This window comes from Lepidochelys kempii, chromosome 1 (assembly GCF_965140285.1).
Source record: "Lepidochelys kempii isolate rLepKem1 chromosome 1, rLepKem1.hap1, whole genome shotgun sequence".
In the NCBI taxonomy this organism is placed as follows: Eukaryota; Metazoa; Chordata; order Testudines; family Cheloniidae; genus Lepidochelys; species Lepidochelys kempii.
In genome coordinates this window covers 24,642,061-24,713,910 of record NC_136380.1, presented here as the reverse complement: position 1 = coordinate 24,713,910, position 71,850 = coordinate 24,642,061, and the positions used below count along the sequence as shown (strand labels likewise).

At 44.8% G+C, this 71,850-nt stretch overlaps 1 protein-coding gene and 1 long non-coding RNA gene across 2 annotated transcripts; one reads left to right on the top strand and one right to left on the bottom strand.

The window, feature by feature from the left end:
* Positions 1-28,243: 28,243 nt before the first annotated feature.
* On the bottom strand, positions 28,244-36,806 carry LOC140908840 (uncharacterized). The gene is made up of 3 exons (XR_012157990.2): positions 36,413-36,806; positions 32,521-32,617; positions 28,244-28,804 (listed from the first exon to the last, which is right to left on the bottom strand). It is a non-coding gene; the product is annotated as an uncharacterized LOC140908840 (long non-coding RNA).
* On the top strand, positions 36,522-70,051 carry CTSC (cathepsin C). The gene is made up of 7 exons (XM_073336719.2): positions 36,522-36,876; positions 40,032-40,177; positions 57,201-57,367; positions 58,684-58,839; positions 62,017-62,132; positions 67,486-67,617; positions 68,849-70,051. Exons 1-7 carry the CDS (start codon positions 36,711-36,713, stop codon positions 69,349-69,351), a joined length of 1,386 nt encoding a protein of 461 aa, XP_073192820.1. The 5' UTR covers positions 36,522-36,710; the 3' UTR covers positions 69,352-70,051.
* Positions 70,052-71,850: the final 1,799 nt, after the last annotated feature.

The following is a 71,850-nucleotide window of genomic DNA, read 5'->3' as shown; positions in this document are numbered from 1 at the left end:
ACCAGCATTAGAGTTGCTCATGCCAAGCCACTGGCCAGGTGGCCTGGACATGAGGAGGGAGCAGGGCCTTGTCAGCTGCTCATCTGATGCTCCTGGAAGTTGGTTTGCAGAATCAGACCCCCCAAAGTTCTCTCTTTCTAGAGTCTATTTTTATAGGAATTTATTCCTAGGCCAGTCTGTGGGAATTGCTTCATCATGCTGTTGCTGAATCAATCAGCAGATAGCACATTCCTGACGGCTCCGTGCTGCTAGATGTTACTGTGTTCTTTGGTTCTCCCATTCTTGAGGCTGTTGCGTGGATTCCTTTCTGCCCTCCGGGGGTCCTCTGGTTATTTCCACTTGACGCCTTCTTCAGCCGATGGACACTGGATTCTTAGGCTGGCACCTCCCTGATCATTCAGTTATTATCCACACCAAGCATCCATCCACATACATCCTCTATCTCTATTTTAATCACAATTGTTAATACAACAAAAGGGCGGGGAATCTCTGGGTGCTGTTTCTGTTGTTACAGAGTATTGCTTTGAGTCTCTCTCTGTGTGAATTGCTTTGAGAACAGACTCTGTCTTAGAATGTATTAACGCAATTAGCAGCTTGCAAGTTTCACACATAGAGGGAGAGAAACAGTACCAAAAACCAAGAGACCTCTTAATTAGTAATACCCTGGAATTTAAACTATGGGGAATCAAACTCATTTGTGACTTTAATACAGAACTTCTTTAATATGATCCAACATTTATCAGGTCTGCCATATCTCTCGTTTCATCCTATTTCTGAGTGATACCCTTCAGGTATGTAGTCTATTGGCTGCAGCTCAATGTTTGTGTTGTTGCTGCCTCTTTGGCTGTGTACATTGGGCACAGAGTTTCAAATGGCCATTTGCCACACGGTATTATTTATATTCTCTGCACAGTTAGTGCTAGTCCCTATAATTTTAATGAAACATCCGGGGAGGTTGGGGGATGGCCCCTTTACCCTTTTTAGGGGCTACCTCACTTATGTCTTATTCAAAGGTACTGGGGGAGGGGGGAAGGGGCATGTTTTGACCCCAATCCTTCTCACCAATGTTCCCTGGACGAAGTATGCATGTGCGGCCGTGCAACAATCCTCTGTATGCCATGCATGTCACAAACTGTGTCACACACAACTTCCTCTGTCCCAAGGATGAGCGTTGCAATGGCCAAGCCAATGACTCCATGCCAGGCAGGGCTCTGCGGTTGCTGTGGATGGAAGTAAGAGTGGTACCCAAAGAGGCTGGGCCTGGATCAGGCCAGGGAGCAGGTAGGAACCAGGGTAATTGGGCCAGAGGCCAGAAGCAGCTATCCGTAGTGAGAGAGACAGGAGCTAGTGGGACCCTGGAGCCAGCTTGCCCTCCCACTGAGTCTCAATATCTCCCCCCAGTCCCAAAGCAGAGCACTCACCCCGCTCCTCCTCCTAACCCTGACATCCCCACGGTTCCTCGCTCACCAAGCAGAGCACCCACCCTGACACCATGACTCACTCCTCTCCTCAGACAGAACACCCACCCCTAAATTCCCCCACTGCCCGGGACACCTGGCATTCCCCTGCTCCCTCTACCCCTGACATCCCTGTTCCCTCATTTCCCACTTGGCCACTCCAACTCCTCTTATGCCTGACATCCCAACTTCCCCCCACTTCCTACACAGAGCACCCACCCTGACACCTTCTTCTCTCCCTGCCGCCCCAACTTTGCCCCCAGGGACCCCACTGTCCCTGGCTCTCCCCATAAGCACAGGCTCAGCTGTGGCAGCAGCTGTGAAGATTGACAACATCCTGAATGAACTTTGCTGAATTAAGTTAAACTTTATTGAATAAGGTTCAATACGTTTGGGGGTCCATTGTATTAAAAATGCAATTGCGTAGGTGCTACTGTGGAACTGTACGTACCTTCTCTAGTTGGAGGAGGATGCTAATGTACTTTATGTCTTATCACATCTTTAAGCTGCCACCCCCTGGAGCGCAAACAGGATTCTCCAGAGGCCAGACAAAGAAAGGATTTTTGAATAAATAGCCTGGTTTTAAAACTGGCTAAGGGCCTTCTTCCTAATTCAATAAATGGACAGGACCCCTGGACCACAGAGAGCACCAATCCTTACAGAAGCATTGGAAGGACTTGGCCTACTGAGAGGCCCATAAGTCTGGGAGCTTATTCTGAGCTGAAGCTGTGATGAACTTGTGACCACAAAGGACACCCTAAGGGTGGGGTGTTTAAAGCCTGCTGCTGTCAGAGCCCATGTGAGAGTTGTGGTGATGTCTGGTAAGCTTGTCAGCATGAGTGTTCTTTATTTAATCTTTCTAATATGTTTTCTATGTAATGCTTTTACCTTAAGAATAAAATAGACTTGCACAGAAAGAATTGTGTGATGCCTTGTGTCAAGTTTCCTTCCCCACTCTGAACGCTAGGATACAGATGTGGGGACCTGCATGAAAAACCTCCTAAGCTTATCTTTACCAGCTTAGGTCAAAACTTCCCCAAGGTACAAAATATTCCACCCTTTGTCCTTGGATTGGCCGCTACCACCACCAAACAAATACTGGTTACTGGGGAAGAGCTGTTTGGAAACGTCTTTCCCCCCAAAATACTTCCCAAAACCTTGCACCCCACTTCCTGGACAAGGTTTGGTAAAAAGCCTCACCAATTTGCCTAGGTGACTACAGACCCAGACCCTTGGATCTTAAGAACAATGAACAATCCTCCCAACACTTGTACCCCCCCTTTCCTGGGAAATGTTGGATAAAAAGCCTCACCAATTTGCATAGGTGACCACAGACCCAAACCCTTGGATCTGAGAACAATGAAAAAGCATTCAGTTTTCTTACAAGAAGACTTTTAATAGAAATAGAAGTAAATAAAAGTAAAGAAATCACCTCTGTAAAATCAGGATGGCAGATACCTTACAGGGTAATTAGATTCAAAACATAGAGAATCCCTCTAGGCAAAACCTTAAGTTACAAAAAAGATACACAGACAGAAATAGTTATTCTATTCAGCACAATTCTTTTCTCAGCCATTTAAAGAAATCATAATCTAACACGTACCTAGCTAGATTACTTACTAAAAGTTCTAAGACTCCATTCCTGGTCTATCCCTGGCAGAAACAGCATATAGACAGACAGAGACCCTTTGTTTCTCTCCCTCCTCCCAGCTTTTGAAAGTATCTTGTCTCCTCATTGGTCATTTTGGTCAGGTGCCAGCGAGATTACCTTTAGCTTCTTAACCCTTTACAGGTGAGAGAAGCTTTCCCCTGGCCAGGAGGGATTTCAAAGGGGTTTACCCTTCCCTTTATATTTATGACACTTTGTAACTGTAGTAATTACACCTAGTAGTGGTCTCTGAAAAGAAAGCGAGCAGGTGAGCTTGGGCAGCCTGTCTCTGTGGGGAATAACACAGTAAAGGCAGGGAACTGTGCAGCCTGGAAATACCCCAGTCAGAAGGGAGAGAGACACAGCCTGGAAATACCCCAAGTAAGGCAACTGTTGAGGAGCTGGAATCCTGAGAATGGGTGCCCTTGATGGACCTCCAAGGGGAATACAGGTGCAGCTGCCTTGAACCGTGACTGCTGCATCACCTGCAGCATCCCGTGGTGGAAACGTTTGGCCCCTCAGATGGGGCTGTGTTGTCCTGTGGGATAATAGTTTCCCTCCCTCCTTCTGGGTTCAGCCCAGCAGGGCTGGGCTCAGGCCTCTCTGGGTGTGGGGGGTGAGCCCAGGTGTTGGGAGCAGGGCAGCCAATGACCCCAATCACAGCAAGCCTCCTCAGAAAATCCACCCCTGCACGCACGCTCTACAACTGTCCAACCTGACAGACAGTTTGCCATGGAGTTAGGGCATTAGTGAAGCATCTGAGGTGAGGGTCAGAGTTAAATCAGAGGTGTACAGAGGGCCTGATCCTGACAGAAGAAGTCCTTGGTTACCTAAGTCTCCGAACTGAAGTTAGGGGAATTGAGAGCGGCTGGGTTCTGAGCTCTTTGGAAAATCTGGACACAGGACTTAATTTATGTGCTTAAGTGGGAGCGGTTGGGCACTTAGCTCTTTTGAAAATCGAGTCCAGTATGTCCATCAGGACTGGAAACTCTCCATTACAGTTTGTGTTTTGAGAGTGGGCTTGGGTGTGTTTAAAAACAGAAACTTGAGCCCCTGTCCTAAAAATAAAGTTTACTTCTTTCATTAAGGGCTCCCCTACTTATTTCCCCATAATTCAAGCCTTGGGAATTCAAGCCACTGGAAATGTAACTACTGCGCCTGGCAAATGTCCATTTGCACTGTCACCCAGCAAAGCTTAGCAGGATGTAAATAGGGAGCACAAGGGACTGGTGTGTGGGGAAGAATTTGTGTTTTCTGTGCTCAAATAGAGGGCCTGATCCTGCAAGGGCCTCAGTGCCTGCATTTCCCACTGAAGACAAGGGTACATTGAACTTTTTTTCATCTATATTGCAGACCTTACTGCAGGCATTACAACTTTGTTGACACTGGGGACATTTTGCAAAAAATAAAAACAAATTAAAAAAATCCCACCCTTGCTAACGCTGGTTCTGCTTCACATTTGTTGGAAACACTGGGGAATCTAGAGGGGATGATTAATTGGCTTCCGCTGGTATTTCAGGTTCTATGTCAAATCTGTTCATAGCAAGATTAGATAAACAGGGACTTACAAGCTAGTACCAGCCACGGAGCCAAACTCACGACTGGAAACTATGGCCAGTGTAAACTAGGCTCAGGAGGCATAGATGATCCGATGGGAAGAAATATTGGTGTATCAGCCGTCAGAGGTTTGCAAGAGGAAGTGGCGAAGTCACAAGTTGCTGTGCTGTGGTTGGCTGCTTCAGCCCTTCTTCAAAGCAGCTTCGTTTTAATCCTGGCTCCTGGTTAATTGTCGGCATTTAACTACTCTGATATAATTTCACTTCCGGAGTAATGTTCAATTTCATTAGCTCTACAGCTAGCAAATGAGAGGCCAGTGGGAGTTAGCAGATTTTTATTTTTGAAGGACTAAGGAAAACTTCAAAGCTGTCTGAAAAGGAAACACCAACCTATTTATTATATTTGTTCTCTGGCTGCAATTACCTTGCTGCTTTCCCATTCTGTTATTAAACGCTGATTCCAAACTGGTATTTTAATAGACCTTATGTGCTCTTCACTTCCTGTTTAACACTTGCCCCGGCTCCTTTTTTCACTCTCTATTATTATACTGCAGAGACCGTCAACTTGTACAAAGTGGTCTGGTTCTAGGAAATATTTTATGTGCAATCAGGGCTCATGGGTATGTATGAGGCACTGGTGAATGAGTAAATTGCATTATCTTTTCTGTTAGCAAGGAAAGAAAATAGCTAAATGGCTTTTGAAAAATAAATGGTGAAATCGATTAATAATAGCAAATAGAACTGTGTTAGAGATGCCATGACTGCATGTTGTTTAGATCTGTTAGAACACTACATACTAGCTATTGCATCTGTCAACTACATGTGATGGGCTAGACTCTCAGGTGGTGTAAATCAGTGTTGCTCCATTGACATCATTGGAGCTACACTGATTTACACCAACTGAGAACCTGGTACAGTAATGTCAGTAATTTATAGGAAGTAATGCACACTTAAAAAGTAAGTAAAGACCAAATTCTGTCCATGGCAGCTGTACCCTGCTGATAAACTTAAGGAAACAATTCCCTCCACCATGTGTGTAGCTCTCATTTATTATGAATGGGAATTACATGAGCACATCAAAGGGAGTATAGAACCCTGATGGCTAGCTCCAACTTGCTTTAGAAGCGCAAAGGGCTTTATCCTTGTTTTACTACAGCATATTTTATCTGGATATTCGGAGCATTTCATCATGAAAAGAATGTCCTGACCAGTAGTGCATTTTCCTGTAGAAAAGGATTTGTTAATTTCAATTTGTGGACACTATACAAATTAAAATATCTTTAGACCAAAAAACAGCAACTCCCAGTCAGAATCCAGCTCAGGCCAGTGTTGCTGATTGTTGTTGATCTCCTGGCTTTTTGGAGGCGTATGCAAAATGAGTTTGGTGGACTCTTTCCAGACTCTAACGGACAAATGTCCACACCCCAGCAACTGGCACTGATTGGTGGCTTCTCAGCTATCTCAACAGAGAGACTAAGAACTGATTAGGCAAGAATAACTGCCCTCTTGTCCACAAAGCTAATTCCCTCCCAAGCAAGATTGAGCCCTATTAGCAGAACAGGAAGGAATCTGTACTCATACATCCATTATGTACCTGTTCTCTGGGTGAATGCAGAGGGATCTGGCTGTCTCGATGTCTTGCTCCTTGTGAAGTCTTTAAATGTGTGCATTGTGAGTATAAAATACTAACGGATCAGATTAGTGTTTTATATATTTTGTCCTAATGTAAGGTGCAAAGCATTAGGGAATTTCAGACCCAGAGGACTTCAGTCTCCAGAGTTGACTATCTGGTACCTTTGATGAGCCCACATAATTTAGAAAAGTTTCTTCAAACAGTAAATTCCATATAAACTTCTTCCGCCTGCCTTCTCTAACATAACCACGGAGTCATCATCATCATCATGTTCCTATTACGCCTCTGGCGTTTAGAGTAACGACGAAGCTCCTCCACTCCTGTCTGTTTCTGGCAAGTCTTTCAATGGTTCCCCAGCTGTGCCCCAGGTTTTTCAGCTCGGCTTCCACAGCTCTTCGCCATGTTGTTTTCGGGTGGCCTCGTTTTCGCTTGCCTTCAGGTGTCCATCTTATTGCTACTCTGGAGATGGAATCAGTTTCCATCCGAATCACATGACTGATCCATCTCCAGTGCCTCCTGGCAATGATGGTGCTCAGATCCTCTTGGCTGCACTGTGTTACTACGTCTTGGTTTGAGATTGTTCTGGGCCAAAAGATACGGAGGATTTTTCTGAGGCAGGTTGTATGGAATGAAGACAGTTTGAACATGTCATACTTTCTCATTCCCCAGCATTCTGCACTATAAAGTAGTGTTGAAAGTATGCAGCTCTGATAAATCTTGAGTTTGGTTTTGGTGTTGTATGCTGATGATTTTCAGACTGTATTTAAGCTCCTGAAGGTGCTCCTGGCTTTACTGACTTTGTTCCAAATGTCCTGGCTTGTTCCACCATCCTGCCTGATGGTGCTGCCCAAGTATGTGAATGTTTCTACATTGGTGAGAACACAATCCTCTATCCGTAATGGTGAGGCTATATTAAAGGTCATGATATCTGACTTATTGTGGTTGATTTTTAGTCCAATTTGATGGCTGAATGCATTGAGTCGAGTTGTTTTTTCTTGTATATGGTGTTGGGTACGTAATAGGAGAGCGACATTAACTGCAAAGTCCAGGTCTTCATGGGATGAGAAGAGTGTCCACTTAATGCCTCTTGGCACGTCTTCTGTTGTACACCATATTACCCAGTCAATGGCAGTGTAGAAGAGGATTGCAGACATGACACACTCCTGACGGACTCCTGTTTTGACTTCAAAACTGAGCTCACCGTGATCAACACTGCATGTAAAGTTGAAATAGAAGCTTTTGATGATGTTGATTATGCGGAAAGGAATTTCATATACCTGTAGAACGCGCCATAGGGTGGTCTTGTGAATGTTATCAAAACCCTTCTCAAAGTCTATGAAATATATGTAGAGTTGTCGTTGCCATTCTAAGCACCGTTCTATTATATTTCATAGAGTGAAGATCTGGTCTGTGCATCCACGCTCTTTCCGAAAACCAGCCTGCTCTTTTCTGAGAACGCTATCAACTGCCTCTGACATTCGCTGGACTATGATCGTACACAATATGTTACTTGGCACAGATAAAAGTGTGATACCACAACAGTTATTACAATCACTGAGAGTTCCTTTCTTTGGTATCTTCACTATAACCCCATTGGTCCACTCATCTGGCACTTTTTCCCTTTCCCAGACTGATGTAAATAGAGGGGCCAGGATAGATGCTGCTAATTTAGGATTTACCTTGAACAATTCTGCATTCAAGTTATCCTTGCCAGGAGCTTTCCCATTTTTTAAGGATTTGATGGCTTGAATAATCTCTTCCTTAGTTGGTGTGTCTGTGTTGATATCAAGATCTTCTTTTGCTTCCTGGATGTTTGTTTCCTCTTTATAGACTTTAAGATCAGAAGGGACCATTATGATCATCTAGTCTGACCTCCTGCACAACGCAGGCCACAGAATCTCACCCACCCCCTCCTGCAAAAAACCTCTGACCTATGTCTGAGCTATTGAAGTCCTCAAATCATGGTTTAAAGACTTCAAGGTGCAGAGAATCCTCCAGCAAGTGACCCATGCCCCACGCTGCAGGGGAAGGCAAAAACCCCCCAGGGCCTCTGCCAATCTGCCCTGGAGGAAAATTCCTTCCCGACCCCAAATATGGCGATCAGCTGAACCCTGACCATGTAGGCAAGACTCACCAGCCAGATACCCAGGAAAGAATTCTCTGTAGTAACTCAGATCCCACCCCATCTAACATCCCATCACAGGCCATTGGACCTATTTACCACTAATAGTCAAAGATCAGTTATTTGCCAAAATTACCATTTCCTCCATAAATTTATAGAGCTTAATCTTGAAGCCAGATAGGTCTTTTGCCACCACTGTTCCAGAACTTCACTCATCTGATGGTTAGAAACCTTTGTCTAATTTCAAGTCTAAACTTCCTGATGGCCCGTTTATATGCATTTGTTCTTGAATCCATGTTGGTGGCTCCCTGTTCAGCAATTCTTTGAAATGCTCTGTCCAGTGCATTTTTTTGTTCTTTTTCGGTTGTTAGTAGGTGTCCTTGTTTTTTCCTGATGAGCGTGTTTGTTGGTGTCTGCCGTTTACCACTGATAAGCCGCGTCATTTTGTAGACGGTTCCTTGTTCACCACGAGCAGCTACATCCACTGCTTGTGTTGCCAGATTATCAATATAATGCTGTTTGTCCGCTCTCACAAGGCGTTTGACCTCCAGGTGTGTCTTGCTATACTGTTTGTGGTATTTGTCCTTTAGCTGCTGGGATTTTGTGTCTAAAACCTTTTTCTTCAGGACTTGTTTGGTTTCTCTGGCGTTCCATGTGCTGGGCGTAATCCACTCCTTCCTTCTCTTCTGCCTGTAGCCTAGACAGGCTTCACTGCTCTGTTTATAAATTGCTGTTATTTTGTCCCACTTCTTGTTGATCTCCTCATCTGCATTCCCCTTCTCTTCATCAAGGTCTGCAAGTGCTTGAAACCTGTTCTTTAACTGCAGAACCACAGAGTAGTGTGCACATATTAAAAAAAAAATATCCTACCAAAGCAAAACACTTCACTGCACAAACAATTCTCCCCCTGGGGAGTTGGTGAGAGAGAGACTGAGCCACACATGACAGATGTTAATCAGCTGAAGAAGAGCTCTGTTTGTACCTTCCATCAACATATGCTCTCCAATAAAAGATATTACCTCACCTCCCTTGTCTCTCTCTTGTCTCATGTTGTTTAATGCACTATTGGAAGGTGCCCGGAGGCTATGCTGAGGAAAGTGGTATATGAACCTACATACAATAGAATTTCCTGATTTGCACAAGTATTTGACATAACTGCATGCACAAATTACGCACACAACTGCAAGTACATTGAAACTTTTAAAAAATCTAGCTCTTAATGCTGAAGCACTAATCAAATCCTTTTGTTCCCCAGCTCAGATTATATATGGATATACGTTTGAATAGATAACATAGAGTCCTTTTCCTTTTGTGTTTTATTTCTGTATATAAATCACATTCTCTGCAACATTCTTTGAGTTCATATTTAATTGAATAGCCTGTCAAGATTCACTCCACAGAGAGAGCCTCGTGGGAAGGCTGCACAAAATAAATTGAGAGATTCTGAGAAATAATATTGTTTCATTTTGGTTTTGTTTTTTAAATACACTAAGAAAAAGCCACTGAAATTAGTCTTGTTCTTAGTGGGATCCTCCACTGTGCAGTAATAATGAAAGAGCCAAAGCCTCTGTACAGCCGCCCACTTATATGAAAAATGTTCACTTAATAGGCTACATCCAGCTCAACTGCTGGGTAACAATGGCTGCCTCTTGCGGTCCAAGAACTCAGTAAGAAAGGTGGGTGTTACAGGGCAAATTGTTGCTTAGTTCCTCTCACCATCATCTCTCTCCACAGTAAGAGGATTGTATTTTATGCAGACTACGGTGCCTGAGTCCTTTGAACAGTGTTTGGCATCACACCCATGTTCTAGTGCTGTGTGTGTCAGCCTGTCCTCTTTGGGCAAGGAAAGGGAAGGATTGTAAAGATCAGGTCATTAGAACTGCACCTGTAATTCCTGCTGAGCCTGCTGGTGCCCGAGCATCCTCAATTCCTATTGCTGTCAGTGGGAACTGAACTTCTCAACAGTTATTCAGCATCTTGTATGACCGGGTCCAAGAAACAAAATGGGAGGTGCAAATGCTAAGCATCTCTCAGGATATGGTCTCTAGTAATTTCAGTAGCATAACATAGATAGTCTGCTGCTAAAAAATAATTATCTTGTTATCTATAGCTATAAAGCAAGAGTATGCTCGACAATGGCTTTCCCTTAGGTGCAGCAGAATAGAAGGGAAACCTAAATCCATGGAGAACTGCCTGGTTTTAGCTCCTGTTGTAAACTCCATGCTCAGCCCAGATATGTGTGGTGTTTAGATATTGTTTGTAATCATTAGAATTGGGAGCACTGGCTGCTGGGAGTCTGAAAGGACGGGAAACAGGAAGGAGGGGGGAGGAGTTGAGAGGCTGGGAGAAAGTTACAGAGGGTGTGGAAGCAGCTTGGTAAAGAGGTTTCCACTTTGAAAATAAAGTCCTGTTGAAGCTTGTTAGTACCTTGCCTGGTTGATACAACACTATGCCAAAAGGTTCATAAATTATTTGAATGTTTGTGCACGCAGCTCGTCTATGCTAAAACATCTTTGTTGTCTTTCCTTCTCCCCACCTGCTTGTTGAAGTCATTCTTCTGCTATATCTTGTCTTTTAGTATAATATTTTGGAGGCAGGGATTGTTTTTTATATGTTTGTACAGTGCCAAATACAATAGGCCCTGATTTGGCAAGTGCCTGTGGACACTACCACAGTATAAATAATCAATCTTCAAATGATTTACAGCTTTGCGTCTGTGGTGTTTCAATGCTGCTTGTAATTACTAGAACTGGGAGCACTGGCTGTTGGGAGTCTGAAAGGACAGGAAACAGGAAGGGTGGGGAGGTTGAGGAGGCGGAGTGAGCGCTACCGAGGGTGCAGCAGCAGCTGCTTGGTAAAGAGGTTTCCACTTTAAAAATAAAGTCCTGTTGAACTTTGTTAGTACCTTGCCTGGTTGATACAACAGTGTCAAAACCTTGAAAGGGGGAAGGAGGGGGGTAATCTCATGAATTCAGTAATTTGAATGTTTGGATTTCGGTTTTCATGTTGGTTTGAAACCAAAGCTCAAGACAGAAGTAGGGAGTGGGAAGTAAGGGAAGTGAAAGTGCTGTGTTCAACTCAGATTTTTAATCTGTTAGAAAACAAGTATGGGAAATTCTCTAGTTTGCCATGTGCTTTGAGCAGGGGGTTGGACTAGATGACCTCCTGAGGTCCCTTCCAACCCTGATATTCTATGATTCTATGATTCTATGTGACAGGGCAATTTCCTGCAATATATTGGGGAGCCCATGTGGCATTAAGTGTATGAATGGTTTATGTATCATTATGTGCTAGCACGCCATATAGGGGTTGTAGCCACAGCTCCTACAGGAAGTGAAAACAGTAGAGGATGATTAAGGCAAATCACTCAGGTTATAACACCTCCAGAGAGGTACCACTTCCTGGGGAGGCTCACGTATTCTGGTTCAAATTGGATTCTCCAGAGACCATCAGACAAAGAACGGACATTTGGATAAATAGCCCTACCTTAAGGTGACTCAGGGCCTCTCCCTGATCCAGCAGACAGGATCTGCTGTCCAAGGAAGGCCCAACCCTTGTGGAAGGGTTGGGAAGACTTTAGCCTCCTGAGGCCCCATAAGACTGACGCCTTTGAGTAGGAGTGATGAAAAGTCAGCATAACAGGTCTGTTCCATCCAAGGAATCCTCAAGTGCCATGGGTATTCTCCAGTGACCAGATTTGCTGGCGTCATTGCCACTTTATAGCACTGGATCAGTGTAAAAGAGCCATAGGATAATGGAGAATTGGGCCTAGAGTTTCTCTGGAATTCTTGCCTCCCTGCAAAAGAAGCCAAGAGTGTACTACCCTTTAGGTCCATGGGTCCCCGGAATTCCATGAAGAGGTTGGGGGGAAAGGGAGAATCTGCTTTCATATGATAGGCCCTTGCCTCCACAATGCTGCCTCGATTCCTCTCTCCCTCCCTTGGCTTCTGCAGGAGCCGTGTCTCAGGGACTTTCCCACATCTATTACAAAGAAGTGGGGGTTGTAGTGTTGAAACGCAAAGCTATGCAAGCAACTGCAGAGCCTGCAAAACTTTGCCCCAGAAGTTTGAATAGGGAGGAGGAATTGCCAGGAGTCAAGTCAGCGCAAACCATCCTAAATCGTGGAAGCAGCATGCAGCATAGGCCAGCCAATCCAGAGGGACTTCTGTGGGGTAGGAGCAAAGGGATCATGCCACAGATATGACATCTCCCCTTTTCCTGTGTTTACAGAATCCCGGGGTGTGCATTTGTCTCTGCTCACAGAAGCAGAAGGTTGCATTTGAATTAACAGGTAGTATAAATACATGTACAGACTAGCGGACCCTATTCATATATACCATAGGGAAAACCAAGCATTGTTCTGAAGTGGATGAAGGGTGGAGGCAAACCCCTTCAGTCTCAAGCTTGTCTTTGAATGCCAATGTTTTTATGAGTCAATATTGGATCCTATGTTATGTTTAACGTAATTTTTTCCCATACCTTTTCATTAGTGGTGTGAGGGGAGTTTTTTGTTTGTTTTTTGCCTGTTGAAAGAATCATCAGACTAAAACCACTGAAACTGTAGCACATAAATATAAATGAACTGGCACCTATTTAAAAAAAATCAAGATCTGCGTATTCAGTGCTAAGATTTTGTAGGTAAAGAAAAAGGCTTAAACCAGGTTACCTGCTTCTGGAAGGTGCCAGAACAAGGCTCTGCAGTGTTTTCGTTATCCAATGAACAGGTACAATCCATGTGGTGTTAATGTGACCTTTTCCACACCAGAAATATCCCTCAGACCTTGATGTGGGCAGATCTTCTCTCAGGGTAAGTAAGCCAGGACAGTCTTCATGTCAGCTCAATCCTGAGTGGTCATCGCGTGCCAAATGTTGTGGAGGTTTATGTCAGCGTTGGCGGTGATCCCTCAGGGTTGAGAAAGATCTCTTTCACAGGTTTTATTTTTCATGGGTCCTTTGGTGACTGAAGAGTCCGATCCTTGATCATTGGCAGACGTTGCAGATGGTCCTGGAAGTCAGGATTGGGCTGTGATTGCTGCATGACCACTGTCTTTCCTTTCTTTTCCGGCATTCTTCTGCGACCGGGGCAAGGCGATTTTCCTCAAAAGTGAACGTTCCCTCTCTGACAAGTCTTTGCCAGTTATCCCTATCCTGGGCTGCTGTCCCCCAGTGTGTGGTGTCGATGCCACATCTCTTGATGTTTATCGTGAGGATGTGTTTAAAGCGTTTCTTTTGGCCTCCCCATTTCCTTTCTCCTTTGGGGAGTTGAGCGTACAACAGTTGTTTTGGTAAGCGTACATCAGGCATGCAGCACAGTGCTTGCTCCACCTCAGCTGGTGCTGGATAATCAGGACCTCAACCCTGGTGTGAGGCTCTGTGAGGCCACTGACACCCCAACTCTTCTCTATGGTTGTGAGACTTGGGTGACCAATGCTCCCTCTAATTTTTTACATCCATGTGCGGAATGAATTTTGTTGTGTGCATCAATATGGAGGTGATGTGTGACACACGAGGGGTTCAGAGTGTGGGAGGGGGATCAGGGCTGTAGCAGAGGTTTGGGGGGTGTGCGGGGGTGAGTGCTCTGGCTGGGGATGTGGGCTCTGGGGTGGGGCTGAGGATCAAGGGTTCAGGGTGCGGGAGAGGGCTCAGGGCTGGGGAAGAGGGTTGGGGTGCAGGTTCTGGGGTGGGGCCAGAGATGAGGGGTTTGGGGTGCAGGCTGTCCAGGGGCTACAGTGGGGAGAGAGGACTCCTCCCATCCCCAGGCCTCTCTCCCTGCAGCAGCTCAGGGCTGGGGGAGAGGTACCTCACCCCGGTTGCACAACTCCAGCAGAGCTGGGCTCCTCTCCCCCAGCCGCCCAAGTCCAGGGCAGGTCCATGTTAGGGCCAGGGGAGGGGTGCCTCTCCCCTGGTCATGGCAAGTGTGGGGCAGCTCCGTGCTGGGCTGGGGGGAGGGGCGCCTCTCCCCGCTGCTGCAGCTCCGCGCTCAGGCCCTGAGCCCCAGCGAATGGCCTGATAGGCAGGTGCATGGCCATGCAGCTTAGAAGGAACTTAGTGACTGACCTATAGAAAACAGCTGAAAAACCGGGACTTTCTTCGGAAGACCCTCAACGTCAGGTGGGAAGATCGTCGCAGACAAAGAAGAACTGGAAAATGTAGAACACTTTGCCTATCTTGGCAGCCATCTCTCCCAGAGGCCAGACATAGACAGTGAGATTCAGCACAGAATTCTCTGTGCCAGCCTTGCCTTTCGCAGCCTGTCTCGCTGGGTGTTCAGTTTATAAAAGTGGTCGTAATCCCAGCTCTCCTCTATGGAGGTTTATGTCACTTGTTCTTTGTGTACTAGGAACATTTCATATAGGCCACTGAACCACCATTTTGCAGTCAGGCAGTAACTGTAAGTCACTATACAGAAATAATGAGGTTGGGAAGACACGCCATCCCACTCTGATTTAAGAGACCTGAGTTCTGTCCAGTGCTGTGGCTGACCTGCTGTTAGACTGTGACCAAGTCACTTCACTTCTCTGAGCCTGTTTTCCTCCCTGCCCTTTGTCTGACTTACCTGTTTGGATTGTAAGCTCTTTGGGGTATGTTTGTCAAGTGCCTCGCACTACAGAGCCTTGACATCCCCTGAAGCCTTAAGGGACTAGCATTACCAACATAATAATTGACGCGGGCTGCAAGTGAACTGACAACCCAGGTGAAAGTTGTCACAGAGCTGAAAGTCTGCGTCCCGTTACCCAGGCCCAAGCCATGCCAGCCCGGCCACTAACTATAAATGATTAATTTTACAAACCAACCATTTGCAATGCCCTGTTCAGCCAGGAAAGAAGACACACCCTGCACAACTCTCTCTCTCCTGGTGAGTTATCTGAGAACTAACAAATATAGTAGATTTTATCCATACCGGTCACAGAGGAAATGCTTCTTGCACAAAAATGATGTTGTCCTCAGAACATGAATCCCACTTCCATTGTATATGTTCGGTCTGGCACCTTTCATCATCATCATCATCATCATGGCAAATTGAGTGCCCCCGAATCAATCTCTAGCTAGGTCTTTACAACAATCTGGGTGGATGTGTCTGTGTCATCCCTGGCAGTCTTATCACACTACTGCAGCGTTTGGCAACCATATGATTGCTGGCCATGTTGCAGAATTATCCAGCATCTTTCACATAGATTCAGTTCACTTGTGGGGAAGAGGAAGAAGGGGAATCCTCAGCAAATCTGACAAACAGCAGCCCCAACATTCACAGGGACCCATGCAGGCAGGCAGATAATTGTTCAAAGATGCATGCTGAGCAAGCAGTTGCTTTTTTGTATGCACATATTTTGTGGGCAAAGCTGGATTGCCCTGTAAAAGTGATTTAGCCCAGAAGATTTTGAGTTAGAACAGCACAAAGGATGATATGAAAATTGGTGAAATTAAACTCCAGGAAAATTGAAATGATGCTTCTTACGTCAAGCATTAGATGTAAATGGGATGTGCCTGCGCTTGTCACCAGCCTTTCCATCTTTGATGGAGAAATTGCATCAGAGGCTAGAAGAGGAGGTAATACGGGTAACAGCAAGACTTTTCCCACTTGAAGAATGAGGCCAGGCTTCAGTCCCATCTCCCACATAATGAGCTGATAAATGTTAGGCACATCACTTAATGGCAGCAAGGCTGGATTACTACAAAGAGCTGTATTGTGGGCTAATGAAAAGGCTGCCTGGAGCTAGTACAGAATGGAGCTGCATGATAACTCCCATGCAAGGGAATTCTGCATACATGTTGCTTCCCTCTCTGCTAGCTGCCTGCTGATAAGCAGAATGAGTTCAAGATCTTGATCACATTTGAAGCTGTAATTAATGGATCCTTGGGATATTACTGAAATTCTGGCATGCTAAGGACTTACTGAATGTGGGTAAAGGGCTACATAAGTGCTCATTATCATTATTGCCAATTTGCCTCCCCTTTTTAGGTCAGAGGTTAAGAGCACTTGGAGTGGGATGTCTGCAGAGAGTGGATTTTGTACCTTCTTCACTACAGTCCTGGAGTGCACTCCTCAGGCAGGGCACACACTTGACCTTATCTAAACACAGATCTACATATAACTTCAAAAGGCACTCAGCATTTCAACTGAGTTGGTGTTAGGGGTTACTTGTAATGAGACTTTAGTTGGCTTTGTGCATGGTGCGCAGCCATGCTGCCACAAGCAATGCTGACTGTATGGCAGCAGCACCTAGTAGCCCCCCGCAAGGACCAGGACCCCATTGTGCTAGGTATTGTACAAACACAGAACAAAAAAATGATCCAGTTTTCATCAGCAAAGCTGGGTTGGGCTTAGTCTGTACTTGGAAGATTGGATATAAACCCAGGCAGATATAGAGGACATGCAGGGAAAGCTGCAGGAAGTAGTGCTGGTGATTCAATAGGTGGCACCATTCACCAGCATGGTTCTAAGGGTCACTGTGCTGTTGGATGTCCATACTAAGCTCCTGATTAACTGTGGTCATTATGAATCACGTGGCATTTTATGCAAGAACTAGAGCTGCTATCTAGTGCCTTGCCCAAATTTCCACTGGGGTAATTACATTCTGACTATATGAAGGCATGCTGCATTGTCAGTTGGATATGGTATTCCTCACTTCCTGTCCCAAACTGGTGTGTAGTGTAGCTGTGGGTTGCTAAGCAGTTTGTCCCCTTAGTAGGGGAAGTGAGATATATAGGTCTTGTCTATATGGGGTTTCTTTGCACTGATAAAGATACACACCTGCAGTGTCCCTGCTCCCCAACTGTAGCTACACTGCACTGATGTAAACTGAGGGCAGTAACCAGAGCAATTTACCCCAGTAACTTAGGGCTTGGCTACACTGACATTTTATAGCGCTCTAACTTGCTGGCTCAGGAGTGTGAAAAATCACCCCCTTGCGCACAGCAAGTCTGAGTGCTTTAAAGCACCAGCGTGGACAGGCTCTGAGCACTGGGAGCTAATCCCCTCGTGGAGGTGGATTACCAGGAGCGCTGGGAGAGCTCTCTCCCAGCGCTTGTGCATGACCACACTCACACTTCAAAGCGTTGTCGCGGGAGCGCTCCCGCGATAGCGCTTTGAAGTTTCCAGTGTAGCCATGCCTTCACTGAGTTAAGTCGCACCGCAGCAGCAAGCCACATTTCACACCAGTGTAGCGTACCTACATTCGGGGTTAATGACCCTTTAACGCTGATGTAATTGCATTGATTGTATTTTACCTACACTGATGAAATTACATCAGTGGAAATTACCCTAATCTAGAGGAGCCTGTGGTGTATTATGATGTGTGGGGTTTGGTTTGGTTTGGTGTTTTTTTTTTTTGTTTGGTTGGTTTTTTTGCTTTTTTGCTTTGTAAACCTCGGCAAGGTCCATCTGGATGAAAGGTGGATACAAGGAAGAACCTTACCCTTCAATAAAGAATGCTATGGAAAATAAGGCTTGCAGATTTATAATCTCTATACATATATTGTTAAATTGGTTGTTTTGTAAATTACCCAACTATACAAATCTTCAGATATAAGACCAGTTTCAGAAAGGCTTGAAAATCGGTGAATAGTGGAACCCTTGACACATCCTTAAATCCCTCATGGGCCTAATTCTTACTCACATGGAGGTCCCTTTACACTGCTTTGGGAACTACAAAATTACATTAAGTTAATACACTTACACCCTTTATCATAGTAGTAAGCAGGAGCCCTAGTTATGGACCCTATTGTGCTAGGCACTGAACATACAGATGGTCCTTGTCCCAAAGAGCCTGCAATCTAAGGGCACGCATACAGAACGGCTGTGGCACAACTGTACCAGCGCATCTGGTGAAGATGCTCTATGCCGACAGGAAAGAACTCTCTGGTTGGCGGAATAAAACCACCTCCACGAGCGGCAGACGTTATGTCAGTAGGAGACGCTCTCCCACTGACATAGCACTGTGCTCACCAATGCTTACGTCAGCGTAATTTATGGCTCTTGGGGTGCGGGATGGGGTTATTCACAACCCGGAGCGACATAAATTCTGTCAACATAAGCTGTAGTGCAGACACAGCCTCAGTATAAGGCCACGTCTACACTACCACATATGTTGGCAAAACTTATGTCACTCAGGAGGGTGAAAAAGACAATCCCTGAGCAACATAAGCTTTGCCAGTGTAAGTGGCAGTGTGCACAGAGCTTCTCCTGACAACACAGCCACCACTGCTCATGGAGGTGGTTTTATTAAGTTGACAGGAGAGCTCTCTCTCATCAGCATAGAGCAGCTATACAAGTCTTCTGAACAGCAACACAGCTGTGCCCCTGTAAGCTTGCTAGTGTAAACATGACCTAGGACAAGAGAACAAGTGGATGCAACAGCTGGATGGGGAAGCATAAGGAAACAATGAGATAGTATTGGCTAGCATGATAGGCAGTGGTCTCAGCACACCAGCATCCTAACCAAACTGGTGTAAAGTGGCCTTAGTGTACATAATAATCAGGCCTAATGGCTCTATCATGGGTTTAAGCTGCTCTCATTTAAGTAAAAGCTGTGTGTGTGTTTGTGTGGTGTGTGTGTGTAAGAAAGCAGCAATGGGAAATAAGAAGGGGAAAATTGAGAATGAAGAGAACAGCAAGACAAAAAGGAAAGGAGAGGGGCTAGAAGGGAAAAAATGGAGAATCTGTGCTTTCATAACTCAAAGACACTGCTCCTGCAGTGACATCCAGTCATAATCTGTCAGCATTATTCTTTTCAAACACAATTCCTGACTTCTGTTTCTAAAACCACTCTAGATTATTAAAAATAAAATATTTTCGGTCTTCTGACACTTTTTAACATTTTTGCTTTTTATTTTTTGTTCACTTTGGCCATTGTAAATAGACTGGTCAATAGACTTCTGTCCCTTATAAATTTCACTCTCTGGTTCCCATGTACTAATACAACACAGTCATTTGGGTTTACAATACTATCTCTCATTAGGGATTCCATAACATTTCTTTTTGAATAAAGTAAAAAAAAAACCTCCACAAAACATTCAAACATTTCTATTAATATTGCCCAACGTTTTCAAAAAGGCTGAGTGATTTCTGGATGCCTGACTTGGAACCTGATTTTCAAAGAACAAGTGTTGAGGCCTGGATCCGTACAGGGGGCGTTACAATGCCTAACTTTTAGGCGCCTAGAGGATCACTGGAACAGCAAGGGGATCCACAAAGCCTGAGTTAGGCACCCAAGCTTCCTATACATTGAACAGGCAGGGATAAGTGCCTAGGAATGGTATCCACAAAAGCCACCATGCTAGGCGGGGAATCCCCTGGGATAGTCAGTGAGAGATGCTGCCCCTCTTATACAGTTACAGTTAAGCAGCTAACTCCAGGCTGCAGGGAAGCACCTATCCCTGCTAGCGATCCACAGCTAGGAACCCGAGTCAGGGTGGCTTAGGCACCTAAGCTGGTTCTTGCCAGAAATGACAGAGGAAGAGGAGAGAGGCAGGGGTCCTCTACTGCTCAGGAGGGTGCCCTAACTACTGGGCTGTGGGATGTTCTGATGTGGGTCTTCCTCGATCCCTCCTGTTCAAACCATCCACTTTGGATAAACCATTAGTCACTGGCCCAGAGAGAGGAAGAACGACTCTATAGTCTAATGTTAGGGCACGCACCTGGAGGCCAGGAGACCGTCAAGTTCCCCTGCTCCAATGACTTGTAAGTTATGTATCCAAAGTGGGTGGCTTCAACGGGAGAGATTGAGGGAGTCCCACATCAGAATATCCCATATCCTAGTGGCTAGGCCACACTCCTGTGGGGCTTCTGTTCAAATTTTCTCTTCTCAGCAGGCAGAGAGGGAGTTGAAACTGGGTCTCCCACACCCTGAGTGAGCATACTAACCACTGGGATGAAAGTTATAAGGGAGGTTCCACTGCCTCCTCTGGCCAGATTTTGAACAGGGCCTGATTTGTAGGATATGCTTAGAGCCCACCTATTGGATTGGGCCCTTCAGGCAAGATAGGTGGGTGACATCCTGGCCCCACTGAAGTCAACGGCAAAATTCCTATTGACATAATAGGGCCAGGATTTCACTCACTGTCTCTAATCACAACACATGGGCTCTCTCACTAGCTCTAACAGCCATAATTCATCTCTAAGGCTTTATCCACATAGCACATCCTCTGTATCTAGTCTGCTCTAAATATAGTTTGGCCCAAACAATATGTGGTTAAAACTTGATTAGTAACCATGGCAGCAAACAGTATTTCACCCAGAGGCCTAGCCTGTCACATAGTTCTCTTCCTCTAACCCAGTGATTCTCAAACTGTGGGTCAGGATACCCATGTGGGTTGCGACCCCATTGTAATGGGGTCACCAGGGCTGGCGTTAGATTTGCTGGGGCCTAGGGCCAAAGCTCGAGCCCCACCGCCCAGGGTGGAAATCAAAGCCTGAGCCCTACCGCCCGGGGCTGAAGCCAAAGTCTGAGACTCAGTGCCCCTGGCCAAAGCTGAAGCCCAAGGGCTTCAGCCCTGGATGACAAGACTCAGGCTTTTGGCTTTGGCCCCCCTGCTCGGGAGGCAGGGCTCAAGATTTGGCCCCCCTGACACGGGCGGGAGAGCTCAGGCAGGCTCAGGCTTCAGTCCACCCTCCTGGGGTCATAATTTTTTTTGTCAGAAGGGGATTGCGGTGCCATGAACTTTGAGAACCTCTGCAAATCCATTCTACACACTGTTAGCTTTGTTGCGCTATAGACAGCTTCTCCTAGCCATTTAACTAGTGTGGCCAGTACTCCTTCCCCTGACCCGGGACAACCCAGAGTGTACTGCCCACATGCTACTGGTGCACTTCTATCTATGTGTCCCCAGGCATTTGAACTGCTGTTGAAGCAATATAGAATAGTTGCCCACTTTTCCCCAGAATGCACTAACTGTTAGCCCAAGGGTGTACTGTAGATTACGAGGTTGCTGATTTAGGCCATGATTTGATTGTGCAACAGTCATCAATGAAGTGCTTTTTGTTGTTTTTTGCAGAACTGTAACAGGTTCCCTTTAGTTGAAGCCACCAAAATTTAAAGTAGGTGAAATTTTTGTGAAACTGCTTAAGTTTTGTGCCATCTCTAAAATTAGCAAATCAAAGGAAGGTTGTACGAAGGGTGGTTGGGATCTAGGTGCCATTATATCTGAATCTCCAATGTGCACAGGAGGGATGTCAGATAAAAGGTGTTAGGGAAAAAGGGTTCCCCTCCCGTCTAGGGTTAGGAGGGTAGCCTTCCCTGGACTTCTGTATTAGCCAAACAAAACACAGAGTCTTGGCTCTTTGATAAAGTGAGGCACTTTATTGCTAGCAAATACGACAGCTGAAGGGCTCACCAATTCCTTTTCAGAGGAAAATGGTGAAGCCCCGAACAAAGAACAGGGATGAGCTTTTATAGCTTGGTTCAACATACATTGTGATATCTCTTCCAGTTCGAACCGGTTAACCCAGTCTGTTTGAAGTTCTGGGGTAGGTAGGAGCATGGAGGCTTATCTGTATAAGGAATTCTCTTTCCAAAAGCAGGGAGTGCAGGTTACACACAGTTCACATTTTTTCTATCCATAAACAAAGTAGAAAGGACAGATAAGCATAGAAAAAAGACAGCAGCGCAGCTTTACATGATTATAGGGTCGTTTTCTGGGTTTTTTTTCCCTATCAAAGGCTTTGGGTTTGGCCATTTCTAATATAGATAATATATGTTGGTGGGGGGAAGAAAGCAGGGGGTCTGTCCAGGAGGGAGTTTGTTTTTTTAATACAGTGTCAGAGGATAAAAAACAATTAGGCCTTGAAGCTGATGACAAACAGGCAGGCAATTAGAATAAGTTTTTTGAGGAGAATGTTACCCGCCCCCCCCCCTTCAAATCTGATGGAAAAATGGAATGTTAGGTTCGACAAGATTTCAGGAAAACCGCTAGAAATTGACAAGCTCTTGACATACTTAAGATGCTTCAGTTCATAAGGCAGCTGGGAGCAACAAGCAAAGAACTGAAAGATGAAAATTAAAAAAAAACAACAACTTTGAATAACATACGTTTTCATTAATCTATAGGACATTGAACATTCCTTTTCAATGCATATAGAGGTTAATTGCTACTTAGTGTAGAGGTCACACTATGCAGCTCAGCATGCATAGCCATCATATGTTACCTAAAATACAGCTTCATTTTAAGGTGAAGTATGATTTGAGCTGGAAAGGCAGGCAAAAATAATAGGTTAAGAACAATTCTATTAAACATTTGTATGATTGCAAATTTCCGTTGGTTTTCATTTCTCCTCAACAAAGAGCATGTTGCATATCCTACTGAGATAGAAGCTTCTCTTACATATGGCAAGCAGCTATAAATAGCTATAAAAATCAAGGGGCTGATATTTAACTGAAATCTTGCCTTGTTCACCCTTACCTTATCAGCCTGTACAATGTAGTAATGGCTCATGAATGCCATGTTACACCCTGGCCACTTGTCATGTACATATACACTATCTAAGCTGGTGCATTACCTTGTTATTTTTTGAAAGTCTCTTTGAGGTCTATTTCCATTTTCTATAATATGAAGGGGTCAGATGTAACTGACGAGCTCCTTGCCTAATATAGATGAAACCCTATGTTAGCAAATGTTTTAGTGAACTGATGACCAGTACCACAGAGTAGGAATATGTGTATAAGGGTGGGGAACAGTGTTTGAAGTAAACACAAACTAACCCTAATCTGCAGTCCATCCATCAAACTAATCCTTCAATTTTTAAATGGTCTAGTTAGCCTTTGTTTCCTCATGCATATTGTGCATTTCTAGGTTCTAAACAGGTCCAGAAGGGGATACAGTAGAACCTCAGAGTTACAAACACCAGTTATGAACTTACCAGTCAACCACATCTCATTTGGAACCGAAAGTACGCAATCAAGCAGCAGCAGACACCAAAATTAAATATATAAATAAATTAAAACAAAGTAAATACAGTACCGTGCTGTGTTAAATGTAAACTACTAAAAAATAAAGGGAAAGCAGCATGTTTTCCGGATAGTAAAGTTTCAAAGCTGCATTAAGTGAATGTTCACTGTAAACTTTTGAAAGAACAACCATAATATTTTGTTGAACATTTCAGAGTTACGAACAACCTCCATTCCCAAGGTGTTCGTAACTCTGAGGTTCTAATGTATTCCAGGAAAAGCTTTTCTCATGAGAGTTCTAGTCCTACGAAGCAGCAAAAAGCAGTTTGGCTGCAATAGTTATCTGTGAAACTGCTGAGTTTCGGTCTGCAGCAAATTCACCGAAGTTCCTAATTTTTGTGTTTAGGAGGAAGGGTGTGTAATTTTTTTTATATTTTCACCATTTAAAAAACAAAATGCAGAAACAAAAGTTTTTAAAACATCTGACTTCTCCATTTCGTTCTTCCACTGACTTCCTTCTGAGATTTAGGCAAAACACTTAACTTTTGTGTCTCAGTTTCCCCATCTTTTAGAAATGGAGAACAGGTTTGGAAAGCTAAAAATGAAGCTAAAAATTTAACCAAGCAAATACTTGCAAAGTGAAATGCTTTAGATTTGTAACTACTTATTTACATGATAGTTGATTGGAAATTCCAAATTTCTTTTTTTCTCTGTTCTTATTTAGCTCAGACTGATACGGTTGTCCTGGTATCAGGATTTCTAGTTTCCATTGCCACCCACTTTTCCACTTGACCCAAGTACAGAGGTATAAGAACATAAGAATGGCCATACTGGGTCAGACCAAAGGTCCATCTAGCCCAGTATCCTGTCTTCTGACAGTGGCCAATGCCAGGTGCCCCAGAGAGATTGAACAGAACAGGTAATTATCAAGTGATCCATCCCCTGTCATGCATTCCCAGCTTCTAGCAAACAGAGGCTAGGGACACCATCCCTGCCCATCCTGGCTAATAGCCATTGATGGACCTAACCTCCATGAATTTATCTAGTTCTTTTTTGAACCCTGTTATAGTCTGGGCCTTCATAACATCCCCTGGCAAGGAGTTCCACAGGTTGACTGTGCATTGTGTGAAAAAATACTTCCTTTTGTTTGTTTGAAACCTGCTGCCTATTAATTTCATTTGATGGCCCCTAGTTCTTGTCTTATGAGAAGAAGAAAATAACAGTTCCTTATTTTTATTTTCTCCACACCAGTCATGATTTTATAGACCTCTATCATATCCCCCCTTAGTCATCTCTTTTCCAAGCTGAAAAGTCCCAGTCTTATTAATCTCTCCTCATAGGGCAGTCATTCCATACCCAAATCATTTTTGTTGCCATTTTCTGAACCTTTTCCAATTCCAATATATCTTTTTTGAGATGAGGCGACCCCAGTATTCAAGGTGTGGGTGTACCATGGATTTATATACAGGCAACATGATATTTTCTGTCTTATTATCTATCCCTTTCTTAATGATTCCCAACATTCTGTTCACTTCTTTGACTGCCACTGCACATTGAGTGGATGTTTTCAGAGAACTATCGACAATGACTCCAAGATCTCTTTCTTGAGTGGTAACAACTAATTTAGACCCCATCACTTTATATGTATAGGCATCAGCCTATAGGATACTAAAGAAACTCCAAATTAACTTCTCTGCTTTGGTTTCCTCATCCTTCAAAGTAAAAATAATAGTACTTATCTACCTAACAGGGATCATGTCGATTAATTAGATTAGGTTTGTAAAACCCTTTGAAGTAAGTACCAACCACTATGAGTGAAATCTTGTCTTTATGAGAGAGGCACCCGTTCTGAAGAATGACATTTCCTTTAAGGAAAGTAAGTTTTGAGGCCTAAGAATCTTGATAATGTCACTTAATTTTACAGTCTTCACCATCTGCAACTCACTTTCTGTTTTCTTTAAATCTTTTTTAAAATAGTCTGTCTGTTTGTATACCTGCATCAATACAAGTGAAATGAATGTTTTCACTTTAGTTTCTCTACATTTAAAAGATACTGAGCTCCAGGTAGTTCCTGAGATAATGGAATTTTCATATTGCTTTAATTACTGCCATATTTCTTGTTATTCTGCCCTAATTAGAGCAGTACCTAACAGTTTTCTAATCAACACTAAATTTGCATTATTGTTTTGTTGGCCCTCAAAATAACAGTCTCAAGCAAACCTCCAGCATGCACATATTAACAAGTGAAAAGGTGCAGCGTGAATAACTGGAAACTTGAAATCAGCATTGTTTGTTTAAGCCAAAAACAGATTTTTCAAGAGCAATCCTGTACATATATAGAGTCTAGAACCATGTGAGCCACCTTCAATGAAAAGTTGGCAGGATTCTTTTTATTTATTTGTATTACTGTAGCAGCTAGGAGCCCTAGCCAGGGACCAGGACCCCATTGTACTAGGTGCTGTACAAACGCAGAACAAAAAGCTCCCAGTGAGCTTAGAATTCATCAAATGACAAAACCCAGACAAGCAAACTGAAGGAATGATATTTACATTTCTACAACCAGATTCTGCTAGACTTGCTTTGGTTGAGTAATACCCAGAGGAGAAAGTAAGCCGGTCCTGTCAGGGGGGACTGCAGGGCTGCTGGGGGGGTGGGTAAGGGGCAGCTTCCCTGGGGCCCAGGGCTCCTGGCAGCAGCAGGTAAACAAAGTGTCTTGTGGCCCACCAGGGGCTTACTCTGAACAAGCCGCGAACCAAGTTTGGGAACCACTGTTCTAGAGATCATGTTTAGACAGGAACCATGAGGAGCCACACCATCAGTCAGCCGGGGAACTGCATTGTCTCCTGCAGACCTTTGGGCTAGTAGATGTTTGGAGGTTCTCTCACCCCATTGTTAGGCAGTACTCTTGGCTGAAGGCTACTCCCAACCAGGTCTCAGGGGCTAGACTGGATCGCTTTGATACCTTGAAGGCCAGCGTGAATACGTTTGTTCGGTCTTCCATGTCTTCCACTCACTTGTTTGATTATCATTATGTCTCTGTCAGTGTGTCTCTCCCGCTTCCTGCCTGTGCTTTCCACTGGTGCTCTAACATCAAATTATTACAGGACTTGAATTTCACCCAGAGGTTTGCTGCGTTTTGGGAGCACTGGTGACAGCACGAGCCCCTGTATGAGTCCCTGAGGCGGTGGTGGGATGCCAGCAGGATACCCAAGCTGCCACATGGTCCCTTGCATTAGGCCATGAATGCCCTGCAACAAGACATCCTGGGCCTTCATGGCAACCTTGATATGGAAATACCGGAGCAGATTCACTAAACCTTAATTGAGAGGTACCAGCCAGCTCCTGCTTGTTGGAAGAGAAGGTGACTGGTTTGGTCCCATTTTACTCTGCTCCATGAAACTGACACTTCCAGAAGGTTCTTTTTCAGGTTGGAGAAAAAGTCTACAGACCATTGACAGATTTTTTGCCTACAGCTGCCAGATGGTTGTCTAGGGTTGCCGGGTGTCTGGTTTTCGACCGGAACACCTGGTCGAAAAGGGACCATGGCGGCTCTGGCACTGCCGACCGGGCCGATAAAAGTCCAGTCGATGGTGAAGCACGGACCTGGGGCTAAGGCAGGCTCCGTGCCTGCCCTGGATCCAGGTGGCTCCTGGAAGTGGCCAACAGGTCCCTGTGGCCCCTAGGCACATGGGTGGCCAGAAAGGCTCCTCCTGCTGTCTGCGCCCCGGGTGCTGGCTAAGCCACTCCCATTGGCCGGGAACTGTGACCAATGCGAGCTGCAGGGTGGCGCCTGCAGGCGTGAGGGCAGCACACAGAGCCTCACTGGCCACCCATGTGGCTGGTGGCCGCTTCCTGGGAGCCACGGTAAGTGCCGCTGGGACCCCGCATCCCCTCCCTCACCCCAACCCCCTGTCCTAGCCCATAGCCCCCTCCTGAACCCCAAACCCCTCATCCCTGGCCCCACCACAGAACCCACACCCCCAGTCAGAGCCTGCACCCCGCCACACACACACACTCCAAACTCCTCGGCCACAGCCCAGAGCCCTCTCCCGCACCCCAAACCCCTCATCCCTGGCCTCACCCCAGAGACCACACCCCCAGCCAGAGCCCTCACCCCCTCCTACACCCCAAACCCTTGCCCCAGCCCGGTGAAAGTGCATGAGGGTGTGGGAGAGCGAGTGATAGAGGGAGGTGGGATGGAGTGAGCAGGGGCAGGGCCTCAGAGACGGGGCAGGGAAGGGTTGTTTGGTTTTATGCGATTAGAAAGTTGGCAGCCCTATGGTTGTCTGATGCCTGACTCTGATGAGATCCGGAAAGCAGCTGTTTCTTTTACAGTACCGTGTACTCACCTGAGACCTGTGGTGTGCTGGAAACGGAAGAGCTGCACCTGGGGTTAGCCCGTCTGACTGGTGAGGAACAGCAATGCCTGGATGCTCCACTGCACCACAGGAGCTCTCTGTTGCAGTCCAGCTGCTCTCTTCAGGTCAGGCCCGCCGGCATTGATGAGCTGCCATCTGAATTTTACAAGCATTTCTGGCATCTCATTGGTCCTGACTTTTTTCTAGTGGTGCTGGAGTGCATCCAGAAGAAAGAGCTGACCTTCAGTTCCCAGAGGGCAGTGATCACCCTGCTGCACAGAAAAGGGGACCTCTGTGACTTACAGAACTGGAGACCTATTTCTCTTCCTGGTTCTGACTATAAGATTTTATTCAGGGCTTTAGCCAACCGACTGAAGGACTGTCTGGATTCTTTGATACACCCAGATCAAACATATTTTATTTGTATCTCTGTATTTTTGAGAATTTGTTTTTAATTTATGATGTTTTTACTGTTAGCAAACTTTGTAATCTGGATGTGAGGCTTGTTTCAATGATACCAGGAAAAGGCCTTTGATAGAGTTAACCATAGCTATCTTTTCAAAACATTAGAAGCTTTCGGGATCAGGTCAGTGTTCTCTTCATTTATTTCTTTATTGTACAACATTTTTAATGTCTTAAAGATTAATGGGGTTCTTAGCCAGTGCTTCCTGGTTTGTTCTCAGAGTGAGATATAGTGCTCGCATTTGGCCAGTTTCCTGCCTGGCTAAGGTTTTGCTTGTTCAAGCAAAAACTAGCTGTTTTGAAATCTCACCACAACAGAATGGCCCGGATAAAGTGATGTGAGGTGCCAGAGCTGTTCCGTGCACTGATTGTGGCCTGGCTGCAAATTGGTTACACCTTTTACAAATTGACTTGTAACCTGGACACTTTTTGGTTGACTTGGTGTGTTAACAATATTTGGAGTGAACTTGGTGATCCTGCCGCTTTAGTGATCCATGTTTAGTGTTTCTTTAAAAGGTGTTTGGCTTTATTTTATTCATATGCTTTTGTGTATATAATTTAATTGTATAACACTTTAATAGTTTTTAATGCAATTTTATGGGGATAAAGGTGTTTTTCATAACATGTCTTTCTCTCTCTCTCTCCTCCGCTCCTGTGAAAAGGTCTCAGTTTCATTCCTTTTCTCACTGTAAAAAACAAAAAAGTCAGTGAAGACAAAGCCTTTGTAGACAGAGCTTCACTTTTCAAAGCCATGCAACTAGGAGCAGGTCTACACTTACAATGCTGCAGCTGGGCTGCTGTAGTGCTTCAGTGAGGATAAATACTGGAGAGGGAGTGGAATTATTTAAGCTCAGTACCAATGTGGACACAAGAACAAATGGATATAAACTGGCCACCAGGAAATTTAGACTAGGAATTAGACGAAGGTTTCTAACCATCAGAGGAGTGAAGTTTTGGAATAGCCTTCCAAGGGAAGCAGTGGGGGCAAAAGATCTATCTGGCTTTAAGATTAAACTCGATAAGTTTATGGAGGAGATGGTATGATGGGATAACATGGTTTTGATAATTAAATATTCATGGTAAATAGGCCCAATAGCCTGTGATGGGATATTAGATGGGGTGGGGTCCGAGTTACCCAGGAAAGAATTTTCTGTAGTATCTGGCTGATGAATCTTGCCCATATGCTCAGGGTTTAGCTGATCGCCATATTTGGGGTCGGGAAGGAATTTTCCTCCAGGGCAGATTGGAAGAGGCCCTGGAGGTTTTTCGCCTTCCTCTGTAGCATGGGGCACAGGTCACTTGCTAGAGGATTCTCTGCTCCTTGAAGTCTTTAAACTACGATTTGAGGACTTCAATAGCACAGATATAGGTGTGAGGTTTTTTGCAGGAGTGGTGGGTGAAATTCTGTGGCCTGCGTTGTGCAGGCGGTCAGACTAGATGATCATAATGGTCCCTTCTGACCTAAATATCTATATATCTAAGATGCTGCCTACGTTATACATACTCCCCATGTCTATACCAGGAGTTAGGTTGGTTTAACCGCGTTGCTCAGGGATCTGGATTTTTCACACCCTGAGCGACATAGTTATACTGCCCTAATTTCATAGTGTAGAGCTGGCATCGGAGACAGACCTTGCAGAAAACTGTCCACAGACAAAAAATAACAGCAACAAAGTTGTGGACCCTCTCAGTGAGATGTTAACTTCAGAGCCTACTCAGGACTATATAAATGCTAATGTTATGGCATCCTAGCTGTCAAAGAAACAAATCCAAACTCTATTAGACTCCTGTTGAATTTGTGATTTACCCAGCACTTTATAATATTAGCATTTAAACGGTCACAGTCCAGACCCATCATCTACTCCCCTCCCTCCCCACCCTTTGCCAATACAGAATTCTCTATTCTTGCTTCTGTCATAAGACACTCTGCACAGATCAGGGAAGCTAGCTGAACCAGTTAAAGAGACAAGGTGGGTGAGGTAGCATCTCTTATTGGACCAACTTCTGTTGGTGAAAGAGACATGCTTTCAAGATATGCAGATTTCAGAGTAGCAGCCGTGGTAGTCTGTATCCGCAAAAAGAAAAGGAGTACTTGTGGCACCTTAGAGACTAACCAATTTATTTGAGCATAAGCTTTCGTGAGCTACAGCTCACTTCATCGGATGCATGCTATGGAAAATACAGTGGGGAGATTTTATATACACAGAGAACATGAAACAATGGGTGTTACCATACACACTGTAACCAGAGTGATCAGGTAAGGTGAGATATTACCAGCAGGAAAGCGGGGGGGAAAAAAACCTTTTGTAGTGATAATCATAGAATCATAGAATATCAGGGTTGGAAGGGACCCCAGAAGGTCATCTAGTCCAACCCCCTGCTCAAAGCAGGACCAATTCCCAGTTAAATCATCCCAGCCAGGGCTTTGTCAAGCCTGACCTTAAAAACCTCTAAGGAAGGAGATTCTACCACCTCCCTAGGTAACGCATTCCAGTGTTTCACCACCCTCTTAGTGAAAAAGTTTTTCCTAATATCCAATCTAAACCTTCCCCACTGCAACTTGAGTTGAAGCTAGGCCATTTCCAGCAGTTGACAAGAACGTGTGAGGAATAGTGTGGGGGGGAAATAAACATGGGGAAATAGTTTTACTTTGTGTAATGACACATCCAATCCCAGTCTTTATTCAAGCTTAAGTTAATTGTATCCAGTTTGCAAATTAATTCCAATTCAGCAGTCTCTCGTTGGAGTCTGTTTTTGAAGTTTTTTGTTGAAGAATTGCCACTTTTAGGTCTGTAATCAAGCGACCAAAGAGATTGAAGTGTTCTCCGACTGGTTTTTGAATGTTATAACCGCATTTGCTCCAACCCCTCAGACAGAGACAAACACCTATAAGACCTCTATCAAGCATTCTTACAACTACAATACCCACCTGCTGAAGTGAAGAAACAGACTGACAGAGCCAGAAGAGTACCCAGAAGTGACCTACTACAGGACAGGCCCAACAAAGAAAATAACAGAACGCCACTAGCCATCACTTCAGCCCCCAACTAAAACCTCTCCAATGCATCATCAAGGATCTACAACCTATCCTGAAGGACAACCCATCACTCTCACAGACAGGAGACAGGCCAGTCCTTGCTTACAGACAGCCCCCCTACCTGACGCAAATACTCGCCAGCAACCATACACCACACAACAAAAACACTAACCCAGGAACCTATCCTTGCAACAAAGCCCGTTGCCAACTGTGTCCACATATCTATTCAGGGGACACCATCATAGGGCCTATCACATCAGCCACGCTATCAGAGGCTCGTTCACCTGCACATCTACCAATGTGATATACGCCATCATGTGCCAGCAATGCCCCTCTGCCATGTACACTGGTCAAACTGGACAGTCTCTATGTAAAAGAATAAATGGACACAAATCAGATGTCAAGAATTATAACATTCAAAAACCAGTTGGAGAACACTTCAATCTCTTTGGTCACTCGATTACAGACCTAAGAGTGGCAATTCTTCAACAAAAAAAATTTCAAAAACAGACTCCAACGAGAGACTGCTGAATTGGAATTAATTTGCAAACTGGATACAATTAACTTAAGCTTGAATAAAGACTGGGAGTGGATGGGTCATTACATAAAGTAAAACTATTTCCCCATGTTTATTTCCCCCTCCCCTACTGTTCCTCACACGTTCTTGTCAACTGCTGGAAATGGTCTATCTTGATTATCACTACAAAAGGTTTCTTCCCCCGCCCCCCACCCCCACCCCACCCCCACTCTCCTGCTAGTAATAGCTCACTTTACCTGATCACTCTTGTTACAGTGTGTATGGTAACACCCATTGTTTCATGTTCTCTGTGTATATAAAATCTCCCCACTGTATTTTCCAGGGCACGCATCCGATGAAGTGAGCTGTAGCTCACAAAAGCTTAAGCTATGCAGAGCTCTTCTTCAGGTCTAGGAAAGGTACTGAGAATTTGGTCCAATAAAAGATATTACCTCACCCACCTTGTCCCTCTAATATGCTGGGACCAACATGACTACAACAACACAGAGACAACACTGTTAACACTTCTGTTCCAAACTATCAAGTTAGAACTCACTGCATTGAAATCTGCAAAACCAAGGCTGAATCTTACCTAAGACCTAGTCTACATGCACAGTGGTAGAAGTTTAAGTCTGTATCTTCCCTGGGTGATATTGTGATAACTATCTCAATGTACAGTCCTAGCAGAGAAATGGCACAGGTAGCTTTTAACTCCATGTAGCTACTCAAGGTAAATGTCAGGTAGGGGATACAGGTTGAGTTCCACTAGCTACCTGGAGGTAAAATCTACCTGTGCCTTATTTCCACAAGGATTTTATATCATTAGCTATCTCGATGTAAAGACATACCTGTATTTGCAGTGAAGACATAAGAACGACCATGCTGGGTCAGGCCAAAGGTCCATGCTAGCTCAGTATCCTGTCTTCCAACAGTGACCAATGCCAGCTGTCCCAGAGGGAATGAAAAGAACAGGTAATCATCAAGTGATCCATCCCATCACCCATTCCCAGCTTCTGGCAAACTGAGGCTAGGGACACCATCCCTCTCCATTCTGGCTAATAGCTATCGATGGACCTATCCTCCATGAAATTATCTAGGTTTTTGGGGTTTTTTTTTAACCCTGTTATAGTCTTGGCCTTCACAACATCTCTGGCAAGGAGTTACACAAGTGGACATAGCCTGAAGGTGTGACTCTAAACAGATTTAAGTTAAACAGGTGCAACTTAGCGTGTAGACAAGCCTTCAGCGACCATCAACTACACGTGGAAAGGGAGGCACAAAGCACAGTCCAAACCCGTATACAATCAATGTGACAGAGGAGAGATTGAAGCTTGGTCTACAGTACAAACTTACGGAGGTGTAACTAATTCCACACCCCTGGGTGATGTAGTTATACTGACCTAAACTCCAGTGTAGACAACACTGTGTCAACAGGAGGGCTTCTCTCATCGACAAAGCTACTTCTTTTTGGGGAGATGGAGTACTTACGCCATCAGCATAAGTACTAAGCGCTACAGTGGCAGAGTGCTGAAAGTGTAGGCAAGCCCTAAGATAGAGAGATGTTTTCTGCTCCAAAATAAGAGGAAGTGCAAGAAGGATATTTCCTCAAGTTATCAAGAAAACTTGCCCTCAGAAAGCGAGGAGGTAAACATTGTGTCCTGACACCATGGGTTAAAGGTGAGAGTCAGAAGAGATGGCATCATGCTATGTAGCCACCTGTCACCAGATCAGGAACAGTCAGAAATGGCAGTGCATATGGAAAACAAATTGTAGCTACCTCTGTCATATCCATTAGGGGTCTGTTCCTTTTTTATTTCGGTACCTTGACAACAGACTAACTAACTAACTAACTAATACAGACTAACACGGCTGTTACTCTGAAACCTAACATTTGTATAGCTTCTCATCCCAGCGAAGTTTCACTGCATTGAATTTATGCCAGTTTCCTTATCTGCAATGTGGGAGGAATTTTACTTCACCCACCTTTGTAAAACGTCTAATGATAGTCTCTGAATAAGTACAGTTTGTTATTGTTTTTTTGTTGCCCTGAACAAGGACTTTACTAGATGATGGTTCTAGCAATGTTGACATTGAAACTAATTCCTCCCCTTAAGGATGACTGGAAGAAATTCAAGCTGTGAAGTATTAGCATTGAAATTCAGTGCTCTCTTTTAACTAAAGGTGTGATTTTAAGCTAATTTAGTTAAACCAGTGCAGAAGACCATGTGGACACTCTGATTTTGGTTTAAACCAGGTATTGCTTAACTCATTTATGAATTGATTTAAGCTAAACTGCTATAAACCACTTTTAAACCAAAATAAGTGTCTACACAGGGGTTTCCACTGGTTTAACTTAAACAGTTTAAAAATACACCTTTAGTCAAAGTGATGCATTAATTTCAGTGTCAACACTTCATTGCTTAAATTTCTGCAAACTCCACTAGCACAGGTTTCAGAGTAGCAGCCGTGTTAGTCTGTATCCGCAAAAAGAAAAGGAGGACTTGTGGCACCTTAGAGACTAACATATTTATTTGACAGGTTTCAGAGTAACAGCCGTGTTAGTCAGTATTCACAAAAAGAAAAGGAGTACTTGTGGCACCTTAGCGACTAACCAATTTATTTGAGCATAAGCTTTCGTGAGCTACAGCTCACTTCATCGGATGCATACTGTGGAAACTGCAGAAGACATTATATACAGTAAAGTAAAACTATTTCACCATGTTTATTCCCCCCCTTCCGCTCCCCCCCTTAACGTTCCTCAGACTTCTTGTCAACTGCTGGAAATGGCCCACCTTGATTATCACTACAAAAGGTTTCCCCCCACCCCTCCCTAGCTCTCCTGCTGGTAATAGCTCACCTTACCTGATCACTCTGGTTACAGTGTGTATGGTAACACCCATTGTTTCATGTTCTCTGTGTATATTAATCTCCCCACTGTATTTTCCACGGCATGCATCTGATGAAGTGAGCTGTAGCTCACGAAAGCTTATGCTCAAATAAATTTGTTAGTCTCTAAGGTGCCACAAGTACTCCTTTTCTTTCCACTAGCATAGGTTATTTCTATGTATCTTATTCCCCGCTGCTCCTCTCCAGAATCCATTCACTCTTGCATAAATTGTCTAGTTTCTCTTTTTATAGACATAACCTTCAGAATGGAAAGCTATGCACATTTGGAATCTGCAGACACAATGAAACAACAGCCATTAAGAGAAATGTGAACTCCTTCATTCCATGGGTTTGCATGTAAATGCTCACACAGTTAACCATTTCACAGTTGATGTTCTTATCAGGAACACTCTCTTCATGTGCTTATCCATGGTTACTGGATATACCTGTCATATTCTGGCAGTCTACTCGTTTGAAAGGACCTTGTAAGCCACTGAAGCCAGGTCTACACTACAGCCCTATATTGGTACAACCACTTCATTCAGGGGTGTGAAAAATCCATGGCCTTGAGCAACATAGTGTCATGACCTAACCTTCTGTGTAGACAGCGCCGTGTCGATGGGAAAGCTTCTCCCATTAACACGGCTACCTCTTCTCTCGTCAGTGAAGTAGCATCTTCATTAAAGTTCTTCCTTGTCTTGCTGTACGTGAAGACACCCCTAAGGCTGCAAATTTGAGTATTCCGACAGGCTATTTAGCTAATACATGTTCGTTTGAAAATTCGAACTTGGATGTTTGCTACTGTCTGTAAAAATTATATGTGTTTTGTCTACTTAGAATGTAAGCGCTGCAGAATAGGGACAGTCTGCTACTCTGTGTTATACACTGCCAGCACAACAGGACCCTCTTGTCAGCAGGTCCCTAGGCATTACTTAGCCTGATTAATAATTATGGGGAAATGGTGGGAGCACTAGTGTAGACAAACCCTAGCTGCCATGTAATTACTGTGCCCTCTGAGCAGAAGAGAAAGGCAGCTGGGAAAAAGGGACACAATGTTTTACGTTTGAAGAAGCTGTATTAAAATATGAGGGAGAATAAGAAGTTCAAAACACACCAGGATTTCTCTGAATGTGTAAGTCAGGCTGGATGGTTAGTTTATCAGCTGATGAGCTGGAGGGGTTCTGTGGTTTCGTTTTGCACTTCCTTCTTTGTAAGCCTGGGGTTTGCAAAACTAGGCAGATTCTCTTTAATTTGAATCCCCCAAATTCAGTGGTGGGAGAGTCAACACACAAAAGGGTTGGGAGTTTGCTCTATCTCTGCAACAGACAAATCAAGCTGGTTTGATTTTGATTCTGTAAAAACTGGTCAATGGAGAGTTGCCAAATCAGAAGCAGCGGTGGTTCTGATCTAGGAACCAATTCGCTACAACCAGAAACAGTTTGGATCTGGCTTCTATTTCATATGAACCTCCCTCAACCCCCCACCCCCAAATTCAGTGGGAGGTGGAAGAGGGAGGAACTGGCAACACTGGTTTTGCCCCATCTCTATAATGGGGGGGGGGGGGGTATTTCTAACACAGCTGGCTGAAAATGTTTTGACTAAAGATTGTTGTTGTACTTAAATGAGGATTTTGTCAAAAATGGAAAGTTTTTGGATGGCCAGCGTTTGTTTTTTGTTTGTGTTTTTTTTTTTTGGGGGGGAGGGGATGATTTTTTTTAAAGCGGCAGCCCACAGGTTGTTCAGTGGGGGGCGGATCTGCTCCAGCCAGGTCTCTGCCTCTGCATTGTCTGAAGCCCCGGGGAAGATCATGAATGATGCTGGGGGACGGTGCGCGGCTAGCCCGGGATAACAGACCTGTCACCCCACGAGCGAGCTGGGTTTGCTGCTGCTGCATCCGGCTTGCTGCAGCCGGTAGGCCCGCTCCCGGGCAGGGCAGGGCAGGGGAGGAGGCCACCTTCCCCTTCTCCACGTGATCCCTCCGGGGCGGGTCTGGCTCTTCATCCCCGCCGGCCCCAACCTGGTAGCGTGCAGAGCCGGGAGAGGGAGGCCACTACCGCCCTTGCTGGGCTGTCTCCGCGCCGCCCGGTTCAGCGCCCCTCCGGTGACTCGGCTCCCCCAGCAGCGGGGCTGTGTGGCGCCGCCGCCCGCAGGCATGGGGCGCTTGGCATGGTGCCTTTTCCCCGTCCTCCTGCTCTGCCAGCTCCGGGAGTCGCTGGCCGACACCCCGGCCAACTGCAGCTTTGCGGACCTGGAGGGCACTTGGGTCTTCCGGGTGGGGAAGGGGGGCCAGAACCGACACATTAACTGCTCCGAGATGGGTAAGTGCTGGGGGGGGGGGCATTTCTCTCTCTCTCTTCCCCCCCCCCCCATTTTCTTTCTCCACCTGGTTTTCTCTTTTTGCTTTTCCCCCCCTCTGGCCAGCACGATAATCAGCTTGTGACAATCTCAGACAAACACGCTTTAGTTAAAATCCTTTTAAAAACGAACAAAAAAGCCCCCTTGGCCCCCTTAAGAGTGTTGGTAAAACACATTCTGTTCCCCTGGTTTTTAAAAACCATGGGGTATGTCTGATCCACTCCTGTTTGAACAGATCCTTTCTCTCCACCCCAGCCCCCCCCCAAATCTGCCCCCCCCAAATCTGCCCCCTAATTCATTTAGTGGGTGACTGTAAAACCACACGGGATATTTTTGTAAAAAGATTGTCTGGATTACGTGGCCCTTGGACCCGAGTTCGTAGAAACTTGTGTATTTGTTTCTTCTCTTTAAATTACTTTCTGGTTAACAGAAAAGGAGTACTTCTGGCACCTTAGAGACTAACCAATTTATTTGAGCATGAGCTTTCGTGAGCTACAGCTCACTTCATCGGATGCATGCCTTGGAAACTGCAGCAGACTTTATTTATACATAGAGAATATGAAAAAATACCTCCTCCCACCCCACTGTCCTGCTGGTAATAGCTTATCTAAAGTGATCATCTGGTTAACGTTTAGCTGGCCTGTCTTAGGAAATTCCCACTCTGATGTATCGATTCAGATATCAAAAGAGGAAGTAGAATGAGACATTGGGTGTTAGCCCCAACAATTCTGTAGGGAACTCAATGTGAGCTGTAAAAACTGTTTCAGAACTTTTCTCTTACAAATATAGGCATTTTTATTCTGTTACTAAGCAGCAATATGTTATGATAAGTTCCGGAGGTTAGGATGGGAATAGTGACCAACAATGGTATTTCCCTTCCTGTTCACCATGGGATGCTAAAGGGCACATTGGTTACAAGTAAACCAAGCCTACACATTTGAGTAATTTATGTTTTTAAGGCTTGTACCTTCCTTTTAAAAAGGAAAGTTACATCTGATTTCATTTTACTTGGCTTTTTGACCTTGCTTATGCCAGGAACAAGACTTCGCTACTTTTGTGTTTAAAAAATGGTTGTAGTAGTCTTGGATGCCTTTTCTAATGGGGCAGGGGCCTGGATTCATAAAGGTACTTCAAGTCTCTAACCCCCAGATTTAGGCACCTAATTCCCATTTTTAGAAGCCACTGTGATCTACAAAACTCCTGCTTGACTGCAGCTTAACCCCGTAGGTGCCTAAATTCGCTTGGCACCTACATTTTTGCAGTAAAGTGTGCCTGACCCTGCCTCTGGGCATGCACTCACTTCGAGCTGAGTGTGCGACTGATTCCCAGCTCGAGGAGATACACATGCTAGCTCTCCTCAAGCTAGTGCACTAAAAATGGAGTGTAGCTGCTATAGTGCAAGCAGTGGGAGGGGCTAACCACCCCAGCTAGGGCCCATCACAGATTCTGCTGGCTCCGCCCCCCTCTTGTGCTGCCACAGCTCTGCTTTATTGTTAGCATGAGTATATCTCCTCAATCGAGGAATCACACCCAATCTCAAAGTGGTGTAAATATGCCCTGTCTCCTAAACCACAGAGTGATCCACAGAGCAGGGAGCTGCCTTAGAATCATAGAACCATAGGGTTAGAAGGGACCCCAAGGGTCGTCTAGGCTAACCCCTGCCAAGGTGCAGGATTTGTTGGGTCTAAACCATCCAAGACGGATGGCTATCCAGCCTCCTTTTGAAAATCTCCAGTGAAGAAGCTTCCACTTCATCAGAGCTGTAGCTCACGAAAGCTCATGCTCAAATAAATTGGTTAGTCTCTAAGGTGCCACAAGTACTCCTTTTATTTTTGTGAAGTTTTTCGTGAGATTTAATCTAAATCTGCTCTGCTGTAGTTTGAACCTCTTGTCCTGCCCTGCTACCTGCGAGGTAGCTGATCTCTGTTCAAATCCCTTCTCATCTGGCAGAGGAGGGACTTGTAATGGGGGTCTCCCACATCCCAGGTGAGTACTTTAGCCACTGGCCTAAATGTTTTGTGTGGGGTTATACAGCCTCTGAGTGCACTTACTGGATTGGTCCTATACAGACAAGTTACACAGTGGAATAACTGTCGTCTTCTGGTTCCAGACCAGAGATAGGCACCTCCTGCAGCTGGGGCTTAGGTGCCTCTCTCTGAAAGGGTTGGTCTTAGACACACTGCTGTCATCGGCATCTTCCACTGGCTAGTTTAGGAAGCTCCCTGCCCAGCTTGCTAGGATTTGTGGATCACATTCTAAGTCACCTGTTTCTCCCCATGCATTGTTTGGGGAACCTAGGTGCCTAACTCAGACTTCGGGGATCACAGTGTGCTTCTGTGACTTTTAAGCATCTAAAAGGCAGTCGTTGCAGTGGATCGGGGCCAGAGACCTTTTCTTTTAAAACAATTACAATGGTTTGGAACATGGCTATATGCAAATCTGATTGCCGCCCCATATTTAAAAATGGTTTCAAAAATATTTTAAATGTCCTATGTGGATGTGAATTTAATCGAGTGCCATTGGTGAAACTGTCCAACAGCTGCTTTCTCCCCTAGCCCAGTATGAGGAATGCACATAAGTCATCTAAAATTGGGCCTCTTTCTCATATTGCCCCGGTGGTAGTTTTATTTGGCATTTCCCTGCCCCTGTTGGAACTGCTATGCAATGTCTGTTCTAGGCTGCATGGCACTGAATGGCAGAGTACTGATAATACTTAGCGACAGATGTGTGTCAAGAAGCCACTTCCAGTTTTGCTGTGATGGGGCCAATCATTTCACTGCTATTAATATCCAGAGTTAAGAAAGCTTGTGTAATAGATTCCACTTCAGGAAAATAAATCTATTCCTGCAACAGGTGCTCAGTACTTCTCACGTGCCAAACCCAGATATATATATATAAACCATAAAGCTCTGAAAGAAGTCAAGTGCACCAACAGGAAAAATACATCAAGCAAAAAACTGAGCCTGATAAAAGTTTGTCTGCCGGAGTAGTGCTTTCTGCATGTCATGGCAGCCCTAATGCTAGTACTTTATTTTCAAGTCTGGTCGTGTAACGGCGGAAGTGGCGTAGTAACTTTCTGGTTTAACCCATCCGTGTAAAACCTGTCTCATCTCTTCAGGACCTGTGGAAAAAAAGGTAGTTGTGACTCTTCAGAAGGTGGCTGTGGCTCAAGATGATCTGGGCAATTTTGGCTTCTTCACCATAATTTACAATCAAGGCTTCGAAGTTGTAATAAATGATTACAAATGGTTTGCCTTTTTTAAGGTAAGTTTTAATTTTTGTTACATTCTCCCCCCCCCCCCCAAAAAAAACAAACAAACAAAAAAAAAAACTGTCCGTACTCTGATTTCTCTTCATAGCCTTGTTGCCTAGTGGCTAGAATACAGCACTGGGAGTCCAAGAGGCCTGAGTTCCACTCTTGAATCTGCCACTGGACTGCTGGTTGAGCTTGAGCAATTTACTTCACCTAACTGTGCATCCTATCCCCCCTCTTTAAAAGGGGAGTAACGGTACTGACCTCCCTTGAGATCTACTGATGAAAAGCACGATATAAGGACTCCTAAGTATCTTTATATTAAAAAACCCCCTCAAACTATTCACCAGTGTAGGGTGTGGATTCCTGATCCAGCCATTCTTGCTGAGCCAGCTATATTATGGACAGTCTTTTGTCCTGCCTCTTTTCTGATGGAAAGAATTGACAGTCTTTCATAGTGAAAATACTTTCCTGAGGGACTGGTTTGATCTTGTCCAAAATGACAAATTTGGGTGTGGTTACTTTCCTAACTGAATGGGGAAACCAACATCAACTGGGCTGATGTCTTTGGATTGGTACTGTTCAGGACCTGAAATTTGTTCATCTCTTGATTTTTAAATAACTTAGTGGCCATTTTGTTGTATTTAGACCAAAATACTCTGTATTTAACTATAAATTAATCAGCTAAAAGTAATTGGGATCCAAAACAGTCCCTTTGTTTCTTTGATTCTTTATAGCAGGGTTTCCCAGACTTGGGACACCGCTTGTTCAGCGCGCCGGGCCAGTTTGTTTACCTGCCGCGTCTGCAGGTTCGGCCGATCGCGGCTCCCACTGGCCACGTCCCAAGTTTGGGAAACGCTGCTTTATAGTGAATAAAAGATTTCCTCAAATCTCGCTCTCTTGCTCTCTTTTTTTTTTTTTTTTTAAATAGTCTTTACACATTAAAAATAGCCCTCCTTTTGAGAGAGGGCCTTGGTATGCACTTTAGGGTTTGTCTGCATAGGGAAATTATTCCAGAATAAAGGCAGGGTGTCAATATAAAGTGCAGTAGCTATTCTGGAATTGCTTCCCCCCCCCATCCCATCCCCCATATGGATATTCTTATTGCAGAATAAAAAGTTCCTTTTTCTGATTTATCTTAATCTGCTTCTAAAGTGGGTTAAGCAAAATCAGAAAAAAAAAGATATTCCAGAATAGCTATTCTGGTTAATTTCGCCATCTGGACAAGTCCTTATTAGGTGTGAATAATGTCACATAAAACTGTAAACTGAGCTGCAGCTTCACCCCTCCCCTCTCTCCAGCCCCTCACCCCAAGCAGGGTGGAAGGATCACAGCTAGGGGTGAAGAGAGAGGGGCAGCTTGGGGGACAGCCTCATGCTGCTTCATTAGGCAAGTCTAACAGTGAGGGAAGTAAAGCTCTGATGAGCTAATCTGGATTCTCCATTACTTGACCTCTTTAAATCAAGACTGGCTATCTTTTTTCAAAAAGATATGCTATAGCTTAACCAGAATTTATGGTCTTGAGGCAGGTATTATTGGGTGAGGTTCTCTGGCCTGTAATATGCAGGTCGTCAGATTAGACTATCATAATGGTTCTGTCTGGCCTTGAAATCTATGAAATTTTAAAGATTATAAAGTAGGAAAGAATGAGATCTAGTTATGTTTGCTTTGCATTGCAGTTCACCTGGGACTATGTAAAGGTAAATCCCTAAATAAACTTTAATTACCTTGAGGCGCTGCATATCTCACTGTGAATTATGAATTGTTGCCATTACTAAGGTAATGGAGCCCAATATACTGGCTTGTTTTCTTTCACGCACCTAGGACTGAACTATTAATTCCATCTGTCAGAACTGAACATCATAATGTTACTTTCCTTGACAGACACACTTAGGGGAAATACTAGACCGACACAGACAGTGGGATCCTTAGGCTGATGTCTTTCACATTAAATGTGAAGAGTTGCTTCAAGAGCCAATAAAGTGAGCTGTTGAGACAAATGTCAGTTATCAAGTTACATCTTGATAAACTGTAGAAACAGCAAGTGAATTCTGAAAGAAATGTAAACAAGCTGCATTTCCACAGATAGGCTCCCCTGGTGCAAGAGTTGCTGGGTAACAGTGCTGCTCCAGTAGCATTCACAAGAGATTAAACTTGGCTCATGTGAAATCAAAGTTCATTTGGAGAGCACTAACTGAGTCAAAGGGCCGTGGAAGTCAGACTGATAAAAACACTGGTCTGACCTATTCTTATATGTTTGTGAAAGCTGGTTCAGTGCCTTGAAATGTGGTGGTAACTGCTACCTAATGAGTATTCTGACTATTCCTCAAATAAATGCATGAACAAGGAAGAATGAGGCTCTTTGAGATTCAGAGGAAAAATATCTGAGACTCGCTATTGCATGGCAGTTTGATCCATTCCTGGTTTTGCGGATGCTGTTAGTAGTTGGAGACATAAAAGGTGCTTATTGAATAGGTAGGCTATTACACCACCATTGACGATTAATGTTTCAGATTCCTTCAGCAGGCCATACCTGGGTTAAAGTCTCCGTTCTTTCAAAGAGTGTTCTCCTGCTGACAATGCAAATGCCTTTCGTTGGGAGTAGAAGTTTTTTGTTGTCAGGAGAGCCAATAAACAGCGGCTACACTGCACGACTTTTAGCGGCATGGCTGTGGCAACTCAGCCATGTTGCTAAAGGCTGTGTAGTGTAGACATAGCCTCTGTCTTGCTGGGTTTATCTCGAAGAGCAAGGGTAAATATTAGAAATCTCAGTGCAAGGAGCCAATTTTCCTAGCAAAAACTTATTTCTAAATATCTCTCTACTATTTGAAAACCTTTTACTTTAGTTAGTTAATACAAGTGAATGCTTGGTAGACGACTAGGGTAGACTATCAGAATGCACTTCACCTTAACTTTGGAACCTCACAGCTCATTGGCAGGGCAGAAATTATTCTCTAGCATTACAAGATCATTCTTCCTCTGAGTTCTTCCCTTTCATTTCTCTTGTTCTTTGCAGGATTATTAGTGGTTTACACATGGAACCGCTGCAGAGGGAAACTTGAGTAGAAGAGTTAACTAAACTAGAAGCAGAAGTTCAAATAAAACGTACATTGAGCCTTGAGTTTACTAACAGCCCATGATAAAGGAGTGGGATTACAAATTAAATGCCCCGCAAAACTAGTCTTGAAACCAAAATTAGGTTTAATTGTCCCTTATGTTCTTACTCATGTTGTAAAATTCACTATATCAGCAGATCTAATTATAGCAGCCCCATGATATTGCTAGATCACACTTTGGTCTTGAAATTGTAGCTGGCACAAAACAGAATCTTAACTATCTTTTCACAGTGCTATCATCATGTCTGTAAAGAGGGACCTGGACACTTTTATTTTACAATGTACATAGGATGTTAGATTTTTTTAGAATAAAAGAAACTTTCTCTTTGGGTCAACTAAGTGCTGATTCACCCATCACTAGGTAGCTAACTGGGCTCCCACTGCTTTTTATATCTATATATAATATAGATATATATAATGTTACTATTTCACATATCATGCAGCAGACATAACTCTAAAGTGTGAAGTTGGTCATGTTTCCTCACCCCTAAATTTAAGTTTGCCACTCTTCCTCTTGAAGAAATTGCAGAGTTGAGGATCAGAAGAGCAGTACACCAACATGAAGGCTGCCTCACGACTGTTCCATGGCCATCTCTTTGTTAGCTCGTTTAAAGGTGCAGCAAAGTCAAATGAGTTTGTTTTTAGTGTTCCTTTGACAAGCTAAACTGTAACCTTGATAGAAGTACAGGATTGAGCCGAGGATTGGTCCCACTACCGAGGCCTTTTTTGCACAGCAGATTTACCCTGATTTCAACCATGTGTGTCAGACCTGGGCGGGTGGGGTGGGGAGGGAGAGATTATCAGACATCTACCTACAGCAGGGTTCTTAAACCTTCCTCTGAAGCATCTAGTACCGGCCACTGTCAGAGACAGGATACTAGACTAGATGGACTGGGTTATGATCCAGAATGGCAATTCCTGTGTTCCCCCTAGTGTACACAGGTTTCAGAGTAACAGCCATGTTAGTCTGTATTCGCAAAAAGAAAAGGAGTACTTGTGGCACCTTAGAGACTAACCAATTTATTTGAGCATAAGCTTTCGTGAGCTACAGCTCACTTCATTGGATGCATACTGTGGAAAATACAGAAGATGTTTGTTTTTATACACACAAATACACATAAGGAGAGTGATCACTTTACATAAGCTATTACCAGCAGGGGAGTGGGGTGGGGGGAGAGAAAACCTTTTGTAGTGATAAACACCCATTTTTTCATGATTTATTTGTATAAAAACAAACATCTTCTGTATTTTCCACAGTATGCATTCCAATGAAGTGAGCTGTAGCTCACAAAAGCTTATGCTTAAATAAATTGGTTAGCCTCTAAGGTGCCACAAGTACTCCTTTTCTAGTGTACACAGAGCAAACTGCTACTAACTGCCATTTGTACTGGGGTAAGTCACTTAACCTTTAGCTCTTGCTCTTTTTCTGTAAACTGGGCATAATATTTATATAACTCAGTACTAGTAGGGGTGTTGTGAGCTTGTGTACAATGGTTATGAGAGCGTATTTTGCATTAAGGATACATATATGAGAAGTCTGATCTTAATACATGTCTGCTATTGATTTTATATATATATATATATATATATATGTGTGTGTGTATATATATATATAATTTTCCTTTGTTTTTGCAACCTACTTACCAGTCACTCACTGTAAAATTTTCTTAGGATCTCACTGATTTTACAAGTCACTTGTTCTTACGCCTGGGCACTGTGGGGAAATGAGTTGTCACACCAAAGGAATGGACTGGGTGAGCTTATCCATATATTTTTTTAGCTGTCAGTAGTTTGTGTAAATATTACCTAGTAAAGGAGGGCTTGTTGATAGCTTTTTGTGTGGGCCCAACTTTAGAATCTTACTCTTCCCCTCCTCCCAACCTCCTTAGCCTTGGAACCATTAAAAATGCAGAGTCCTACTGCATTTTCCAGAGCTCCCGTTTGTCACAAGTCGTAGTTTTTATGGTGAATGTTTATTGCAACATATGAAAAAGGGAGGATCTTGTAACTGTGGTCTCTTAAGACATTCAGTGCACTTGCAGTGTGCTACATAAATAGCAACCTACTGATGTCCCAAAGAAGGAGAAGCATTTAATTTAAGCCAGGTATACACTTCAGACCTAAATGGACTTAACTAATTTTGCTCAGGGGTGTGAAAAATCCACACCCTATGACCAACGTAGTTATACCGACCTAACCCCCTGTGTAGACAGCACTACATTGACAGGAGAGCTTCTCCCATTGACTTATCTACCACCTCTCGGGAAGGTGGATTAACTGCGCCAATGGGAGAAGCTCTCCCATCAGCGTAGTAGCACCTTCACTAAAGCGCTACAGCAGTGCAGTTGCACCACTGTAGCACTGAATGAGAAGACAAGCCCTTGGGCTTTCACACCTATCACACAAAGGAGTTCATCCTGGCCTGCAACCACTGTAAAGATAAGGCAGGTAGCTATGCTGTCCCTTCTAAAGGTGACTAATAAGATTAAGCCTCTTAAAATGGAACTTTTAATTAACTTTCCAGGTGCCCACTATTAAGAGGGTCATGTAACTTTTTAAGAATGTATCTTGTTTTTTCTACAGGTCCTGAAATCTAGGCCCACACAAGATTGCTGTCTGCTACATGTTGAAATCCAGCGTGCACTATATCAAATCTACCACAGGTCCCAGTGGAACTGGATTCTGTAATACAGGGTCTCTTCTAAAGTTTATCCATTATCCTGTGTAATAAACAATTGCAAACATTACAATATTAAAACAGTAGGGTGAGATCTGTGGGATAAAATAAGTGTTATTCTCCCAAGCATCAGCTCTCTCATGATGCCAAAATAGGCATCACTCACATATCTTAATATGATTGCCCATCTCCTTTCTCATCTGCTTTGATCAGCAGTGAAATAGTTACATCATGTTGAAATCATTACATTAGTCAACATCCCATTGATATGAATGTGAGCAGTTCCCATTTCTTAGAGCTGTTTGTCAATTTGTAGATTCAGACAGACCTCAGTATCAAAGACACTTGACTTACATTTAAAAAGTTGATGTTTGCAACCATAAAGAAAGGCTCTTAAAGGTGAGTTACAAAGGGGAAAAAATGAGTTTGTGACCTTCTTTACTAAGACCCGAACAGTTTTTACAAAGTGAATTTTCAGTGCTTGTTTCTCACATTAGAAATTCATATCTTTAGAGCCTAGCACGTGATGACTGGAGAGTTAGTAAAACAGTGATATCACAAGAGCTTAGAGTGTGAAAGTTGAGCACGAGGGGAAGAATTTAGTCAGTGTTTCAATCTTTTATGTTAGTTTATGGTAACACCTATTTAACCTTCATGACTAACGTACATTTTGGGGGCAGGAAGTCTGCTAAAGACTCAACATCTCTGCCTCCTTAATTAAGGTGTGAGCTAATATACAACCTCTGAGGCCTGCCCTCCTCCAACAAGTTCTCCAGCAAAACCAGGGAAGACTGAAGTTTGACATTCCTGATATGATTTTTTAAATTTAAAAGTGGGGTTCAGGCCACCTTTATGTATCAAACGTGTTTTAAAAAAAGTCACAAGCCCAATTTGTTTTTAAAAAATCCCAGTCACCTTTAATTTATTAAATGAGAGTTTTGATTCTGGAGCACAAAATGATGGCTAAAGTGCCTAGTTGCTAAGTGGCTGCAAAGTGGCCTCACCTGATGCCAACAAAACAGGAACTTGCTGGAACCAGTGTAAGGATAAAGCATGGGTCAGCGGTGTAAGACATCACCAACATAGTGCATGCTGGGTATTTGCAGCAAGTAATAGCTGGTTGTCGGCCTAGACTTCAGGATCTGCCAAAGAAATAAGGTATGTTCTTGGTAGGTTTGAAATTTGAATGCACCTTGGTTTGGACCATTAGATTTGTGGATCATCTTTTAATCCTGTTAGTGAATCGAAATTAATAATTTTCACACTTCTGAGTGTGATTTAATAACATGCACCTGCTGTTTGCTTAGCCTTAATGTGTGAAATAGAAATACATTCGAGTGTAAACCTTCTGCTGCTGCAGAATAGCTGTCTGGTCTGCTCTCCTGATGCCAGTGCAAAAATGCATTTCCTGTCCAGTGGTTTACATTTGTATAGATAGTGAATCCAATATTAGGTAGTATGGTATACTGCTCTGGGTAGCATCTCATTCTGTCAACGTTTAGGTATGCATTGCCCATTAGTGTGCCCTGGAGTCTGATTGGAATTATGAAATAGGTCTTTCTCACTAAAATCTTAAGCATCTCACTATACATTTCACAGGAGAAAAGGAGCAAATAGGAGAAAAATTGTTCAAGATGTTAGGCTTTGTTAAAGACGTTAGGCTTTAACATAGCTATTCCATGCTGCGCTCTGAACCATATTCCTAAAACTTTTAAATGTTTGTGTGATGGAGGCAAAAGAACTAACATGATCCTTGGATATTTAAATAAAGGAATATGGAGCAGGAGTAGGAAGACAGTATTACCTCTCTTTAGGTATTGGTATGCTCACTGCTGGCATACTGTGTTCAGTTCTGGTCTCCACACTTTAAAAAGGATGTTGAAAACTTAGAAAAGGTTTCAGAGAAGCTCTGTAAGGCTGAAAAATATGCTTCATAATGGGAAATATAAGAACCTCAACAGGAACAACTGTCATTATATAATCTAGAATTACCTACACAGGGAGAAAATTTGACATTAAAAGAGTACTTTAATCTAGCAAGGGTATTACACTATCCAGTGGCTAGAAGTCTTTAAATCAAGATGTGCCTTCACGGCACCTGAAGTTAGGGGCTCAGTGCTGGAATCACTTGGTGAATATCTGTGCCCTGCATTATACAGGAGGTCAGTTGGTTCCTTATTGGTTCCTTCTCGCCTAAAATCTATGAAGTTAGTAGAATTCAAACAGAAAATAAGTTTTGAGTTCTTAACAGTGAGGATAATTAAGCACTGGAACAGAGTACCATGGGATGCAGTAAATTCTCCATCACTTGGAGTCTTTACATGAAGACTGGATGCCTTTTTAAAGGCAGACGTAGTTCAGCCACTGGTTGTTTGTCTAGTTAATGTTAATTTACATAGTAGGGAAGAATATTTCCTCCATACCAGGAGCTATTGGGTAAAATTCTACCTGTGTATGCAGGAGGGCAGACTAGATGTTCAGATGGCTCCTTTTTGGCTTTAAAATCTGTGAATTTGTGCTCTTAAATCAGATTAGGTAGCAAAGAGATACTCCTGTGGGAATTCTGCGCCAGAATTTTGCAGAAATTAACATGGTGCGTTCAAAATTTCCTTTCCCTCACAGAAATGGGTGCAGTACTGCTAGCTGCCATTAGGGGCCATAGAAGACACTGCTGAGAGGGAGCTAGAGCAGAGTTTCCCAAACTGGGGTTCGCAAGGGTACTCCAGAGGGTCCGTGGGCCCTGCTGATCAACTTCTCCCGCTCCCTCCCTCAACTCCTCCTCCCTCCCAGCACCTCCTGCAAGCCAGGGAACAGCTGTTCAGTGGCGTGCAGGAGGCGCGGAGAGGGGGCAGAAAGGTGGAGCAGGGTTGGGAAGAGGTGGGGTGGGGTCTGGGGCTGAGTGGGAGGCTTGGGGATCTGTGAAAAGTTTTAAAACAAAATGGGGGTCCTCAGGTTGCTAAAGTTTGAGAATCCCTGAGCTAGACTGCTAGAGGGTTCCTGGCAGCTGCAGTTCTCAGTATGGCTTGAGGGAAGGAGGCAGTGGGTGCGCAGGAAACTCCATGCAAGCATGGGACCGAGCGTCAGGCTGTTTCTCCCTCTGGATCCCTGGGCTCTGGGGAGGGAGGGAGTGTGGGTATCTGGATAAGAGGGCTGGGGCCCTGCAGCTGCACTCTGGGGCGGAAGGGGGTGGGTTCTTGGGTGGAAGAGGGGTGTTGGTATCTGGGCTCTGAGGGAGGATGCTGGTATCTGGGCCTGGGGTCCCCTGTGGGCTCTGGGGGGAAGGGGGTTTGGGTGTATTGGCTGGGGTGGGGCTGCTGCGGGGGGGGGCGGGAGGGAGGGAGGGGTTGTGGGTATCTGGCCCCCCAGCTGGGCTCTGTGTGGGGGAAGGGGGCAGGAAAAATAGGAACTGGGTTGTCATAGGGGTTTCTTTAACTCTCTACTCTTGGGGAAATTTTTGTGTGTGTCTGTATTGTTACAGACATATTTGCTGCCAGGTATTTTGAAATAAATTACCAAAATAATTGAAACCGGTGTTATTATGTAGTGTTATTTTGACAAATAAAATATGCAGAATTTTAAAATATTGTGCGCAGAATTTTTAATTTTTTGGTGCAGAATGCCCCCAGGAGTAAAGATCTGCATTATCTGTTTGATGCTACGTCCTCTAGTGAACAGTGCTTTGCAGTCTCTTCTCACCTTAATTCACTGTTCTCTAGCAGCAGTTGTTTTGAAAAAATCCAGGGCTGAGCAATAAGGGAGAGCATTACATACATTCTTGGGGATGTAGTTTTTCTGCTGGAAAAAGAAGTCTTAAAAATAAACGTAAAGAAGTTGGCAACCCACTTGTACATCTGAGGTATTAATTGACAGCAGTTTTCTCTGTAAATTTCACTTCCAGTTTGCAAAAGTTTATTCTGCCCTTAGTTATCTCAGTAAAATGCCACACTATTTTCTCACACAACTTGTAAGCAAGGCTACTCATGTCTTAAAGATGACCTAAGGATTTTAATAAATTGGTCTCTTTTGGACTCCTGTAGTATGTATAAAGTATGCCTGAAAGGGGTTTTTAAAAGACATTTTTTGTTGCTTCATATCTGAGATATGAGGACTGTAAACTTATCTTCTCATGCTTTGTTGGATTGGTTGTATATATCTGAGGATGTATAGCTCTTGCCTTAATTGAAGGGGCAGAGATGCTGAAACTTTAACAAAAGTTTCCTGTCTCCAAAATGATAATTGCACATTGGAGGTTACAAAAGTTAACTAATAGTCTGATTAAAAATCTCTTTGGTTCTTAGGCTGTGTCTATTTTATGATAAATGTGGGTTTGAACAGCGGCTAACAGAAGATCCTAATGTAGACAAGGCAAGCTGTAGTCTTAATACATACTAGCTGGTCAAGGTAGGGTGACCAGACCTCCCATTTTTAAAGGGACAGTCCTGTATTTAAGCCCTCCTGCTGGTGTCCCGACTTTTTCTTAAAAATGGGCAATTTCCCATATTTTCTGTCTCCCCCCGCAATCGGTACTGGCGGGTCCTGCTGCTGGCTGGATTCCGGCTCACCAGTGGTGGTGGTGGGGCGGGGCAGGGGGTCCAGTGGCCAACAATGTGGGTGAGTGTGCAAGGCTGGTGGCAGGATGAAGATGCGGGGCTGGCGGCTCCCCCTGCTGCTCCATCACCGCAGCCCCCACTGCATGCCAGCTCTCGGCCAGCAGGACCTCGCTCCCACATCCTGTTTCCTGCCCGCGCTGGCTGCATGCTGCAAGCTGTGGTGGCTGATGAGTGCGGGCAGGCACCAGGCGGTGGTCGGTTACATGTTGCTTCTGCTGTCCACCTATCGGCCCTTTATGCGCTCCCCCTCTCGCTGTCCTCTCCCTGCTTTGCCCCCCCCCGCCCCTTGCCCTTCTGCTCGTCCTTATCCCCCCCGGTGGGGCACATCCCACTCCCAGTGCTGTGCGGAGAGCCAGCCCCTAGTCGGAGTGCTCAGCTCTCCTTCCCCCACTGCCTCTGGCTGGGCCGGTGCCCTGGGAAAGCCCAAAACCTCTGGACCGGGGCACTGGCCAGGAGGAGCAAAGCCCTGCATGTTCCAAAGCCCCGCATAGTGCTGGCACAGGGAAGCCTCTCCACCACTCAGCTAAGCTCTGGAGTGGGGTGGGTTGCACCCTCCCCTGCTGAGACACCTCTCTGGTCTGCTCTGCTGAAGTCCGTGCAGTCAGGTTCCCTGGGCCCTGATGCACAATGCATCCGGAGGCGGCTAGGTTACGTCAGTGGCCAGCAGCAGCCTGGAGATGTTAGCTGCCTTTCGACACTGTGCAGGCCCGAAGGGACAAGCTTCTTCCAGCTGGGTGGGGGGCGCGAAGAGAAGAGATGAGCTCTGCAAAGACACGGGCCAGGTCATCCTCCCCACCCCGCGGCTGGAAGCAGCTCCCATCCCTTCCCTCCTCCACAGTGCTGAAAGACTGCTGCTGGCCACATTCTGGTGTGAACCTTGGCAGAAATTGAGGAGGGGGGGGGGGAAGGGCATGTGACCTTATGTGCTGCCCACGTGTTGCCTTGGGATATGGTGCCAGGTACCAGGAGAGGCGGGTCCGTCCAGGGGGTCAGTCACCCCTGCTGTGTGAGAGAGGTGTAAGGGAGTGAGTGTGTGTCTGGGGGCTAGGTGTGTGTGTCACCCCTCCCTGTGTGAATCCTAAACCCTTAAAGATAAGAAGGTAAATAAAAAGAATCCAACTACGCAATATTGTTTTTTAATGGGCCCAGTCAACTTGATGTTAATTTGAACATTTGTACTGCATAGTTCGGATTGATTGCTGTTGAACTGGCTTGAATACGAGTAATTTTACCAAGTATGACCAGGGAAATATGGTCACCCTAGGTCAAGATAAACCCTAGAAAGTGTTAAAATTACAGCTTGCCTTGTCTACACTAGGATCTTATGTTAGCTAACATACTAAAACCCCACCCTTTGTCATAGTGTAGACATAGCCTAAGAAGGCAAAAGATTCTTAACATGTACTAAGGTTTACTTTGACCAGCTAATATGTGTTAAAACTACAACTTGCCTTGTCTACACTAAGTTTTTTTAACATATTAGTTACCAAGTGTTAAAAACACACCCATTTTTAGCAACCACGTCAAACAGCTGAAGTGAACATGGATCTTCAGTTCTGTGAACGACTATGTTGTTCAGGTTCTGAACTGCATGCGCTTAGAATAAGCCTGCTTGAGGGTATATTCTGCGATACCAGTGCAGCACGGGCCTACAATGCTCATTAAAAAGGGAAGGTTTTCAAGCCCTAGTTCTGTGGGTTTAAGACATGGGGTTTATTTTTAATTTGATCTGTAGTTTTTGCTTAAGTTCATGAAATTTCAGTGTTGAGTGTTCAAATTTACTGAAAATGTTATGAGGCAAGGAAAGAGGATAAAATGCCTAAGGCTGCTTATTAGAAGGATATGAGTCACTTGGTAATTTCACATTCTCCTATTGTAATATCCTATTTATAGTGCTGTTATACACCAAGGTGTTCTATTCATCTGAATAAAATCTGTCAATGATTTTCCTTTCTAAAGGCTGAGTTTTAATTTGCTTAAAAACAATGAAACCACTAAAAGATCCACGTAGAAACTAGTCAGTTTCAGAAGATGGAGGGACCTGCAGCAAAGGGAATAAAATTGGGCTTGTGACCTCTTTTATGTTTCTTCATGATTTATAAAGAAAGCCTGAAGTTTTTTCACCAAAAGAAGTCAGGGAGGCAGTTTTATATTATTAAAATGCAGTTCCTGTTGGGCCTAGATGTATACTGTTAGATCACATAAATAAATAGTGAGTGGGGTAGCTTGGGGCTTGTCTTCAGCCAATGTTGCCACCGTCCTGTTTTGAACACAAGACAAATGCTGTGAGCCTGTGTCTGGTTTGTTAGAAGGAGGGTGGCAAGCAGGTGGGTATGGATTGTTAAGATTCAAGGTCAATACTCCTCAGGAACAGCATATTCAGGCTATTATGGAGAGCCAAGTACAGTACACTCACAGTGAATGTTTATTAATGTAAAGTTAATAACTTTCTGCTTCTGATACAGAATGTCTGGGCTTTATCAGCACTGTTTTTTTGAGAATCCCTCCAGACTATAGAACAAATGCAAAGTCCCACCCGCATTAAAACCCGCACCCCTAGCCAGAGCCCTCATCCTTCCCACACCCCAACCCTCTGCCCCATCCCTGAACCCCCTCCCACACACCAAAGCCCTTGGCCCACCCCCACCACATAAATTTTATTATGTGCATCAATATGAAGCTGATGCGTCATATTGGTGCACGTAACAAAATTCATTCCACACATGGGTGTAAAAAATTAGAGGGAACGCTGCCCCAGTGTCTCCCCGGGCTCCACCCTCCCCCCCCATTGCCCGAGTTGCCTTCCGCAGCCTCGCACCCCAGGCCTGCCCTGCTCCTTGTCTCCTGTACCAGGCTGCCCTCCTGACCACAGCACTCACCCCTAAGACTGGCCCTGCTGTTGCTTTCCTGCTCCTCTGCCCTGGGAACTCCCTACAGCCTCCTTCCAATAGCAGGTTCCCCAGGAAACAGCAGCAGCTGCTTCTGCTCCTGATTCAGCTAAGGAGTACCCCCCCACGCTTCCTCTAAACCAGGGGTCTCAAAACCAGGGGACCCCAAAGTGGGTTGTGACCCCGTTTTAATGGGGTCGCCAGGGCTGGCGTTAAACTGAAGCCCAAGCCCCACCACCTGGAGCCAAAGCCGAAGCCCAAGGGCTTGAGCCCTGGGCAGCAGGGCTCAGGTTACAGGCCCCCTGCCCGGGGCTGAAGCCCTTGGGCTTCAGCTTTGGCCACCCGACCTGGGACAGTGAGGCTTGGACTTTGGGCCCCCCCAAGCGGGGGGGCGGTGCTCAGGCTTCGTTCCCCCTCCTGGGGTCATGTATTATTTTTTGTTGTCAGAAGGGGGTCACAGTGCAATGAAGTTTGAGAACCGCTGCTGAAAACCAAACCTCTCCCACACCCCAGGTTAGCGGGAAGTCTCCTTCCATTTACTGGCTGAACTCACCCCACTTCCCCAGACCCCCATATGCTGCTGTGTGGGGTTGCTACCGGCTGAGAGGGTTATGGCTCCTCCCCACCCCATAGCTTCAGATAAACTGGAGCACGCAGAGGCTAGGCTGTGGCTTTCCTTTGCTGTAAAGGATATGGAGAGGAGGAGGAGAAGGAGGAGGTAACGTCTCTCTTCCCCCAAGGCGGAGGGGGTAGAGGGCTTCACCTATCTCACACACTTGTATGGCTTGGCCAGCCAGCAGAGTGTGTTGTGTGTGAGGTGTGATCCTCAGGTGTCCCCTCCCCCAAACAGACAGCCCCCCCCCATACACAACTGCTGCAAGGGAAGGGAGATCAGTGGTTGGCTTCCTCAGCCAGGCCTCCCTCATGCCAGCTTCCTGGGGGGAGACAGAGCCAGGGCTGGCCTCCTCAGTGGGGATCCCCAGAGCAGGTCTGAAGGAGAAGAGAAGGAAATGGGGGGTATCCCGGGGGGAAGCATGGACTGGCGCACGTTAGCACATTTCCCTCTCCTCTCCCAGTCTGCACGGCTCACTGGGTGCAGCAAAGGGGACTCTGCTCCCACCAGGCAGTAACTGCACCTCCCGCCCCGCCCCAGCAGCCAAGCAGGGAGGAGGGTGCTGCAGCAGGGGGTCACCTCTGGAAACAGCACGGCTGGGTTGGGGGACGGAGCTGGCCGCATGTGGACATGCTCCTCGCAGCCTGTCCCCAACCCCCTGATGCAAAGCTGGGAACCCCCTACCCTGACACGGGAGAAGGGGATGACCCCCCCACCTCCCGCGCCCATGATTATTTCACGTGTCTCCCAGCTGCCAGCCAGCCCCATGCTGGCAGCAAGCTCGGAGCGCGGCGCCAAGCCATCACCCCCAAAGGTGCCTGCCACAAGCAGTGGCCCATGAGGGGGGTGCAGAAGCCTCAACGCCAGCCGAGAAACCCATCTAGGCTAGTTGTGGTAAAGCCCGCAGGCGGCAAGGCTGGGGAGGGGGCTAAAGCTCGGACTATAGTGAATCCCTGCATGGTGTCTTGCACAAGAGGCCAGTTTGTACTTCTCCGCCCCCCAAGTCAGCGCTCCCAGAGCTGGACTGGGGGACGCCCCAGGCCCTCTTCGCTGTGCTGGCCAGCTCCATGCGCCACTGCTGAGCAGAAGTGCCCTGCGGCAGCTCCGGCTACCAATCAGTTGGGGAAGCCAGGGAGAACACAGGGCAGGTACCACAGCACTGCGCACAGAGTGCCCTAGGCGGTTGCCCAGGTCACCCACCCCTCAAGCCAGCCCTGCTAATAACACTGTTTTTTGGTGCCCCCATTGGGAGGAGACATGCTTGTCTTCTGAATGTAGAAGTGATCCCATCGCAGCTCTTAAACTGGTAACAGGAGTGAACTTCCGACATTGTAAAACCATTGGAAGATTAAAACTCTCTGAACTTCTCTTGGAATGTGGTAGACTTAATTATTTTACCATGTGTTCCCTGCAGAGCCCTGACAAACACCCCTACCTCCTACTCTCTTTATTAGCTGCATTGTCTGGGTTATCCCTGAGGGGCTGGTTCTCCAAACCGCAGCCACTACCTTTCTGGGCTAGAGGGCCTGTAGACAGCAGTGGCTATATGACACAATGTACTTTAGCGTGTTGACACAGTGTCCCAATATTTGGTATCAATGGGACTTGACCATGTTCTGATAGTGTCCTTGGGCTGAGCAGGGCTATGGAATGACCCGGAGGCGCTGTTAACCATTTATTCTACACTGCAAAAAGGAGCTACAAGTCAGGTGACAACGTAGTTGCAGTGGTTCCCCAGACACTCTCGTGTCGCTTGGTCTTAAACAGAATCTCAGCACCACCACTCCTTTGACACTCCCTCTTCTAAAGGCTTGTCTACATTGGCACTTTACAGTGCTGCAACTTTCTTGCTCAGGGGTGTGAAAAAACACCCCCCCCCCCGAGCGCTGCAAGTTTCAGTGCTGTAAAGTGCCAGTTTAGACAGTGCACCAGCGCTGGGAGCTGCAAGCTATTTCCCTCATGGAGGTGGGTTTTTTATAGAGCTGGGAGAGCTCTCTCCCAACGCTGGTGCCATGACTACGCAGCCTTTAAAGCGCTGTCATGGCAGCACTTTAACGTTGCTAGTGAAGACATTCCCTAAGTATTCTGCTTTCAAAGCCCTGTTAATCCAGAAAGTAAGATATCAAAGCTTTACTGTAAAGCTGGATGGAGAGATTGATCTCATTAGATAACTTAATCTTTACCCCCACTTTTAGCTGGTAAAATTCCAGAGGGTGTAACATTGAATGAGTGTTGGCTTTCAGAGATAAGATGAGCAATAGGGAAGCATTGAAGTTTTAATGCACTGGAAATAGTATTTGTATTTACAATCAATACAGCATTTATATGCAAATGGATTTCAGTAACACATCACTCTGTTCTTTGAAGTTGCCTTCTTTGAATCAACATTCACTGTGCCTAGAATAAATTTTTGTTTAACTTGTCAAGGTGAACCTGTTTCCTTACATACAGTTGACACAACTCACAAACTAGAGGGAAACTTGCTTCCTGGTCCAGCTCTCTGAAATGGGAAAACTAGGAGGCGTAGTGCTGTCTGAAGGACTGTAAGGAGATGCTGTCTGTTCTCTTGGCGTGCCGCCTTCAGACCTTGAAAGAGCAGCCTCTCAGTAAGGCAGTGCGTCACACCAAGGGTGTGTGTTTTGTCACGGTTCTTTCATTGACCGTATTGCCACGGTACCTGAGGGCCATAAGTGCAGAGGATTTTAATGCCCTGCCTAAACTACTGATTTTAACCCAGTTTGTACCAGATTAGGACTTGGTTGGTAACTATGGCAACCGGCTGTGGTTTCACCCTTGCCAGAAGCCAAGCTAGAACCTGATTGTCTTCCTATAACAAGTTCATAATTTTAACTTTGTTGTGTGGACAGGACTGTGTCCGGTGGCTGGCTGGCATTCCTCCTAGGTCTGTGTTCTCAGATGTCCCGAATGCATTGCCCCACATGCACTGAGACTACAGTGTGCATGTCCTCCAGATGCACTGTTATGTAAGATTTTTCCAGAATAAAACTGATACATAGCTGTACTCGTTCTGTGGAGAGTGGCTTAGTAGCAAATTACAGGTGTCACCCCTTAAACGCAGGAGTCTTGATGTGGCTGTACATGTGTCTAACAGAGTTTGTTTGGTTTACAGTACAAGAAGGAAGGACAAAACGTAACCAGTTACTGCCATGAGACCTTGCCAGGATGGGTGCATGACGTGCTAGGCCATAACTGGGCATGTTTTATCGGACACAAAGTTTCGCCCTCTCCCTCCAGCATTCATGTGAACCAGCTCCCTCATCAGAAACCAAGGGAAAGGTGAGTGCACACAGTGAATGGAGGATAACTTTTTATTTTGAAATACGGTGACATCAGCAGTTGTGCTTTAAGTTCCAGACTTAAATGTGTGGACTGGCTCCAGGGCAAGATACAAAGCTATGGTATCACAGGAAGTGTGTGGTCCAAATGAAACTAAATTCCTTAGGCCTGGGGGAAGCAAGTAGTGGTGATGGGGCAGTTTAGTGGACAGGGTTTCCATTTTCTTCAGATACGGCACGCTGTCTTTAAGCTCGACTTTAATCACAGTCAAAATGGAAAGCTACATTTAATCTGTTTAAAAAAGATCTGGAGATGTTTGTAAGCTTCCTGGATGAAACGTGCAGAATCCGTAGCAATAAGGATGTCTACAATTATTCCAGTTTAAGTGTTGTCCGATGCCGGCCATTCATTTCAGCTACTAACAGCTAAATGGTGAATATCCTTACTTTTCAACATAAGAAATTACTGTGGTCGCTGGATATTATTCAGTCATAAATCCAAATGGGAGGAGAGGTGGTCTTAGTTAAGCTTTGGATTGAGATTTGATCCACAGTGTGAAAAAGCTGGAGAACCTCTGTCTAAATAACCTGGTGTGCTTGTCCAGTTGGCTCTTTGAGGTACTTTCATACTTTGAACTTTAATCTTGCATCAACCCAGTTCTAATAGAATAGAAAGACTTAGACTGAAGATCTAAAGCACTGGGTTTGGGAATTTGAAAGAAGAAGGTTAGGAAGTGGTCATCTCTGCATTCAGAAAATCCAGGGAATAGAGGAAAAGTTCTGAATTTAAATCTTAAATCCAAATAATCCCTTTCAGGCAAATGATCCCATGTAATGTCCTCTTTAACTACTGGGACTACTTAAGGTAAAAATAACTGGCTTGATATTTGTTTCTCCCCCACACCACAGGGCAAGTCTATGCTTAAAACGCTGCTTCGGCGCAGTTGCCCTGCTGCAGTGCTTTAATGACGACAATAAGCCGACTGGAGAGAGTTCTCCTGTCGGCATAGTTAATCCACCTCCCCAACAGGTGGTAGCTATGTCTGCGGAAGTGCTGTCTACACCAGGGGCTAGGGGTCACTATAACTACGACACTTGGAGTGGGGTGGGGAGGATTTTTCACACCCCTGAGCAATGTTGTTATGCCATTATAGGTCAGTAGGGTAGACTATACCTCAGTATTACAGCTGGCTTACAAGAGTCTGCTCCTAAGCGAGTGGTAAAGTGTTAAGTTGTCTAATCACAGCAGTTGTGTGAATAGTGAATAGTCTTCAGGCCAAACTTTTATCTTAATGTACTATTCCTGATTGTCTGCAGGTTTTCAAGGAGGCCTTATGTACAAAACTTTGACTTTGTGAAGGCTATCAATACTGTTCAGAAATCCTGGACAGCAACATCATACAAGGAATATGAAAGCCTCTCCTTGGAAGAGCTAACTAGAAGAGCTGGAGGTCTCAAGTCCAGAGCTCCGAGGTATTAAAGTTTTCCTACTTAGGTCACTCACAAGGCCTGCTGGTGAGAATCATTTACTGAGTTCTTTGTAGCTTTGCTGATTATCATCAGCTATGGATCTGGCTCCTAGTTCAGTTTATATATAATATACTGTGGAATCCAGATGTATTCAGACCCTTTACTGTATGATTGAGTGCCAGCATATTTGCCTGTTTGAGTCCTGATGATCCAAACATATCTGGCTGTCTTGCAAGCACTTCCAATGAATGTGAGTTTTCGCTGTTTGATCCAGTCCTGAAATTGCCTCAGAATATACAGATTAAGGGAACAGGTGATGACATGGGTATAGAATGGGAATTTTAGAATTAAACTCTTAACCATCCATCGCTCAGGTTGTGCCCACACACAGCTATGGCAGGCAGGTAGGTGTTTTTATCCTTTAAATAAAGTTAATTAGGGAGTTCATAACCTTCAGTCCAAAAACAGCCATAGGCAATCATAGCTGAAATATAGACAATGCAGATTTTCAGAAGGAGTTCTCTGTCACGGTATCAAATTGCCCATCCCAGTGTCTCATTCTATAGATAACTTGGGGAGAATGCTGGCCTATATTTTATACACTGAGTAAGGCACACAGCATTCAATATCAGGCAGCAGGGAGTTGTGTATGCACACCGTAACCTCTGATTTCAGTACAGTCTGACCAAACTTGTAACTGGAGGTAGAAATTGTTTTTCCTTTGAAATTTCCCATTGTGTAGCTGTTCCCTTTAGTGCATTAGCAAGAAGGAGAGTAAAGCTACCTTCCTATGCCAAACATTGCTTTGCAGTGATGTAGCTTTGCAGATGTCTTTTTTCACTCTCAGATGGTTGACTCTGATGGTGTTGAGCCATGTCCTGAAGTAGGAGGGGGCTGTAGGGAAGAAATATTGTTCATACTTTTCCCCCAAACTTCACTGTACTATAGAAGTCAAGTGTGCAGGTAGAATTTGAAATATCTCTAACTTTTGCTACTCTGATTACGAAGAATGCCAAATATTTGCTCTGTGCATGCAGATAATGTTGGGGCTTCCCGATACATTGGTAAGTTTATGCGTTGTCCCTGTGAAGACGGTCACGTGCCCTGACAATCACAAGAAAATAGCACTAAGTACAGACACACAAACATTTAGACCCTCCATCGTCTGCGTGTAATGTTAGATCTCGTCGGGCACTTGGAGCAGCGCTTGTTGGGCTGGTCTCTCCGGTCTGCTGAGAGTAGAAGTGAGCCTGATGCTCTTCACCAGCACTTGACTTTTAAAGTGGGTGGAATGCTTACCTGTGCCATCTTTTTGGCTGGTCTGCACTATGACTATCCGCCGGCAATAGGTGCCGCTGAGGACGGTTTAGCTGCAAGCGTAGACAGGGACAGTCAGCATTCAGAACCACTTCAATAGCTGCGGAGAAAGTCGGCTTCAAGTGGCGGTCTCCAAGCATGCTTTAACCAGGATCATCGGAAGCATGGCTGGACACTTTGTCCTTGTCAGCGCTTGCAGTTAAACTGTGTTCACCTCTGACTGATGCACATTGACCGTAATTGGTGATTTTGTGTACTTTCAAGAAACCCTGTGTATTCTTAAGGAAATTTTGTTGATAGCACAGATATTCAGTAGCTGTTCAAAGTCGGTTGTAAGGCTGGCATCTTTGATGATATTGTGGTATTAGTTCAGCACTTCAAAACAAAAACAAACTTTTGGACTGATTTAATTGCCCTAACCAGCAGGTTGTTATGGCATAAATAAACCCTTGTCTGCTCCAGCAGGGATTGAGACTATTTTCTCCTTGCCATATTCCATCTCACTGAAGCTAAGCAATAAAGAATTACTTGTGAGACTTGACACCCATTCAGTGTGCGTAGAGGGGGTTGCTATCTCTAGATACAGTTAGGTGGATTAACACATGGGCCCCGGCCAATTTGGGGGCCCCCAGGAACATTGCAACTCTGCTCATCCTCTTCCCCCATGTGGCCCTGCCTCCTGGCCAGGCCGGAAGCTGGAACCGGGCCAGAGCCACCCAGGGAGCCCTGAACCTTTCGCCTGTCCTGAGCAGAGGGCTGGGGGGCCCAAGAGCAGCCCCCTAGCCTTTGTCCCTGCCCCCTGGGGTGCACCACCCAGGATAGGTGGAGGGTTTGGAGGGGGTTTCACCAGAACTGGGGGGAGGAGGTGCCAAGGGGGCTATGCCCTTCCACTTTTTAACAAAAGAAACCTGCCTTAGTGAGAGCAGGGAACACCATATCATCAGCGCTGGCCCCTGCTCAGCCAGGGCCGGCTCTGTGTGTGGCTGCAGCTCCCAGCCCTGGCTCTGCAGGTGGCAGATGACTCCAGTTCTGGGCAGAGGGAGCCCGGCTTGCGTGGGAGGTTAGGTTGCAGGGTCCTGAGACAGGCAGTGGATGGATGTAGTTTGGGGGTGGCACTGATCCCCAAAACAGGGGTGAGGCATGGAGGGATGTTCAAGGCGTCATGTGCCATTGCTCCCCCCATTTCTGCAGCTCTGAGCTGCTCTGCTCTGCCTTTAATTAAAAAGAAAATTGATCTAAATGGGGAAACACACGAAAATAAAAGCCTAAGTCCTGCTTGGGGGGGGGGTGGAAAATGGGGGAAGCGAGTTGGGGGGGAGAGAAGGGGATGAGAGGGTGGGGCAATGGTGAGGGGGATGGGATGGGGAAGAGGGATGGCATAGGGAAGGGGAAGACAAAGGGGAATGGGGTGGGGAGAGGAAGTGGGAGGGGGAAGAGAAGAAGGAGGATGGGGTGGGGAGAGGGGATGGGGTAGGGAGAAGGGAGATAGCGCAGGGGGCGGTGGGTAGAGGCACTTTGCGTCTGAATTGCCTGAGTGGCCGCAGCTCTTGCACTCAGGTCACTGCAGCACCTTTTATGAAAGTTTCATCGCCCTGGGGCTCCCCACAGTGACCTGGCTCCTTGGACAGCTGCCACAGCTCCTACCACAGCCTGACGGCCTCAGGGGAGAGGAGGAGCAGGGGGCGGGGGCCCCAAAAGGTCTTTGTTCCCAGGGTCCCATTAAATCTTAATCTGCCTCTGCTGTTAGGAAATAGTCTGTGGAAGCAAAATTGCTAGAGGTGTCAGTTCCTCATGCAATCTCTTTTCCTCTGCCTAGACAATGTGATGGTATGTTAATGTCAAATGTATGTTCTTGTGTTTTAGACCGAAGCCTGCGCCACTAACGCCCGAATTAGTCAAACAAGTTTCAGGTTTGCCAGAATCCTGGGACTGGAGGAACATTGATGGTGTCAACTATGTCAGTCCTGTAAGAAACCAAGGTAGGAGGTTTTTCATAATCCCCATATGAGACTGTCTGCAAAAAGTACCTCGTGCTTAATCTATTGCATGTCAGTATCATGAAAGGTCTGAATTTGCTTTGCTGTATGGTCCCCTGCGATAGGCAGTAGAACACGCCTGATATACAAACCCTCTGCTAAGGCTTGGAAAAGTTTTCGCTCTTCCTGCCAAAGTAGAAGACTACTTCCTGTTAGACCGTCCGGTTCAGTACAGGAGTGAAAGTCAATTACCATGGCTCTCTGTATGGAGATCGCTAGCAAATTCTGTTTGTCCAAACTGTCATCATGATGAATTTCTGCCCACCACAATCTCAGAACTGATACAGTGCAAGTTCAGTTATTAATTTTTCTGCTAATTGTTGCTGACAGCATATTATCATACAATTTTAACCAATAATCCCTTGAAGGATTGTTTATATCATCCTGAAGTCTCATTACTTAAATCATTTTAGGAATAATTAGTTACATGACTGATCTGTTACAGAAATAGGTGTCTGTTTATACTTTGAAAAACATAGACACTGGTAAACGTCTGATACCCCCATAAACAAAATGCAACTACTGTAAAGCTTTCGCCTCACTCCTGCACTAGTACAGATCTTCCTTCTTAGCTAGATTTAAAGGTTCAGTCTTACTATTATTTATTTGTAGTGATTCAAAATCTTCTCTTGAGGCAAATGGAATGGAGTGCTGCTATATAATGAAGTTGTTTCCTTAAACCATTGGTCCCTTTCCAATGCATGAGGGGCGTGTGTGTGTACGTGTGTGTACTGAAGAATTCCTAACAAGATTTTGGGGGAAATGCGGGGGAGAGGGAAGAAGGAGGAGGATGGGGGTGTTGGTGGAATGTGAGAGAGTTGGTTCACAATCTGATCTGTGGCTGAATGATGATTGGAAATAGTGAAATGCTTACACAGGGATTATCAACAGCTAACCGGTGTAAAGACCTGTGCTTCCTTTGTACCTTCAGTTCACTTGAGAAATGTGATATCATCCCTTCTTCATTCAGTGGGTAACAAGATCTAAGGCTTCCTCTTCCTGAAGCAGCATTGTAAACATGTTCTCAGTATGGGGAGTCTTGCTTTGCTCTTTTCAGGGATGGGAGTTGCCTAAACCCCCTCGTATTGTGTTGAGAAAGCACCTACAACACACAAAGGAATTCAGGTGGACTGTGTTTGCATGTCACATTCAGCCAGAAATGAGCATATTTGGTATGATAAATAGCCAAAAAGATAATAACATTATTAATATGCGTAGTGCTGACATATCAAATAATTCATCTTCCTTACAATAATGAGCTATTGTAGATTTGCAGAGGCATCAGACATCAATGGCTGTAAATAGTTATTAGTAAAACAATGGCACAATATTAAGATTTAGATGCTGAAAGTTTGAAAATGCACTGAAGACTAACAGAACCATAAGCAGCAAGAAGCATGTTTTTTCAAACAGCCAATCATGCTAGGCAAACTTCCACATGCTAAGCTGTTGAGACAGTGCTGCATTCACTGCAAGATCATGCTTTCTTCATGTGTTTACTGTTAGAACCATGTGGCCGCTACTATTGTCCCAAATGGACAAGAATTTCACAAGGACAAAAGTCTAGTCTTTGAAGATAATCCTTCAACATTACAGAGGCAGGCCTCCAGCCACAGGTTTCTTGGTTTGTAATCTTCATTTATATCTATGATAGCACATCAGCATTCCCCAGTATAATCAGTCACGTTTTTTTAGGTAACCTCCTTTACTTACTATTCAGTACAGAACTGAATTACTGTACCCTTTAATGCCAGCTAACACTTTAAGAGATAAAGGCCTGATGTACACTACAGACTTAGGTCGATGTAAGGCACCTTACGTCGAGCCAATGATGTCAGAGTCTACACCACAGCCTTGCTCCCTCCGATGTAAGTGCTCTGCTACACTGACATAAGAACTCCACCTCCACTTATGTCAGTGTAGACACTGTTACTTATGTTGGTTGTCATTCTTGTCAGGTTCATGGCTTCCTGCTGGATCCTTGATACTGACAAGAAAGGCTAGTAGGTTCCCTGCTGTGAACCCGGCATCTGGCTCACAGCTCGGGCTATCACCCCGGGGTGGGTGAGGGGCTCCAGCTAGAGCTGGGAGCCGAGAGCTGCAGAGTGGGGGCAGCTGGGCTCCCTGCGGGCTGTGGGGAGCCCAGGGTCTCACCCCCCATACTGCTCCTCTTAAGTTGGGGGAAGCACTCCTGGCAAGGACATGCACCACTGACAGAAGGAAGGTAGTGAACCATGGCAGGTAATTACTGCCATGGCTGTAAGTCAACCTAACATAGCTTGACTTAACTTTGTAGTGCAGGCATGCCCAATGCTCAGTTTGAAACTAGAAGCAAACAGAACAAAGAACTCTAATACAAATTAAGCTTCAATAAAATCACAGTCCCAAGAACCCCCCTTCCCGTGCTTTAGATATCTTCTGCAGAAGAGATTAGTTTGAGAGGATGCATTGCTGTCAGTTTCTACTATGGGGAAATATTGTTAGGCAATTACATCACAGTAACCAATTTAGCAAGGAGAGCTAGGATTCTCAGTAAATCTCTGCTCTGACTCCTGTAATCTTCCTCTCAAACCAGAGTAGGTGGAAAAACATAGTGAATTACTGATTCCTCACCTTCTAAAGGCATTTTAGGCCCTTTAATCATTTTTCATCATTTAATGATCCTTTTGCCACAGACTGAGTGGAATCTAATGCGGTTAAGTCTGTGATTGACTTGGAATTGAATTTATGGGGAGCATCTGACATGCAACAATTCCAGCAATTATCTCTGATCTCCACTGATATTCCATTTCTGTGTGGGTGCCATATTAGGAGGTTCCCAGAGTGTACTGCTGCAGTTAATAGGGAGAATGTTTTTTTTAAAAAAGTTACTTCCAGGACAATGATTACATGAATGAGACTTGGCCTACTGTGGCGTGGCCAATCAGCAAACAATGGAATGATTGTGTAAGAATGGGTGTCACCTTTCACCACTTTGAACATGAATGCTCTTTGCCCAGCAGTGTGATCAGAGAGTAACTTCCACCCCCTCCTCTTCAGACGTCTTAATCCAACGTCCAACGTCTTAATGTTGAATAATGGTACAATTTCATAAAGTCCTGCTTTTGTAATAGCCCTGCTTGATGCCCTCCTATACGTAGTTTGAGACATGAGGTAGTTTCTTTTTGTATTCTCAAAGCCTCATTCCTTTTTTAAGCTTTGCAGTATTTTCCTTTGTAGTGGGCAAGTCAGTTGGGGGCCTGGGTGAGGGGTGATAGTCAGAATAAGACCTCAGCTAAGCAACTCCCCCTCTGCAGTGTGGCTACTTCACTTTCAAAGTTTCTACTACATCACAGAAAATACCAAGAGGGGGCGAAGGAGCTAAAACTAAAAGGCAACACTAAATTGTGGTGTAAAATATGATGCTAAGTGACTTATCTTGTTACTGTCAGCAGAGGACAACTACTCTGAAAAGCCAGAGTATGACTGCATGCTGCTTGAGAGAATCACAAAATTAAACTTCACACTTACATTGCCAAACTCTAAACCAAGCCATTACTTTAGAAGCAGCAGTATAAGTATAGTGGTGCAGTGGGAAACTGTGGCTCTAAATACACTAATGTGCTGAGGATATCTAGAATAGTTTGTTCAGAGTTCAGTTGACACAGGTCATAGGACACTTTTTAGGAGGGCTTCACAAAGAGCAGCCTCTAAAAGTTGGTTATGAGCATCCTCCGCACCATGCTAACAAATATTTTTTTATATGACCATTCAGAGGCAACAGCTTAGCAATTATGCAGCTTTTAAAACTAGACAATTAAAAAGTTAAACTTAACTATATTACACTATATTAAAAGAAACTATATTAAAAAAAACTTCTCGGTCTTGCTGCTTCCTTTTAGGAGACATCAAAACTGCTTTATGACCACAGCTGATCCTTAAAGGGACTTCTAAATGCTAACTTCAGTGGGACTATTTTTGTGCTTGCAGTTAAGCATATTTGAATAGCTTTCTTGAACTGGAGCCTAACTTCTGGTCAAACTGAAGACAATGTCAAAGCAGGGTTGACTTGATTCAACAGTCTGTGCAATATAAGGGTTGCCTCCCTTTACAGCACCCTAGAATCATAGACTATCAGGGTTGGAAGGGACCTCAGGAGGTCATATAGTCGAACCCCCTGCTCAAAGCAGGACCAATCCCCAACTAAATCATCCCAGCCAGGGCTTTGTCATAAAGCATAAAAGTATCTAAGGAAGGAGATTCCACCACCTCCCTAGGTAACGCATTCCAGTGTTTCACCACCCTCCTAGTGAAAAAGTTTTTCCTAATATCCAACCTAAACCTCCCCCACTGCAACTTGAGACCATTACTCCTTGTTCTGTCATCAGCTACCACTGAGAACAGTCTAGATCCATCCTCTTTGGAACTCCCTTTCAGGTAGTTGAAAGCAGCTATCAAATCTCCCCTCATTCTTCTCTTCCGCAGACTAAACAATTCCAGTTCCCTCAGCCTCTCCTCATAACTCATGTGTTCCAGTCCCCTAATCATTTTTGTTGCCCTCTGCTGGACGTTTTCCAATTTTTCCACATCCTTCTTGTAGTGTGGGGCCCAAAATTGGACACAGTACTCCAGATGAGGCCTCACCAATGTCAAACAGAGGGGAACGATCACATCCCTCGATCTGCTGGCAATGCCCCTACTTATACAGCCCAAAATGCCATTGGCCTTCTTGGCAACAAGGGCACACTGTTGACTCATATCCAGCTTCTCGTCCACTGTAACCCCTAGGTCCTTTTCTGCAGAATTGCTGCCGAGCCATTCAGTCCCTAGTCTGTAGCGGTGCATGGGATTCTTCCGTCCTAAGTGCGGGACTCTGCACTTGTCCTTGTTGAACCTCATCAGATTTCTTTTGGCCCAATCCTCTAATTTGTCTAGGTCCCTCTGTATCCTATCACTACCCTCCAGCGTATCTACCTCTCCTCCCAGTTTAGTATTATCTGCAAACTTGCTGAGGGTGCAATCCACACCATCCTCCAGATCATTTATGAAGATATTGAACAAAACCGGCCCGAGGACCGACCCTTGGGGCACTCCACTTGACACCGACTGCCAACTAGACATGGAGCCATTGATCACTACCCATTGAGCCTGACAATCTAGCCAACTTTCTATCCACCTTATAGTCCATTCATCCAGCCCATACTTCTTTAACTTGCTGGCAAGAATACTGTGGGAGACCGTGTCAAAAGCTTTGCTAAAGCTTTTGGTCTTGGTCTTGTTTAGTTTGCTGATGTTTTGTATTTCCTGTATTCCTCAGCATCATGTGGCAGCTGCTATGCATTTGCTTCCGTGGGCATGTTGGAGGCAAGAATTCGTATCCGCACTAACAATACTCAGACACCAATCTTCAGTCCTCAGCAGGTTGTGTCCTGCAGCCATTATTCTCAAGGTGAGTGGACTGGAGATGTTCCCCTGGTATTGAGGAGATGGGGGAAGGACACCACCCCAAGGATTTTGTCACTACAGGAGAGGAAGGGTTGACAGTCTCTTCTAATTGATTGGCAACCATTTTTGTAAGCCTGTCTGTGGTCTTGGGGTGGGAAGCTCATTTGCTGTGAAATAGCAGCTTCAGAAAGCCAGGGTATTAGAACACGCGTCTTTCATGACTGAAAGAAATGACTAATTCTTGAGTGTCATATGCTTAGGACTACATTTTATGGTAGCTGGCTTCTGTGACTCCAACATAGTGATCCAGATTTCATTCCAGGGTCATTAGAGTCCATTTTGCTGTGTGCATGGGAATGTTGTATTGGAGTTGAACCACCAGTGGTTTGCTTAACACTAGCTAGTGGTCTGTGGAGACTGTCTGCTCATTTGGTGTCTGCTGTCCTCCTTCTCCAGCTGCTTGTGCAGGCATCCAGGCGCTTCATTGTAAACTGCCTTGGATGGCTGCAAAAAGCAGCTGGAAACAAGGGAAAGGAACCTGTCTAGGGGAATGTGCTGTGTTGGAGAGGATCCTGGAGCTGTAATCCACCTGCAGAGAAGCGGGAATGTCTAGGGGGAGCAGAGGAGATTGGAATTGGGCAGTTTGTCCAGGGGAGTTAGGAGAAGGCCACCGGACTGGGTAGCACATCTAGGGAGAAGGGAACAAAATCTCCCTGAAGCGTGTGCAGAGGGAGGAAGAACAAAGTGGTGGGGGGAGGCAAAAGGAAAAGCAAAAAGCAGCAGACCGTGCGATTCTCTTTTGGGAAAAAGGACACCACCTCCACCGTATCTGACAGGTACAATACATATGTTTTTTACTGGTGCTATGTTTCCATGTAAGGAATTACTGTGGTTACCATGGGGATGTTGTATGGTCACAAATGGCTGAGGAGATAGCTTGTGCAGTAGGGAAGAGGGTGTTAAGGTGGTCCACCCTGTGAGTCAGCTTGAGAGCCTCTGCTCTGGGTGTTAAAAGAATGTTAGGCATTGTTTCCTCTTGATCTCAGGGGAGAGATAAGAGTGGTTCCCTTTTAACTGTAACCTGCATTAGCCATGCTCAGTCTGATACAAAATATCGGGGATAATAAAGACTTGTGGTGATTTTTAAAACAATGAACTTGCAAAATTGCAGTTTCCTCTCTTATCCCAAAAAGACCTTCTGCAAGGAATAATCAGATCTTTTCTGACTATTTCAGGTTGTGATGGTGGATTCCCATACCTCATTGCTGGGAAATACATCCAAGATTTTGGTGTGCTGGAGGAAGAGTGTTTCCCTTACACAGCCACAGATTCTCCATGTACTCCGAAGCGGAACTGTTACCACTACTATGCCTCTGAGTACCACTACGTTGGAGGGTTTTATGGAGGCTGCAATGAAGCCCTGATGAAGCTTGAACTTGTCATATATGGGCCAATGGCCGTTGCTTTTGAAGTTTATAGTGATTTCATGCTCTATAGAGGAGGAATCTACCATCACACTGGGCTGCAGGATGAGTTCAACCCCTTTGAGTTGACCAATCATGCTGTGTTGCTTGTGGGGTATGGCAAAGATCCAGATACTGGTGAGAAGTTCTGGACAGTGAAAAATAGCTGGGGAAGCTCATGGGGAGAAAATGGTTACTTCAGAATCCGCCGAGGCACTGATGAATGTGCCATTGAAAGTATAGCAGTGTCCGCAACTCCTGTTCCAAAATTATAAAGCAAAACTCCTTTCTAGTGCCTCATTTCTGAGAAGCAAATTTCATTGCCATAGGAGCGTATTGATTATATTCTGTACTTGGAAAATTTTACTGCAGTATTTTAAAGCTTAAGAATGAGCTTTAATGAGATTTTTCAGAATCCAGTGAGCAGTTTTCACTCTCTACCACTGACAACACTTCAAAATTCTGTTGTTTGTTTATGATACACAAAGATACACTTCCTGTGTATAGAGGCTGGCAGTAAATTCTCTAAGAACACAATTGCCATTAGATTAACAATAAGTGGTAGTTATTCATCATTTTATAAAGCCCCGATATTCTTTTTCTTCTCCTTGAACAATCTTAAAACTGGACCTCAGAAGGAAATGACTGCTACAATAATTTATAATTACTTAAAGGGCACTTTTTAAAGTATTGTGCCTTACTCCTGGGACATCAGGGGATCATTGTCTTTTAAAATTGGACATCTTAAGTGTCCATCAGAGAATGATTACACTGTGATTAAAGGGAAACTTTAAAGCTTTAAGTGTTTGGCAAACGTGCAAGCAAAATGTCAGATGTCAAACTCTCTGAACCTCAAAGTTCGTTTTACATATTGGCCTTTTACTGCATTTATGTGGCGGTTTTTTTAAGTTCCTATTTTTATGAATGTCATTTGAATTCAATTCCAAGCTGATCCTCAATAAAAGTCTGACTCTATTGCTGTGGGAGTTGTTTCTTACTGAAGTTGGTGCCTTTTTATTGCTATGACCTACACCAACAGCTTCAAAATAGAGAAGGGATATTCAGGTATTTTAGCATAAGGAAGATTTTGGGGTGGGTGGGGGAGGAGAATTATAAATCATCTGTCCTCCAGCCAGTTCTGTTCGGTATCGGTTCTTACACTGCGTGGTGTTGCTCTTTAGTGCAAGCGCAAGCAGAGTCTTTGTGCAGAGTCTTTGTACAGCGCCTAGCACAGTGCAGTCCCAGTCCATGATTAGAGCTTCTTTAATAATAATCTGTGCGTGGATGTAAATAAGGCTATATCAGCTGTAATCCTCTACACCAAAAGGTAATACCTCAAGCCCCATATGTATCTGCTCCCTTATTTCCATGTCCGTATGTAGGTAAGAAAAGGAATGGTGAACAGGCATGATGGAAGAGATGTGAGCATAGACAGTCCTCCTCTGCAGGGGGGAGATGTCACATAGCTTCCTCCTGCAACTAGACAGGAATAATGTGTCAGACGCATAGCAGGGCCCCTTATTAATGCAGGATTGTCCATTCCGTGTCCTTAACTGGCTCGTACTTTTTACCAGGTATACAACAGTAAATCAGTGCTGTGCAGAATCACACTCCTTATATCTAGACAGACACTCTGTTCACAGTGCCTCTTTGTTTATTTGTATTACAATAGCAGCTAGAGGCCCCAACAAAGATTGGGGGCCCCAATGTGCTTCACAAACTCATGGTAAAATGGTCCCTGCCCCAAAGGTTACAGTCTAAATAGACAAGAGAAAGGGTGGAAGAAAGGCACTCTGATCCCTCTTTACAGGTGGAGAACTGAGGTGCATACCTTTCAACAGTCCCTCAGTGCATAGGAATTCCCAGACTGGATCAGATCTGAGGTCTGTCTAGTCTCCACTAGTGGCCAGCCCAAGATGCTTCAGAGGAAGGTGGGAGCAGCCGCAAAAGAAGGCAGATATGGGATAATCTGCCCCCCGTTCAGGTCTCATCCTAATCCCTAAAATTGGCTGTAGCATCAAAGCTGTCTCACCCAGAATCAGAAAAGGCCAGAGGTCTTCCCTGATACCCCTGAGTCATCTGAGGCTGTGCTTCTCCTTTCATTTCCTTCTTCCCTTATTCCTACTCTCTTCTCCTCTTCCATCTTTGAGTCAACTTAATACAAGCAGACAAGCTATTTGTAGATACTAGATACCAGCCTCAGTCATCCATAGCCTGTTGTTCTTCTATCATTTTACAGATCCTTTAGGTTGCTACTTGGGATCTAGTGTAACACTGAATAGCATTTTTCTGCTGTGGTAAAATCAATAATGCTTGCAGCACTTTCTCTTGTGCTTTACTATGGAGCTATTTAAATGCCCATTTTGTTTGCATATACAGAGGGCGTAACAGCTGGTATACTACAGCAATGGTGCTAACTGCCACTAGGCTGGCTGCCAGTCAAACTGTTTAACTTCAGGATACTCAGCAATCTGTTGGCTTGTTCTTGTCCACTAAAGAACTGCAGTTTACAAGCATTCAACTCAATTACTGTAACTTTGCAAAGGTGGCATGTGCCCACATGAGCCACTGGGACTAGTTGTAACCATGATGAATGTCTTTTTTCCAACCCAGCCCTCCCTCAAGCTGTTGCAGTCAACATTTTTCATTCTAACCTTTTCTGATGAAAACTAGTTTTCTCAACAAAATGGAAATTTCCATGGGAAATGTCCAGTTCTGAAACAGGCCAGTTACTGGAGTATTGTGCTCTTTTGTGAGGACCAACTGATTGGTGT

Bases quoted from the DNA above. Each gene is read 5' to 3' on its own strand.
- CTSC (XM_073336719.2), top strand. From the start codon at position 36,711: ATGGGGCGCTTGGCATGGTGCCTTTTCCCCGTCCTCCTGCTCTGCCAG. The intron at 57,368-58,683 runs GTGAGTGCACAC...GATTGTCTGCAG, and splicing joins CATCAGAAACCAAGGGAAAG to GTTTTCAAGGAGGCCTTATG. The intron at 67,618-68,848 runs GTGAGTGGACTG...TGACTATTTCAG, and splicing joins CTGCAGCCATTATTCTCAAG to GTTGTGATGGTGGATTCCCA.